The sequence below is a fragment of the Nuphar pumila genome, chromosome 16, assembly GCF_984573655.1.
Source record: "Nuphar pumila chromosome 16, dmNupPumi1.hap1.1, whole genome shotgun sequence".
Taxonomy (NCBI): Eukaryota; Viridiplantae; Streptophyta; class Magnoliopsida; order Nymphaeales; family Nymphaeaceae; genus Nuphar; species Nuphar pumila.
Window position 1 is genome coordinate 43126025 of NC_143264.1, and position 72089 is coordinate 43198113.

Below are 72089 nucleotides of genomic sequence, written 5' to 3' on the forward strand. Positions count from 1 at the left end.
TTGCATTAAACTCTAAAAATATGCTATTTTTTACCTAATTCACCAACCAGTTTCAATCCAAGACCTGAACCAGGGGTCAAATCTCCATGGAAATTTATGAAATTTTACAGAGATTAACTAAGAAGAAAAACAGAGATTTTTCAATTTACAGATCGGAAAAATCATCTCCGGTTAGGGAGAAACCCTTCCGGCAATCTGAGCTAAAATATATCACTTTTAACAGGGATTAAAACGGCTACTTCAGATTGAAAATACAGACATAAATAGCAATTCTAAACAACAATCTCTGAAATTTTAGTGGTGAACAGTAGACAGAAAAATAACAATATTCACTTTTTACAGATCATGAATCGGATCTGTGGTTTGGGATTTATGACTAACACAAGTCTGATTAGGGTTTTGGTAAACCCTAATGAGTTTTAAATTTAAAAACAGATTCTCTGAAAGGGGAAAAATACTAAACAGTGACCAAAAAATCCGAAAATTTCACAGCAGACAGATCTACTCAATTTTTGAAATGGCATAGGGTCCTAACTAGGTTAGAACTCCTCTGGATATGGTGCCAACTGAGTGGGCCCACATCGAATTTTAAATTTTTTTGAAATAAACACTGAAAATGGCTTTGAAAATGGGTTAAAATCGATATTTGAACTTCAAGATTTCTGAAAATAGGATCTCAAGCGAACTGGAACTCTGGGTTAGAGTCTTGAACTCTTAGGACTATGAGATCTTAGATTTTAAAAGCCAAATGAAAGAATTTTCGAAAGATTTTATCAAGAAATGATGAAATAAGTCAGAAAACACAGTCAGGGTTAGACTCCTAACTCGACCGAACTCTAAAATAGAGTCCTGAACTAACTGGACTCTGTAAAATTACCTAAATTTCGAAAACAAACGAAAAAGATTGAAAATGGAAGTAAAACAGACTTCTGACCGGATTAGGACTCTGAGATAGAGTCCTGATCGTACTGAAACTTTCAAAAATTTGAGAAATTTGATGAATAGAGGAATTCAGAAGCGACACCACCTCAATGGGTCTCATCTGTGAATTGAAATCGATTAAAATTTGAATTTGAAATGAATCCAGATTGTTTCCTTGAGAAAATATTTCGAAATATAAAGTCCTGGGGTTGGAAAATGACAGAGTATTGAATAAAAACCCAGGTTTTAAAATTGATTTTGAAATAAAAGCTTTAAAATTCAAATCTGGATTGAATGTTTTGAAAACTGGAGTGCTGGATCTCAAGAATGAGATGCAATGTCATGCAATGCTATGCAATGCAATGAGATGGTATGCCGAATGCATGCAATGATATGCAATGACACATGAAATGGACAAACACTGGATGAGGGTGAAAATTTGGGGTGTTTACACCTGGACAACGAGCTGACTTCTGCGAATTCTCCATACTGCCGATAGATCTTGATCAGGCTCACGTATTCATTCCCGTTTTCTTCAATCAGTGGCCACGACTTACGTCCTGTCATGCGAGCCATGACGTCTTTAGGGTTCAGGCCCTTGACATTGATCAGAAATTGCTGCTCAAACGGATCTCCAGGCTGACCGGCTGGCTCAGGCAGTCCCATAATCTCTGAAAACTCATCCATTAGTAGTGTCATCTCGCCCCACGGGAACCAGACTGTGCAAGTGCGCGGATTCCACCGCTCTACCAGTGCATGGATCAGATTGCCATTAATTGTCAACTTCCCCACTGCAGATGTCAGTTCCAACCCACAATCGTTCAAGTGGTCCGAAAACATACGAGAGAAGTTTTTGAACCAAATGTAGTACCACCGGGAGAAGAAGGGTCCAGTGCTGAGAGCTCGATGCTCGGGAAGACTTTGTCACACCTCGTAGGAGATGTGACCCTCAGGAAAAATAGAGTCAAGCTGACTGGATACCATTGGACTGAAAGATGTGAAGATTAGAAATTAGACTTTTGGAAAAATACAAGAATTTTGAAAATTGCAGGCAAGATAAAATAAAAGGCTGGAAATTCGAAGTCCAGAGGAACGAAAGAATGAAAAATCACCTGGAGTTTTGAAGAAAAGCTGGATAATTTGGAAAACTCATCCAGGGTTTTTGAGAAAAAGGAGATATTTCACAAAAGATAGAAAATGAGGTATTTTGGAAAATTATTCGGTATTTTGGAAAAATTGGGAAAAATATGAGAAAATAAGGCGAAAATGAATATCATATATTCAATTACAAATAATTATGCACATACAACAATCCCTAAGAAGCTGACTCTAAATGCATCAATTTTGAAAGAGCTTTAGGACTCTAATCCTGACTCTAGGCTCAGATCAACTGTGTTCAATCATGCTATGCCGATATACTCAAGCCGAGGCTCGATGTACGTGGCATAAAAATTCATCTTCGGTTCTAGGCTTGTGTTTTCCCAACATCCTTGAGCGTCTGCCGATATACGTTGGACTATGACCCTTGGTACGTGGCAGGGGGGGCGTTAGCCCAAATAAGTGGCCCAGTTGTGAGGCTCTGTCCCGAACTATGGTTTTGGAAGAGAGCCCAACAACGTGAAGACTGGGTAGACATAGGTGGGGTGGTTTTTGAAATATGATCACATGCAGGGAAACAAAGGGCTCTAAATCCTAAAGAGATAGAGATTTTGGAATTTTTTGAAAAAGCAAACATTGTTTTCATACAATTCCTAGATTGAGGACTGTTGTATTTCAGACCTAAGTCTAAGTGAGCATGCATAATTCTCCTCAATATGGTCCTACCAAACCATGTTAGTCTACATGCAATCCATGTCAGTTGGGTTCAAGTCTAGGCTCCTAGGTTCGCAAGATATCAGAAATTAAAAGCTGACAGTTTATAGAGCACGATTTTGATAACTAAGCTAAGTCAAAACACATAATTGATCAAACGAAGACAGGTCCCATCTCGGTTGCCAAACCTGTTATTATCGCAAAAATTTTTCCCTCTCTTGCGAGAGAGAAACGAATTTCGCAAGTCAAACTCGACCAAAGTTTTGAAAATTAACTCGCCTCCGTTTTGAAAATTTGCGGGAAAATTCCGTGGAATGCGATCCGCCTGTCGGTACGAGGTTCAATCGTTCCTGACGCCTTTACCAGGGGTAATTCAACCAAGGATCAATTACGTGCTTTAACTCGACTCAAATATCTAAATGATACTCTATTTTTTCTAGAATGCACAAAGAATCAGGCATGTGCTATGGATTTTTTAAAATATGCAAGTTTGAGAAAATATGATGTTTGCTTTGAAAAATTGAAATATGCTTGAAAAATGACTGGAAAAGTGCTTGAAATTGGAATTCTTGGGAAAATCATTGAATTTCATTGGAAATCAGAAATTTGCATTGGAAAGTGATTTCTCAGGAAAACTTGAACTTTGGAAAATCGATTTTAAAATTTGGAATTGCTTTTCTGAGAAAAATGGATTTGAGAATTCTGAGAAAATCTAAGAAATTCATTGGAAAAGGATTTTGAAATGGAAAATAGATTCTCAGGTAACTGGATTCTCAGGAAAATAGGAAATTTGAGAAAATCGATTTCTAAAAACTAGGGATTTTGAAATTTGAGAATTTTAAAACACTGGAAAGTCTTGGTTTGAACTTAGGAAATGCTTTGAGATCTCATTTGAAAACTCAGAATTTTGAGAAAATGAGATCCTGAGAAAGATTTGGAAATTCTTGAGAAAACTGAATTTTCTGAAATTGAAGTTGGAAAATGAGTTTGAAAACAATGCAATTTGAACAATATGAATGAATGAATATGAATTTGAAAAGGGAATTTCATTTGAGGAATTGGAAAATCCTTTTAAAACTTTGAGAAATGCAGTGCCTTTTTGAAGTTAGCCTAAGAGTGTAGGCTGAATGTGGCTAATGTGAAGATCATAAATCTTGGTTTTCTTCGTATTCTGACTATGGCCATAAATACGAATCCCACCGAGTTTATAAACTCCATAAGAGCTTGTGCACGTTCCATTCGTGTAAACCATAGTGAATTTGAAATAAATATGCATGAATCATACATCAAATATTGAAATTTGCAAAAATTAAACTATATGCAATGCAGCCCTATTCTAAGCAGAAATATAACTCTTATTCCAAATATTACATTGCTTTTTACATTGAATTGAAATAAAAAAATAAAACTAAGTCTTCTTCTTGAATATTTCTGCAAAACTAGAAAACAAAGTTAGCACAAAAATGTAGGTTTTTCTGAATTTATCCGAAAATATTAGAAATTATAGGATATTATTCAGATATAAACCCAGAATTCATACCCCCCTTTGATATAAACATGATAAATAATGAATAAATTTCGAAAATAAACTTGGAAATTCAAAATTGGGGTCAAAATGACCAGAATGCCCCTGATGACTTTGAAATCAGGGTTTTCTTAAAGAAATTTTATAAAATTTGGAAATTTGAAAACCAAATGAAACAAATCAAATACAATATGATGAAATATGATGATATTAATGCAAATTTATGGAATTAGAAATTGGAATTTCGAAATTGAGGTCAAAATGACCAAAATACCCCTGATAACAAGACTATGGCCTTGAAACCAGGGTTTTCTGAAATAAATTTTGCAAAAATGGAAAATATGAAATGCAAATGACATTGAAATTAACCCTAATATGATTATACATGCTCATGTACATGATAAAAACCCTAAAAAGGCAAAAATATCATAAAATATCAAATTTAACCTGATTTTCGCCTCATTTTCGCTTCTGAATTTAAAGATAAACTAACATATGACTCAAATGAACTTGCAATTAAGCCAAATTTGACATGGACATCTAAAGTAATCCTAGAAACAGAATGGATCTCGAAAATCTATTTTTTTTGTATTTTAAAATATAAAAATTCAAATAAAAACCTTAAATTTTATGATTTTTGCCTAAAATGTTGATTCTAAAGGGGATTTTGGATATCAAACTTCAATAAAAATTTCCCAAATTTTATGGGGTGACAGAAGACAGTAAGGAAAGAATTTTTGCCTTTTACACATTCTGGTTTTGACCTATGGTCGGAGTTGTGCCACTCTGGCAAGTTGGATCAGAATCCGGCGACTCTAAGAAATGAAGGAAACAGACAGGTTTCGGTAGAAAACATGAGAAAAATGGCAGACAGATGATAAAAGGGCTGAAATTGTGGGAAAATGTCCCTGACAAACATGGAAAAAGTTTATATTTTTGCATCATTGGGATTCGGGTTACGGTTTGGAAAATGGCACACTGTTATCAGAGACCTAAATCTTTGGAATTTCGGGATATTGAAATCTGTCATACAGAAATAAACATTTTGGGAAAAATAATGAAACAGTTAAAAAAATCTCCAAATTTTGGTAAAGGATAGGAAAATATGTTAGGAACAACTTTTGTGTTGAAAGTTTTTGCATACGAGCTACGGATTGGGTGGAATCGGTGCATTAGGGTCTGTCCATACCCTGACAAAGGAAAATTGAGATTTTCCCAAAGGTCTGAGAAATTCGATTTTTGACAGAGGTCAAAACTAATTGGAAAAACCTAAAAAATTTCAGATCAATAGTAGATTCAATCATGAATCTACTGTGATTTTTAGAGAACAATCCGGATCTCCCACAAGGGTGGTGCCGGAGGTTTTTGTCTGCTAAAACTGGACTTGGAAGTTCTGGAAATGCGAAATCACAGATTTAGCATATGATTTATTTAATAAAGTTCAGAAACCCGATTTGTTTTAAATTTTTGGCAGAATATTCAGAATGCATGTATCTATTTAGCACTAATTTTTGAAGATTTATTGAAGAAAATTCTTTCATAAAATGATAATAGGACTATGCATAAAATCAAAACCTAAAACTACCAATGAGATTTCAATGAGATCAAAGCTTAGATAAATAAAACAAGTATAAACAATGGAACGAGACTAAATGCCATGCTTAAAACAATAAATTTACCTAATACTAAGAATAAAACACAAAAAAGAATCAGGAAGATATATCTTCATTGCTATTTGCTATTGAAAAGAGAAGGGTTCTATCCACCAATCGGATGAACCACTTCTTTTATATAGCATTGTCATGGAAATTTCTTGTTAACATAAACCCAAAAATAATTATATATATATATAAGATGGATCTGATTTTATACCAGATTAACCCCTCTAAGGACGGCAACAACGGGAGTTCTAAAGAAAATCCATAGAGTCTAAGAAATGTGCAGGCTTACCTTGGATTTGATGGGATCGGCTGAAGGACTAGAGGTGACTATACCGATTGGAGTCGCTTATAGCTTTGATGTGGAGAAGCTGCACGGATTGGGGATCTGACGCAGGTTGTTGGCTAAGGATGATGGCATCAGTGGTAGTTGTGGTAGAGATGCAGCAATAAGGAGGAAGGTGGTGGTGCGATGGTTGAAATGGAGGTCGCGTTTAGGCTTCAAGATGGCTGGAGCTGGATCAAAGTTGTGGTTGGTGCAGGTGGCTGGAGCTGCTGCAACTGATGGCCAACGTCTTGAGTTACCACCAAGAGGGTTGGAGCAAAGGTGCTGCCAAGGAAGAGGTGGAGATGCACAACCGTGAGAGGGAAGGGGAGAGGTAGTGAGAGCATGAAAGAGAGAAAGGGAGAGATTCCAACATATGGTCTTGGGTTGTTGAACTTAGGGGAATTAGAATTGCCAAGCTAGATCTTTGATGAAAAAAATGGGTTTTAATATGAGGAGAGGTATGCGTGAGAGAAAGTAGCACTCTCAGCCGTATGGGTGTGTGGGAGAAAGTGGTGGAGGCTGGGACTTGAAGATGAAGCTGCTGCTGCTGGTATTCTCCTTTAGTGGCTGCTGCCAAGGCTGGAGGATGGCTGCTATGCTGCTGAAGGTTGGATGGTGCTGATGCCTATGGTGGTGGCTTGGGAGCAAGGGCAGCAATGGCTGCTGCCAATGATGCTGAACCGATGGAAGAACTGCTGAAGATTGAAGGTTGTAGAGTGTGGCTGAAACAAAAGGTAGGTTGCTGCAAGAACAAAAGAGAGAGAGAGAGAGAGAGAGAGAGAGAGAGAGCTGAATGTAGAGGAGAGATGAGATGCGTTCAATGGGAGATGAGGCAGCCGTCTCCCCTTCTTCCACCCAAAAATTAAAACTTAGCCCTTTTTTCTTTCTAAACTTAGGTCTTGATAGTTTAATGAAAAGCAGCCCTAACAGTTTACGTGAATGGGCTTGGAGGCTGGGAAAAAAAGGAGGAAGGAAGGAAAGAAGGAAAGAAAGGGAAGAGAAGAAGGAAAGAGAGAAGGGAGAAAGAAAATGAAAGAAAGGGGGAAGAAAGAAGAGGGAAAGAGGAAGGAGAAAGAGGCTGGACTACCCTACGTGAATTGGAGGGAGAGGAAAGAAAGGAGGAAAGAAAGAAAGAAAAAGGAAGAAGAAAGAAAGAAAAGAAAGAAAGAAGGAAAGAAAAGAAAAAAAATAAAAAAAAAATGGAGGAAAAAGAAGAAAGGAAGTGGGCTGGATTGAGGGCTAGGGTGGTCGACCCCCTTGTGGGTCCCACCTTAGGAAAATAGAATAATAAAATAAAATAAAAAATAAATTAAAACAAACAAAAAAATAAAGAAAAGGTAAATTTTTTTCTTTTTTATATATAAATTCAAACAAAAAATGCAAATAGATGGACCATCTCAGAGCGGGTCCAGACTCCACTTTTGAAAATCATTTTGACGATTAGAGGGGTAAAATAGTCTTTTCAAAAAATTTCCAGACGAAATGAGCTATTTTTGGCAGTTTTTGAAACGAGCTTGGATTTTGAAGTTCAATACCTCGTTGCGAAGCAAATCCAATGTAGAATTTTAAAAGTTTAATTTTGAAAGAAATCTAGATTATTTTTCTCGAAAAAATACTTCCAAATTTATTTCCAGACGAAACGAGCTATTTTTGATAGTTTTTGAAACAAGCTCGGATTTTGAAGTTCAATACCTTGTTGCGAAGCAAATCTAGTGTAGAATTTGAAAATTTAATTTTAAAAGAAATCCAGATTGTTTTTCTCAAGAAAATATTTTCAAATTTAGAATCTTAGGGGTAAAAACTGTCAATTTTGAAAAACCCGGGGTTTGAAATTGATTTCTGAAAACTTTTAAAACGTGATCTGGATTGAAATTTATAAAACTAGAGTTCTGGACTTCGAAAATGAAATGAAATGTGATGAAATGCTGAGAAATGATATGAAATGATGAGAAATGACATGAAATGCTATGCAAAATGCAGACCCTAAATGGAGAATTTTGGATTTTAAACCCTGATTGGCAGTTGTACCAGTTTAAAAAATATTAAACTTGATAAAATTTGCAAAATAGCTCAAGAAATGGTTTTCGAGACTCTACTGGGTCAGAGTGACACTGAAAATTGGGGTTCGAGCTGGACTAAACTGAGATGAGCCAGATTGAGCTAGGTTTTAGAGTTTCAGAACTCCAATGAGCTGACAATGATACGGACTCAACTGGACTTTTTCGATTGAATTTTCAAGAAAAGCTACCATTTTTAGAGAAATGGTACGGAATGATCACTGGAATGAAGTGAATTACGAACCTGAATTGGGTTTGAGCTGAAACAAAGGTTAGTAATACTGAGATGAACTAAAATCGAGGCTCAAACACTAGCTCAACTGACTGAACTCAGCTCAATTTCAGCTGAAAGAGCTGAAATAGACTAAAATGGGCTCCTAGACACTTAGAAATGGTTTTGAACTGAAACGGGAGCACTCGAACTCCTGGTGAGCTAAAGTTAGACTCTGAGGAGTATGACTGACTATGAATGACTGACTCAGAGACAATTGGCTTAGATTTGAGTGAGAATTGAGCTTATTTCTGAAGAAATGCTCCCATTTTGGCAAGAATGTTTAGAAATGAAAAGGGTCTATTCATTGTGAGCTCGAATGAGCTTGAAATGACTGATATTCTAAATGTTCTGAACTAACCAATGAGCTTGGTTGACTCCGACTGACTGAGGTCCGGGATGACCTAGGGGTAAAATGGTAATTTTCTTAATAAAAGTGGGTAAAATGGTGATTTTTTGAAACTGACTCGAGGTTTGACTCCTACACCAACCTAACAGGGTTGGCACTGCATGAGGAGGGTTATTTGAGAATGGATGTGGAAAATTTGGGGTGTTTACACGCCATAGCTGTGATCAATATCAATTTGCTTCCGGCTTTTCAACGTCATTAAATATTTCTTTCGCTAATCATACCTAGGATATTTCTTACATCCTTTTGGTTTGATCAACAGGAAAAGATTTTGAAGTTTACCTCTTTTTCGCAAAAAGTTTCACCTTTTTGGAAAGAATACTAGAGATAATCTGAGGTAATTCTTTTGTGCAGTAAGAATATTAGAATCAATAAACATTTTTAGCAAATTGGCAAAGTTTTCATGATTTTTTTGTAAAATAATCACTCAATATAGATTTTGATGAGACCTTGAGTTGAATCTATGATTTTGGAAATTTCGACCAGTAAAACTGAGACCTTTTATTTAATGGCCAGCGAAGAAGCTGGAACCTTTCATTTAACGACCAGCGAAGGCGCCAGAACCTATTATTTAACGACCAGTAAAAACTGGAACCTTTAATTTATTGACCAACAAAGGAGCTGGAACCTTTCATTTAACGACCAGTAAAAACTGGGACCTTTCATTTAACGACCAGCGAAGGAGCTGGAACCTTTCATTTAACGACCAGAAAAAACTAGGATATTTCATTTAACGACCAACGAAGTAGCTGGAACCTTTCATTTAACGACCAGTAAAAACTGGGATATTTTATTTAACGACCAGCGAAGTAGCTGGGACATTTCATTTAACGACCAGCGAAGTAGATGGGACATTTCATTTAACGACCAGCGAAGTAGCTGGGACATTTCATTTAACGACCAACGAAGTAGCTGGGACATTTCATTTAACGACCAGCGAAGTAGCTGGAACCTTTCATTTAACGACCAGTAAAAACTGGGATATTTCATTTAACGACCAGCGAAGTAGCTAGGACATTTCATTTAACGACCAGCGAAGTAGTTGGGACATTTCATTTAACGACCATCGAAGTAGCTAGGACATTTCATTTAACGACCAACGAAGTAGCTGGGACATTTCATTTAACGACCAGCAAAGTAGCTGGTACATTTCATTTAACGACCTTATAAACAGCACGAGGACTGATTTTTGTGAATGAACTTGATCTTTAGATTTAAAAATTTAGCAAAATAACCAGTGCGAGCACCGGGTTTTCCAACTGAGAGTCGGGAAGGAGACCGACATTTTTAAGATATTTAGAAATCGAAGTCGGAATGATTGTCGGGGTTTCAGGATTATCTCTTATCCTGAAGGGAAAATAGAATAGACATTTGATGAGGAAATGATTCAGGTTTTTATCCCTTAGCCTGAAAGGGAAAGAAGATCTTGTGAAGAGATAACTTGAGACTTGAATTTAGAAGGGATATGACAAGATTTAGAATTTACGATCTAAGATTTATATGGACTAGGTATACGGTCCAATTTTCTGGATTAACCCCTTATCGTGAACGGGGTGAAGAAAGAATAAAACTTGAGAAGATAGAAGGATATAGAATTTGATGGAAGATTGATAAAAATGGAAAAAATTTTGAGGAAATTGATTTATTTTGTAAAAAGAGTTCTCACAAACAGCATTGTTGCTCCTATGAGTGATCCCAGGATTATCCCTTATCCTAAGTGGGAAAAGAATAAAATTTATAAAAGTGAAGAAAAATTTAAGAAATTTATTTGAAAATTTATTTTTGAAAAGAATTCTCACAGGTAGCATTGTTGCTCCTGTGAGGGGGGTCTCAGGATTATCCCTTATCCTGAATGGGGAAAAGAATAGCATTTAAGGAAAATTAATGAAGAGAAATTGATATAAATTTAGAAAACTAATAAAGATTGAGGAAACTTGGGGTTTGCAAAAGAATTCTCGTAGGTAGCATTATTGCTCCTACAAGGGGTTTCAGGATTATCCCTTATCCTGAATGGGAAAAAGAATAGAATTTAAGGAAAATAAATGAAGAGAAATTGATATAAATTTAGAAAATCAATAAAGATTGATGAAACTTGTATTTGCAAAAGAATTCTCATAGGTAGCATTATTGCTCTTACGAGGGGTCTCAGGATTATCCCTTATCCTAAATGGGAATACCTCGGACAACGAGGGTCAGGTTTATCACTTAACCTGAGCGGGAAAAGAAAAGATTTAGAAATACCTCATGGGAAGAGGCATCAGGTTTATCTCTTAACCAGAAAGGGTATGTGAAAGAATAGATTTTTTTGGGAAAATTAATAAAGAGAAATTAATAGATATTTACAAAAATAGAGAAAGATTGAAAAAGTTGTCTTTACAAAAGAATCCTCATAGGTAGCATTGTTGCTCCTATGAGGGGTTTCAGGATTATCTCTTATCCTGAATGGGAACACCTTGGACAACGAGGGTCAGGTTTATCCCTTAACCTGAGGGGGAGCACCTCAGACAATGAGGGTCAGGTTTATCCCTTAACCTGAAAGGGTACACCTCAGACGACGAGGGTCAGGTTTATCCCTTAACCTGAAAGGGCACAGAGTTTGATAAATTTTAATAGAATTGAGGAAAAATTTATAAAACTTGATAAAATTTGATAAAATTGATGTAAACTTGATAAAAATATAAATAAAATGAATGAAACTGATAAAGATATCAAAATTAACTGAAATTTTATAAGATTTAAAAAAAAAAAGAGTTTTCCTGATCCTGCCTACATATGGGATCTTCAATGTGAAAGAAAATGTTCTTTTGAAAGACAAGTGAGAAATCATTTTGGGGAAGAAGGTCAACTGCAAGGAGAATGATCAGCGCAAGATCTGATCCTTTAAATCAAACATGAGAGATCATCATGAGGGTCAATTTTTTGAAGGTAATGGTTTGAAAAACCTATTTTTTTGAACAAGAAGATCAACAATAGGTCTGATTTCTGAAAAATAATATTTCGAAACTAATAACAAGATCAACACAAAGGTTGATTTTTGAATATAATGTTTTAAAACCAGTCTTGGAAGATAAGACCAACACAAGGGTTGATATTTGAATATAATGATTTGAAACCCATTTTGGAAGATAAGACCAACACAAGGGTTGATCTTTGAATATAATGTTTAAAAACCAATTTTGGAAGATAAGACCGACACAAGGGTTGATCTTTGAATATAATGATTTGAAACCCATTTTTGGAAAATATGGTTAACACGAGGGTTGATCCTTAAATATAATTATTTGAAACCAATCTTGGAAGATAAGACCAACACAAGGGTTGATCTTTGAATATAATGATTTGAAACCCATTTTTGGAAAATAAGGTCAACACAAGGGTTGATCCTTCAATGCAATGGTTCAAAGACCTATATTTAAAAACATGATCAATACGAGGGTTGATTTTTCAATGCAATGGTTCGAAAGCCTATTTTTGAAAATATGATCAACACGAGGGTTGATTTTTGACAGAAGTTGGACCGAAGAATATTTGAACTCTTTGGTTATCATAACGAAGACTTTCAAAATTTCATGATTTTTTGGAAAAACCCTCATAGGTAATATCATTTCTCTCATGAATGATGTCAGGATTGTCTCGCATTATGAAAGAACAGGAATTTAAATGCCCTAGTATGGCTAAAAAAAGAAGTATTGGACATAAAAGATATAAAGGAAATTGATATTTCATTGATAAGCAAAGCTTCGATAACAAAACTAAATATTTACAAGAACTTTTAAAAGGAAAAGATTCATAGAAGATTGGGCTGACTTTCCCCTACAAGATGACTAATAAAAGAAATGACAGTGCATAAAACTTGGGCATCCTCAATTCTTGGAGTGATCCAGAAATGGTTCTGTCAGGACTGTTGGGGGCTCTTCTTCCTCGTCCTCTATCAGCTCACTTCTGTCAATGCAGTCTTGTATCATATGTTTGAGGACGAAGCAGTGCTCCGTGTCGTGCCCCATTGCCCTATGGTACTTGCAGAATTGGTCCTTGAATTTTCCCAAGATTATAGAAGGATCTGCTATTTTAGGGAGTTTGATCATCCCATGCTTTAAAAGGTAATCCAGAACTGCTTCCAAACTTTGATCTAATGGAGTGAAGACTCGATCTTTCTCCCACTTGATGTATTTGGGCTTCTCTTGAAGATCACCCTTTTGTTGAAGGCCAATTGGAAGCGGTTTGTCATTGTTCTTATAGGATCTTTCCTTCTGCCCCTTGCTCTGATCTATTCTTGGGCCACTACCACTATTGTTTCTGTTTCCTTTGCTGCTACTGCCAAGACTATTGCTGGAGGCATCAACTGAATGAGCGAACTGCGCCTTCTTCTTCTGGTCTTGGAGATTCTTGACCAGAGGCGTGCCCTCGTAAAGCCCATTTTCTATTCCTGCTTCGAGCCATTCGGCTCGCTCAATCAACTTGATGAAAGATTTCGCCGGGGAGGTGGCGATGAGACTGCTTATGGGCTGAGAGAAATTGTTGAGGATTATCTGCAATGTGTGCTCCTCTGGAATGGGTACCTTCATCTTATTACAGGTGCTTCTCCACCTGTGAATGAATTCTCCTGCTCTTTCAGTTTCACCTTGCTTCAGGTTGTAAAGATGATTTAATGTAGGTGAAGCTTCAGTGTTGAATAAGAAGCGCTCAATGAACAAATTGACTACCTTATCGAACTCTCGTAGTTCAATAGGATTGATGTGGTCAGCATACCACCTGGCTGCTACACCCTCTAGACTGCGGGGAAAACAGATGAATAGAGCCCTGTTGTCTTTTCTAAAACGACAACATTCTGCATAAAAGGTGGCTAAGTGGGCTTTAGGGTTGTCAGTCCCGTCAAATTTGAGAAACTTGCGAGGAAGATTCTCCAGGTTATCATCCCCATCTAGGCCATCATAAAAATCCTCGCCAGTGTAGGTCTGCTTGCCCTTACTCTTGGCTTGAATGTCCTTGATTGCTCGATTCATCTCCTTCATTTGCTTGCTCATCGGGTCCTCTGCTGGAGTCCCAGACTTGGGCTTGTTGATGGATTCGGGCTCTTCTGCAGCAGACTGTTTTGGAGGATTCTGTTTGTAGACAATCTGCTCTTCCTCTTCTGATTCTTCCTCGACTGACTCTGATTCCTCAGAAGTAGTGTCTGGCTGTACCTTCTTTCTGATGATTCTGACTTGCTTTTTTACAGGCTTCTTCCTCAGTTTGCTTTTAGGAACTGCCTCTTTCAAATTGGTCTCGGCTTGCTCCAACATCATTCTCGCCATCATCTTTTGGAACAGACCATATATAGCGGGGTCAATGTCATCTCTTTTGTTCTGACTTTGTCCCCTAACCGACTTAAGAGAGTTCATCCCTTCCGCCTCATTGTCGCTGTGTTGAGGAACTGTTTCTTTTTCAGCTCTTGTCTGAACCATTTTCGGATATCAGCGCTCTCTCTGTTGAGGAAAGTTGAGGTCTTTAGACCGAAGAAACTTTTGGAGAAGTTTTGACAAGAGGAAGGATTAGGTTGAAAATTGGTTAAAAAATTGTATCCCATTACTAGAGATTGAGTCGCCACAAAATTTGGGACAATTGCGTTGTTTACTCTATGAGGGAGAGTAACCAACTAAAACATGAAGAAAATGCTTATTTTGAAAAGGATATCTCTTGACAGAAAGAGATTTCATTTATGAAAAATATAAACAAGAATATAAAATCAGAAGAAAAAATAGGAGGGAAAATGAAATTTAAGAATAAAAATTTAAAATTTGAAGAACTTGCAGGCAGGATCAGAAGAATTTTGAAAAAATTTAGAAAAAGAGAAAGGAAAATACACCTGGGTTTTAAAAACAAAAAGGAGATTTTGAAATATATACTGAGGGTTTTGGAAAATATAAGGAAGATATAAAATATCATACAATCACAGATATACAAGCAAGGATGCACAAACAACACTCCCTAAAGCTGACTCTAAATGCAATATTTGAAATGACTGATAGGACCTTAATCCTAACTCTAAGATTTAGATCATCTGATTCCAATCAAGATACGCCAATATACTCAAGTCGAAGCTCGAAGTACGTGGCATATGAAAATATCTCTTCGATTCTAAGGTAATGGCTTCCCAACATCCTTGAGCACCTACCGATATACCTCGGACTATGGCCCTTAGGTACGTGGTAGGGGGGGCGCGAACCCAAATAAGTGGTCCAGTTGTGAGTCTCTCTCCCGAACTATGGTTCAGTGAGACAGCCCAGCAACGTGAAGACCGGGACAATATAGGTAGGGATGTTTTTCAAAATATGTTTAACATGCAATAAAATCAGAAAGCTCTAATGCAAGTTCTAAAGAGATAGAACTTAAATGAAGAGAAGCATACACTTGCATTCATTGTTTACATTCAATCCCTAGGATTGAGGAGAGTTGTATTTCAGACCTAAGTCTAATGTGAGCATGGAATAATCTCCTCAATATGGTCCTACCAAACCATACTTAGATCCTATATGCAATGATGTCAGCTTTAGGACAGAGTCTAGGCTCCTAAGGTTTGCATGGAAATGAAGTTGACATTTATAGAATAAAGACTTAGATAATATCAAAGCAAAGCAAAAGGCACAAATTCAACCGGACGAAAACGTATCCCATCACGGTCGCCAAAACTGTGATCATCGCAATTTTTTTCCTCTCTTGTGGTTTCTCTCTCTTCCTTCTCTTTTTCCTTTCTGACCTCTGTTTCTCCTTTTTGAAGGAGAGAAATGAAAAGACAGAAAAGAAAAGAGAAGAGAGAAGAGAAGAAAAAGAAAAGAGAAGAGGAATTCTTTTGCGGGGTCTCACTTGACCTTGATTTGAAAATATTTAGAAAATTACTCGCCTCCATTTTGAAATATATTGCGAGAAAATGGAGAGACGGGCTCCGCTCGTCGGTACGAGGTTCGACCATTCCTGGCACCTTTACCAGGGGTAATCGAACCAAGTATCGAATTTATGCCTTTTTTGCTTTGCCTAAATATTATCTAAGAATTTATCCTAAGTCTAAATGCATAAAGAATCATGCTTGTGTTATGCAAGGATGTATGCTCTTTTCAAAAAAATGGTTTTTGGAAATCTCCAAGTGTTCTGAGATGAACTTGATAATGGAGTGAAGAAATGATTTTTTAATGATTGAATCTAACTTAGAGTTTGAGATGGATTAGGGAGGATATTTTGAAGTTCTAAGTCTTTGAAATGATTAGAGTTGGGAAAATAAATTTTGATTCGACAAGAATGATTTTGAAGTTGAGATAAAAGGGAAAAGGAAGGAAATTTCAAAGTCAGAAGATGGACTTTGAACTTAGATTTAGGAGAAGAGATAAAATTTGAAATGGAATTGAATTTAAAATTTGAAATCATGATGGATTTGAGAAAACCAAATGATATTTAAAAAATAGAAATGGATTTAGGAAATTCAGATGAGATCTAAAAAATGGAATTTGGATTTGAAATCTAGAATTGGGAATGGAATTGGATTCTAGATCCTAAATAGAATTGGATCCAAGATCTGGAATCCAAGATGGAATTGGATTCTGAATCCTAAAATGGATTTTTGGATCTTAAAATAGATTTAGGATCTGAACTCTGAGATCCAAGATAGAGTTGGACTCTGGACTCTAAGATGGATTTTGGATCTGAAGTCTGAGATCCAAAGTGAGATTGGATTCTGGATCCTAAAATGGAATTTGGATCTAAAGTCTGAGATCCAAGATGGAATTGGATTTTGGATCCTAAATAGAATTTGGATCTTAAGTCTGAGATCCAAAGTGGAAGTTGAATTCTAGATCCTAAATGGATTGTGGATCTGAAGCCTGAGATCCAAAAGTGGAGATTGTACTCGGAAATCTGGATCCAAGTTGGGATTTAAGATCTAACTTTGGATTTTGGATTCTGAAAGTAAAAATGGGACTTTTGAAGATGAATCTGGGTTTTGAAAACCCAGATTAAATTTAAAACTTAGAAAAAAGACTTGAATTTGGAATCAATCTCAAAACTCAGATTTTGAAGATAAACTTGATTTTTGAATTTGAAATCAGAAGATGAATCAGAGGTTTCAAAGTTAATTTTGTATTTTGAAAATGGAATTTTGAGATATTAAATTGAATTTGAATTTGCATCTTGACAATGAATTTGGAATTTGATTTGAGAATTGAATTTTGAGTATACGAATGAATTTCAAAATCGAATTGGACTTTGAATTTGAAGCTTGAATTTGGAATTTCAAAGTTGATTGGAACTTTGAAGTTCGATTGGAAATTTTGAAGTTTTAAAATGAATTTGAAATTTCAAAGTCAAATTGGACTTTGAAATCGAATTTTGAATCTTGAAAATGAGATAGAATTGAATTTGAATCTATAAATAAGATTTAATCTGAGAAATGAAGAAAAGAATCACTTGGAATTTTGAAAAGGGAATTTCAAAAATATGATGCAATTCTATCCTAAATGATGAATGAATTTAAAGGATTTGAAATTGAATTTTGAAAAGCTATTCCATTCTTTAAAGGAATTAAAATAAGATTGAAGATATAATACATCCTTGACTATGGTCATTGAATGTATTATATAATAATCATATATGAATTCAAATGAAGAATAAAATACATTTAGTGCTTTTATAGAGTTTAGAATGAAATTAATTCTCAGTATATCCTGACTATGGTCATTGATATATGTATTGAATCAATTTTAGACTAAACTCTGATAAAAGAAAAAAATATTTAAAGAAAATATGATGAATTTTGAAAAGGATCTAGTGTGGATCCAGTGTTATTTTGTAAAAGATAAGAATTCTAAGTTTTGTTTACATCCTGACTATGGCCATTGATGTAAATCATCAACTTAGGATTTGTTACCTCTTACGAAATGGTGCACGTGCCATTCATATTTCACCATTGTGAGATTTTGAAAAGGGGAAAAACATGAAAACAAGCAATTTATGATTTTTACAATGCTCATCCATTCTATCTAAAACAGGAAATGTAAATTTTCATTAAGATCTAACTATTACAACACAAAAAATTGAATTCACAACTCCAAGTAATGATCTTTTCCTTATATTCTCCTGCAAAACACTTGATTAGTATGAAAATAGAAGAAAATTGTATATAGATGTCAATGATAAAATACTCATATGCCAAGATGTATATGATGAAGAAGATGGGAAGTGATATATATACTTATATTCATATATACAGGCATACCTATATATATATATATATATATATATATATATATATATATATATATATTACACATAATGTACATGCAGCATAGGTGTTGATGAAGAAGAAATATAACAAGGAGATATACAATGTAAAATAGTTCTGTGAGAGGGAATGACATTGACATATGTGCAGCTGGGAGGTTGAGTGAATATACACAACATATGGTGGGAAATGCTGTATAACAAGTGGCTAGAGCTAGATGGGTGTTATCACGAGGGGTAATAATACAAAGCTGGGTTAGATATGGTTGAAATAACGTGTGACAGTTGGGAAGAAGTGTACCCAGGCGCATCTGCTTATGAGTTGCAAGGGCAGTTGTAATGGTGAAAGAAGCAAGGGAGGGTAAGACAAAGGGGAATTGTGGGGTAATAGGGAAAGTGGTGTGCTGTTGTGAAACAGAATGTGATGGTGGCTACTGTAGATGTAAGGAAAACTGCAGCAGTGAAGGTGGAATATGGAAGCTGAAGTCACTGTAGCTGAGTGACAGATGGACATAGGGAAGGGAAGTACGACAGACATAGAAGATGGCTGTTGTTGTTGTAAGCCATACTGAGATGAACCGAAGGAGGCAACAACGGTGTGATTGCTGGAATTTAGCAGAAAGTGCAGGGAGGTGCTAGAGCTAAACGCAGGTGAGTGCATAGTAGTGAGAGTGGATATATAACAAAAAAGGAAGGCATAAGTAATGATGAAGGATTAAGTATTGTGATGCTGCAGTGATGTGCTTGAGGTGATGAAGGTGAAAATAGTGTACTGGAGGTGGCAGCAAGTAAGAGGTTGGTGATAGGTGGTAAAAAAAAATGAGATAGGCATGGCTTATATGGTACAACATGGGATTAGCAGCACCAATCCACTGTCCTAATCCTTATTTACCATCTTCAGCAGTCCTGTGCAAAGGTGGAACCATAGGGGCCTTCAAAGTTTCAAAGATAACTTAATTTTTTCAAGGATACTTGGAGCGAAACTCTGATATGAAGGGTCCAGAGAATATGAATAAATTAGGACCTACAAAAGTTATGATGAAATATATAGGCTGACAATAAATGATCAAATTGATGATATAGGTGAAATGCAGAATAACATGTTATTGTAATGAGCTTCAGGAAAGTGGCGCAGCAAGATGCTGCTGTGGGTATATATGGCATTGATGAATGCTATGTAAGAGGTGTGAATAAAGGATGTGCCATGAATGGGATTGGGATCATTCCAACTGCATGGTTGCACTGCTTTGATCAAGTTGTGTTTACTCTGCTTGACGACTTGCTTGAGATTGCCCAGGGGCATTCTCCAAAAGATTACAAAAATATGGAAGGCTCTGTGATTTGAAACTGTTGTCAAAAGTTTTCTTCAATTGTTGAGCAAGCTGTCTTTATTGCCCACCTTCTGTAAACTGTGGCTTGGTGTCTTCACACAGATGGACAAGTATGGAAAGGTTAAAGTTAGAGGAAAAAGATGTGATAAGCTTCAGGAGCAGGTGCCTGAATTTCTCAAAAACATGCTTCGTATGATGAAAAGCAAAGGGGTGTGTTATCATCGCAAAAATTTTTACTTTTGCAAGTCAAACTGACCTTTGAAAAAGATTTTGAAAATAACTCGCCTCCGTTTTTAAAATGCGGGAAAATTCCGAAGAATGGGACTCGCCTGTCGGTACGAGGTTCGATCCTTCCTGCCACCTTTAACAGGGGTAATTGAACCAAGGATCAATCTTATGATCTACTCTATTCAACTTGTCTAAATCATATTCTAATTTCAAAATGCACATAGAATCAGGCATGTGCTATGAATTTTCAGAAAATGCACATTTTGAAAACATGATGTTTGCTTTGAATGATTGAAATATTTAGAAAATGTAAATCTTGGAAAATCGTGAATTGAGATTTGAAATGTACTTCTGAGAGAAATAAAATCGATTTTGAGGAATCCTTGACATTTGGTGAAAATCGATTCTGAGAGACTTGGTTTCTCTGAATTCAAACTTGGAAATTGAAATTCTAACTTAGAAAATTTGAATTTGGAACTTGGGAAATACTTGAAATATCATTGGCAAATCCATATTCTTTTGCATAAGACTTAGAAAAATTCTAACTTCAAACTTTGAAATTGACTGCATAACTTTGGAAAATTGAGTTTATGAACTTGAAAAACACTTGAAATATTCTTTGAAATTCAATGCTTTTGGGAAAATCGATTTTGCTATAAGACTTTGGAGATTTTGAGAAAATGAACTTCTTTGAATTGAGATTTGAATTGGAATTGGCAAATGCATGACATGAATGAATATAGATTTGAGGAATTGAGAAATACTTTCTGTATTTTTGAGAAATGCAGTGCATTTTGAAATTAGCCTAAGAGTGTAAGCTGAATGTGGCTAATGTGAAGATCATAAATCTGAGTATCATTCGTATTCTGACTATGGCCATAAATACAAATTCCACCAAGTTTATAAACTTCATAGAAGCTAGTGCATGTGCCATTCGTGTAGACCATAGTGAGTTTGAATATGCATGAATCATCATCCATCACACATTAACATTATTTAAAAAAAAAAAAAAACTATATGCAATGCTGCCTAAGCTAAGCAGGAAATGTAAATTCTTATTCCAAAGTTTAATTACAAATTACATCACTATTGAAATTTAAATACATGAAAAATAAAGTCTTAATGTACCTGCAAAACTAGAAAACTTGGTTAATGAAAATATGTTGGCTTTTCTAGATTTATCCAACAATATCAGGAAATTGTTGGATTTTGCTAGATATAAGCCTTTTTGCCATGATTCCCTTAAATAAAAAAGATAAAATATGAAATAAAATTGAATAAATAAGGAAAAGAAGATATGAAATTTCGAAATTGGGGTCAAAATAACCAAAATACCCCTAATAACAAGACTATGGCCTTGAAGTTAAGGTTTTTAGAAAGATATTTTGATAAAATGCAAGTTTTGAAATTTGAATGGAATAAACTAAGCTAAATATGATGTGACATGATTAAAAATATGAAAATTAGGGTTAGGGATTTCGAAATTGAGGTCAAATGACCAAATTGCCCCCGATAGCAAGAGTATGGCCTTGAAATCAGGGTTTTCTGAAATAGATTTTGGTAAAAACTTAGGTTTTATGCATTAAATGAAATCAAATGAGCATCAAATTAAACCTAAAGCATCCTAATATGATTATGAACATGATTAAACCCTAAAAATATATGCTTATGCACGAAAATCCAATAATATCACAAAAACTATGATTTTAGCAGTGTTTTTGGATCTTTCAGGAACCCGGTTTTGCAATTTGCTTAATTCAGAGATCAAATGGATTCAAAAATCCATAAAAATTGGTACCTGCACTTGTTATAACCCTAATGTTGAATTGGAATTATAAAAACAATTTTTTGACATTGAATTAATCTGAAAATTGCATTAAACCCTAAAAATATGCTATTTTTTACCTAATTCACCAACCAGTTTCAATCCAAGACCTGAACCAGGGGTCAAATCTCCATGGAAATTTATGAAATTTTACAGAGACTAACTAAGAAGAAAAACAGAGATTTCCCAATTTACAGATCTGAAAAATCATCTCCGGTTAGGGAGAAACCCTTCCGGCAATCTGAGCTAAAATATATCAGTTTTAACAGGGACTAAAACGGCTACTTCAGATTGAAAATACAGACAAAAATAAAAATTCTAAACAAAAATCTTTGAAATTTTAGTGTTGCACAGTAGACAAAAAAATAATAATACTCACTTTTTACAGATCATGAATCGTATCTGTGGTTTGGGATTTATGACTAACACAAGTCTGATTAGGGTTTTGGTAAACCCTAACGAGTTTTAAATTTAAAAACAGATTCTCTGAAAAGGGAAAAATACTAAATAGTGATCAAAAAATCCGAAAATTTCACATCAGACATATCTACTCAATGTGAATCCATAGCACTTTACAGATCTAAAATCGTATATAAGATGAGAGAAATATCATCACACCAAGTTACCTTCTTGATTTTAACCACGATTTTAAAGCTTTAAAAACCCGATTTGATGTCTGATTTTTTTGACAGGGTTCTCGAGATCCAAAACCTTTGATTTTTCTAAAGTAACTCAATAACTCATGCATGAATCACATATAAAAAAATCAGAAATAAACAATGAGTACTTCAATCTGAAATAACATTATCTTTACTGTTCTAAACCTAAAACACACAGAAATTTACGAAATTTGAAAAACCATGCATTAACTAATGTAAATCAATTAAATAAACCATAAAACAGTAAATAAAAATTATTTCTATGCTATAGAACGTAAAACAAACATGAATAAACCATAAAAATAAAATAAAAACAGGGAATCAATGGCTGAAATTTGATATCACCTTTAAAACATAGATTTAACCCATTAAAAGGGGTAAATCATATATTTTATTGGTTAATAATGTAAAGAATCATATTAAAATCAATTCTAATGGATTAAAATCCCTGTAAATCATCCAAAACAGGGTTAGATCACCTTCTTGGATCGTTCTTGCTGATTCTTGATGGTTCTTGAGGTGAAACCATGGTTGGATCTTCACAAGGAGGGGTGTCCAAGCCTAGATCTAGGTTTAAATCATTAAAAACACTAAATAAAATATTAAAAATTGAAGAAATTATTTACTATGGAGTTGCAGCAATGGAGGAAGGCTGGAGAGGAGAGAGAAGCTCCAAGAATCCAATAGGAGGTGGGTGGAAAAATCATCCCCCATAGGGCCTCTTTATAAAGAAAATTTTTTAGGTTAAAAAAATTAAGTTTTTTCTAAATTTTTTGGACTCTCTAAGGGGGGCGATTTTGGGGTGTAAAGACTATCCTACCCCTAGCCTAAATTATCCTATTTAATACCTAATTAACCCCTAGACTCTCCTAAAAAATCCCCAAATGTAATGCCACTTGGCATTTTTAACATTTGAATTTTAAAACACCTTTTAAAAACCTTTAAAAACACTAGTTTTAAAAACTAAACTTCAAAATGAGTTTTTAAAATGAATTTTGACTCTTCTAAACCCCTAACACTAACCAAGACACTGACTAACCCTAGTCTAGCCCTGACTTACTCGAATATGGCACCACCCCGAGTGGGCCCTACTTGAGTTTTTACAAAAAGATGATTTTAAAACTTGAAATTGAAGGAGTTTTCAAAAGGATTTTCAAAAGTAATCTTAAAATTAGAATTTTTAAAATGGCATAGGGTTCTAACTAGGTTAGAACTCCTCTGGATATGGTGCCAACTGAGTGGGCCCACATCGAATTTTGAAATTTTTTGAAATAAACACTGAAAATGTCTTTAAAAAAGGGTTAGAATCGACATTTGAAATTCAAGATCTTTGAAAATAGGGTCTCAAGCGAACTAGAACTCCGAGTTAGAGTCCTGAACTCTTAGGACTCTGAGATTTTAAATTTTAGAATTCAAATGTAAAAATTTTTGAAAGATTTTATCAAGAAATGATGAAATAAGTCAGAAAACACAGTCAGGGTTAGACTCTTAACTCGACCGAACTCTAAAATAGAGTTTTGAACTAACTGGACTCTGTAAAATGACCTAAATTTCGAAAGCAAACGGAAAAGATTGAAAATGGAAGTAAAACAGACTTCAAAACAGACTTCTGACCGGATTAGGACTTTGAGATAGAGTCCTGATCGGACTGAAACTTTCAAAAATTTGAGAAATTTGATGAATAGAGAAATTCAGAAGTGACACCATCTCAATGGGCCTCATCTGTGAATTGAAATCGATTAAAATTTGAATTTGAAATGAATCCAGATTGTTTCCTTGAGAAAATATTTCGAAATATAAAGTCCTGGGGTTGGAAAATGACAGAGTATTGAATAAAAACCCATGTTTTAAAATTGATTTTGAAATAAAAGCTTTAAAATTCAAATCTGGATTGAATGTTTTGAAAACTGGAGTGCTGGATCTCGAAAATGAGATGCAATGACACATGAAATGTAAGTACTGGATGAGGGTAAAAATTTGGGGTGTTTACAGATGCCCCTCTTTCCTGCTAAGCCGGTTAGAAGCCGAGCTTAGTGGCAAAGAAAACACACCAAATTTGAACCATAAAAATGCCCCAGTTAGATAAATTTGACTGGGTATGAAAGAATTAGTTCACGTGATGATGGTAGATATGAAATGGAGAATTTTATTTCAAAAGAAGTGAGATTCAGGTTTTGCCCTTAACCTGGATGGGACGGGAAATACCTCGTATGGAACGAAGCTCAGGCTTAACCCTTAACCTGACCGGGAAATAAAATACCTCATCACGTGAGGCTCAGGTTTGTACCCTTGACCTGATTGGGTAGAAAATGGAATACCTCATCAAAAGAGGCCCAGGTTTATACCCTTAACCTGATTGGGCAGAAAATGAACGGATCCTCGAAAGAAGAGACTGTGATGGAACCTTCGGATTTCCGCACAATGAATTCGATAGGGGTTTCGCAAAAGGATGGAATTGGGGTCCCTAAAGTTTAAAAAGAGATTTGATTTTGGGCGCCTCATTGCTGAGACTAAGTAACTTTTGAAATTGCCTTTTGCTGGAATTGGTGGCTTAACCTCAAGCCGAAATTGGACTGTCTATGGTGGGACAGTGGGGACACAGGGAAGTGTGCGAATCTGAGAGCCCATGCGCTCAAATTATACCAAAGAAGGGAAGGAATCTTGAAAACTCCCGTTATCAAGTCCTAAAAGGGATGGTGTCAGGATCCGCCAAAGATGAACCCCAAGCTCTCGCCTCACGCCAGAATAGCTAGAAAAAATTGTCAAAATGTTGAAAATTGTAGTTGATTCAAAATAATTGAAAATGATGCACATTGTTTTGAAAGTGTTCCTTTATTTCTACCTGAAGTATTAACTCCGACTGAGCTTAACTCCGTAGAATCAAGATTCGAATTCAAATTGCTTGCGATTGACTTTCTTTCAAGGAAGCTATCAATTTCCTTGATATGGACGGGAAAGACAGTATTCTTGATATTGCGAGAGCTATTGGTGAAAGAATATTGATAAAAGAATTTCACAAAATTAAAGAAGATTCTTGATAGATTCGGCAGTCTGATATCCTGGGATTCTTTTCTCATGATGATCTTTCTGCACTCTTTTTTTTTTTTAGCAGATTGGAGCTCTCTTGGATTTTTCGGAAATTACATCCTCCTTCATTTTGGAGATGTCCTGACTTTTCTCTCTTTTCTTTTTTTTTGGAAGGGTACGTCACAAACTCCTTCATCTCAGAGATGTTCCGATCCTTCTTTTCTCTCAGGGATTATTATGATGATTATTGGCTCTTTGGTAGGAAATCTCTTGATGATAGCTGGAATTAAATATCTTTTAGGGTTTGTCGGTAGGCTCATCACACTCGCCTTCATCTCGACGGTGATCTGAACTTTCCCTGGAAGGATCCGTCACAAACTCCGTCATCTTGGAGATGATCCAAATCTTCTTTGGCCCCGGGGGTCGACTCGCTTAATTCGCCTTCATCTTGACGACAATTGAGAGATCCCTTTTGCAGATATTTAATTGCAGCTTTGGTGATTGAGGAGATATGGAAATTAAGTGGATTTTTTTTTTGTATCACCCAGGATATTTCGACTGCTTTATTTTTCAAGAATGGTCTTTAAAAATGTGCCATTGACTGCGATCAATATCGATCACTCATGGCTTTGCAACAACATTGAATTCTCTTTGCTGGCCATATCGCGGATTTATTCTTCATCCTTTTGGTTGGCCAATAGAAAGATTTTGAACTTGGAATCCTTTTTCGCGAAAGCTTTGTCCTTTCGGAAGTAATACTGAAAGTATTCTGAGGTAATAATTTTGTGCAATAAAGATTTTTGAAATCAACAAATACTTAATGACAAATTGGCAAAACTTTCTTGAAATCCTTTTGCGAAAGCGAGCATTTGAAACACAACGCAACACATTCATGACATAAATTCTCTTCTCCTTTCCCCAAAGGAGAAGATTCAGAAATTGGAATTTGGGAATTACTCCTCTCTTCCCTAAAGAGGAGGTGTTTGCAAAACGAACTTTCGAAGAGAAATTAAGCTTTCGTCAAAACTTCCTAACATTAGGCTTCTCTTATGGAAAGGGGGCCGGAATTGGTGAGGTTGGTAAATTGGTCATGAAGGAACGAGTTCATCACACTCTCCCTGAAAAGAGGGTCCTTCATGATGAAATGGCCTAGTCTGAAATTATGGGGCCACAAGGAAAGCAAGTCTCCGTCGAGTCTCTCCCTATAAAAAGGGTTCCTTGTGTGAAATTTGGAATTTTGTTTTGCAAACGGTTCACAAAGACACGAGTCCCTTCAAACTCTCCCTGAAAAGAGGCTAAGTGAACGAATTGGATAGCATGAGAAAAAAGCGAGCTCCCTTAAACTCTCCCTATAAAAAGGGTCTCTCGCAAGAGAATTTTTTTTTTTTTGAATTGGGTATTGGGTGACCAAAAGGTCGAAATTTGGAATTTTGAATTTTGAATTTTTGAAATTGGAATTTTGCTATTTGAAATTAGAAATTGGAAGTTTGGAATTTGATATTTGGAAATTGGAAATTAGAAATTGGGAATTTTGGAATTCGGAAATTGATATTTGGAAATTGGAAATTAGAAATTTTGGAATTTGGAAATTGATATTTAGAAATTGGAAATTAGAAATTGGAAATTAGAAATTGGAAATTAGAAATTGGAAATTAGAAATTGGAAATTAGAAATTTGGAATTTTGGAATTTGGAAATTGATATTTGGAAATTGGAAAATAGAAATCTGGAATTTTGGAATTTGGAAATTGATATTTGGAAATTGGAAATTAGAAATTTGGAATTTGGAAATTGATATTTAGAAATTGGAAATTAGAAATTTGGAATTTTGGAAATTGGAAATTGATATTTGGAAATTGGAAATTAGAAATTGGGAATTTTGGAATTTGGAAATTGATATTTGGAATTTGGAAATTAAAAATTGGGAATTTTGGAATTTGGAAATTGATATTTGGAAATTGGAAATTATAAATTTGGAATTTTGGATGAGTGATCAGCACGAAGACTGAACTCAAGAGGTCGACTGACATGACCATTCAGTGGAACACTAACACGAGTGCTTGATTTTGAAAGGATACCGGTATGCATACCGGTTTAAAAATGTACCCGTTTGGATACTGGATTTTGGTTCAGTTCTGGTGATTGTCTTTCAATCTTGAATCGTTAGGAATTGTGATGGGATTGATAGTTGAAATCTCAATACTGATCAGATCGTTATTAATGCGATTGTATGCAAATGAATGCAAATTGATGCACATGAATGCACAAGTGCGTGAAATGAGAGATTTGTTTATCCTGTCTGCATACAGGATACTTGTAGATAAAAACAAAATTTTAAAATGCCCCAGTGTAACTGGGAAAAAGAATTTTGATCATTATTGAAGAAAATTTGGAAGAATTACAAAGAATAGGAAATTGTTCAAGTATAGAATTTTTTCAAATGTCGAGCATTGATGGGATCTGGTAATTCTATTCCATCAGCATTGATGAGCCGATATGAATTGCGAGGTAGTGCCTCTTTGACAACATAAGGACCCTCCCAATTTGGCGACCATTTGCCACCCGGACGGTGCCTGAGATAAGCTGTTGATCTGAGCACTAGATCATTGACCCAAAATTTTCTCTCAATGACAGATTTTGCATATTGTCGGGCTATTCTCTGGCGATAGGATTGAGCATGCTCTGCTGCTCTGAGCCTTCTTTCATCGAGCAAATCAAGTTGTACCAGTCGCTGTTGCTGATACTGATCAAGAGGTAATTCTAGAAGTGATGCAAATTTCAGAGCAGGTTTCTGAACATGTAGAGGTAGTACTACTTCAGTTCCGTAGATAAGTTCTGACGGAGTAGCATTCGTTAGAGTTCGAATGGTGGTTCTGTATGCCCATAATGCATCATGAATCTTTTCATGCCCGTCACGGCCCGTTTCTAAAGTTCGCTCCAGGATTCGAATCAGAATCTTGTTGGTGGCCTCTGCCTGACCATTCCCTTGAGGATAATAAGGAGCGGAAAAATGATGATGAATTTTGAACTTTGAGCAGAATGGCCTCATTCTCTCATTCTTGAAATGACTGCCATTATCCGACATAATATCATGCGGTATACCGAAACGGCAAAGGATATTCTTATGGATGAAAGAAACCACGTGTCGACCTTCTACTGTGCGTAGAGTGACTGCTTCTACCCATTTAGTAAAATATTCTGTTGCGGCCAGAAAATATTTATGACCATTGGAGGCTGAAGGAGTGATGGGGCCTACAACATCGAAAGCCCACATGGAAAATGGCCATGGCGAGACGACAGATTGCAAGTATGTCACTGGCGCATGTATGGAAGGCGCATGCATCTGACATTGAACGCACTTCTTCACAAAACGATAGCAATCTTGTTGCATAGTTCTCCAATAATATCCTGCTCGGATGATTTGTTTGACGAGATTCTGATAGCCAACATGACCACCGCAAATGCCTTCATGTGCTTCTTGCACAACTTCTTTGGCTTCTTCTTCGTCCAAACATCTGGAATACTCAGAACTGAATCCACGACGATAAAGGACGTCGGCAAGAATAAAATATCGAGCTAACATGCGTTGAATTGCTCGCTGCTCTCTCTTTGATAATTCTGGAGGAAATTCGCCAGTTTTAATGAAATTCTTGATATCATGATACCAGGGCTTCTTCTTTTGCTCAGCCTGGTTTATCTGCTCTACTGGGACGAAAGCGGGTTGATCAAGTCTGCCAATTTCAAATGAGCGACAAGATTCTCCACTCCTGAAAGACATGATGGATCCCAGATTAGCTAAGCTGTCTGCAACTTGATTGAAATCTCTTTTGATATGGAAAAGTTGGAATTCTTCGAATTTGTTGGCAAGAGCTGAGACAATCTTCTAGTAAGGAAGTAATTTCTGATCTTTCACTTATCATTCGGCCAGAACTTGATTGACGATTAACAAAGAATCGCCATAAGCATGCACTCTTTTGACATTGAAGTCCTGTAGAATTTTCAGACCTTGTATCAAAGCTTCATAATCGGCCATATTATGAGTGCACTGAAAATCCAATTTAAGAGAAAAGGGAATCATCTCCTTCTCTGGTGTAATTAGCAGAATTCTGATTCCTATGCCTGCCATATTCTTGGAACCGTCGAAGAATAAATTCCAAATTGGGGATTATTGAATATTGCAGATCCGCTCATCAGGAAAATCATCCTCAGCTTTAACATCCTCTGCTAGAGGAAAATTTGCTAATTGGTCTGCAATTGCTTGGCCTTTGATAGATTGCTGAGAGACATATTCCAAGTCGTATTGCATTAATAGGACTTGTCATTTGGCGATTCGTCCGCTGAGAAATGGTTGTTCAAGAATATACTTGAGAGGATTTAATTTAGATAGAATCTTGACTTCAGACGCCAATAGATAATGTCTCCATTTCTGACACATCCATACCAGAGCTAAACATGTCTTCTCTATCTGAGAGTATTTCTTCTCGTAATCAATAAAGGTCTTGCTCACATAGTAAATGGCATGTTCTATCAAGCTGCCTTCTTTGTATTGCGCCAAGAATCCGCCGCAAGCAACTTGATTAACTGAAATGTATAGCAATAGGGGTTTCCCTAATTCTGGCGGCTTTAAAACAGGAGGATTGAGAAGATATTTCTTGATGCATTCGAACGACTGCTGACACTCTGGTCCCCATTCGAACCTCACTCCTTTTCTGAGCAAATGATTGAAAGGCTCACATCTCATGGCCAAATTAGAAATGAATCGCCAAATTGATTGCATGCGTCCTTGAAGGCTACGCAATTCTTTGAGATTAGTCGGGGGCGACATGCCAATGATAGCTTTGGCCTTAGCGGGATCCATTTCTATCCCCTTCTTGCTGACCAAGAAGCCTAGCAACTTGCCTGATTCTACTCCAAAGACACATTTTTGTGGATTGAGTCTTAGCTTGTAAAGAATGAGTCGCTTGAAGACTTGATTAAGAGCTTCGATGTGATCTTCCTCTTCTTTGGATTTTACCAGAATATCATCGACATATGCGTCCATAGTCTTGTGCATCTGATCATGGAAAATAACGGTCATAGCGCGCTGATAAGTGGCTCCAGCATTCTTAAGCCCAAAAGGCATAACCGTGTAACAGAAAGTGCCCCATGGCGTGGTAAAGGATGTTTTGGATTGGTCACGAGCGGCCAACTTGATTTGATTATGTCCGGAGTATCCGTCCATAAAGGAGAACATAGCATGCCCGGCTGTGCTATCGACTAGGAGATCAATGTTTGGGAGCGGATAGTCATCCTTTTGGAGTGGCTTTATTGAGATCACGGAAGTCGATACAGATTCGCACTTTCCCATTCTTCTTAGGAACTGCTACGATATTCGCCAACCAATCCGAGTAATCAATTGCTCGAATGAATCCTGCTTTAAGCAGATCCTCAAGTCCTTCCTTGACCTGTTGCTCGATTCGAGGATCCATTTTTCTCAACTTCTGCTTGACTGGTTTCACCTCAGGCTTCAAAACGAGGCGATGTTCCACCAATTTTGGATCTAAACCTGGCATATCTTCATAAGTCCATGCGAATACTTCTTCATGCTGCTTGAGGAAATTAGTGAGCCTTGCTTTCTCTCCTGGGCTCAAACCACTGCCAATCTTGAGAATTCTAGGATCGTCTTCTGATCCGATATTGATATCCTCAGTCGGATCTTGAACTAAGGATGATGGCTCATCTTGCTTCTGAACCGATGCAAATTCTGGCAGTTCCTGAAGAGCTGAATCGAACTCTGTGGATTCTTCTGACTGCTTTGCAGTCTGACTACATTCTGTTCTTATTCTGACCTGATGAATTATTGCTGATTTCGAACAAGCTTTTGGATTAAAGACGAGCTTCTTGATAGATCAGGAAGACATTCTGAAAATTGGAGGATAAATTGATTTAGGGAAATTTCTCATCATGAAATAAATTGCTTTTATTGAAAATAATTGGAAAGATAAAAGAGCAGAATGATTTCAATTTTGTGAAGATTTAATATTGAGGAGTAAAGAGACAAATGGCACCAAGATAGACAAAGGAAACTTGCAATTTTATTGAAAGATAGAATTAATCAAAATGACAATGATGAAAATGAAATGGGATATCATCCCGAATGTGGAAATAAAAGAATGGAAATAAAAAGACAAGCAAATGCCCTTAGTGCATTCCTTCAGAGATGACCGCTGTATTATAAGGGGGAAATGGTTATTTCAGAATTTCTATATTCTCATCTTCGGCACCTTCTATCAGAAGATTCTTGTCAATAAGATCTTGAACTATGTTCTTGAGAACGAAGCAATTCTCGGTATTGTGCCCCACTGTTCGATGAAATTTGCAGAATTGGTCTTTGAATTTTCCCATAGGAGCGGAAGGATCGACCAGCCTGGGCAATTTGACCATCTCCTTGGTCAACAGGTACTCGAGCACAGTCTCGAGTGATTGATCTAATGGAGTGAACTTCCTCTCATAGCTCCATCCTTCGTGCTTCACTTTCTCTCGGGGTTTTGGTCCCTGCTCTAGTTGAAGCGGCTTGCTGAATTGCGGCATCGGCTTCCCTTTCTGATCATTCCTGTTTGAACCTCCTGCCCCATAACAGAAGTCTTTATTCTGTCCCTTGCGATGATTCCATTTATTATTACTGACAGAATTAGTGAAGTGAGTCTTCTTCTTTGACTCGTTCTAGCCGTTGTTCTTGGTGAAAGTGAAACCTTCGTAGAAACCATTCTCCATACTCAATTCGAGTCATTCGGCTCGCTCTGTTAACTCTATAAAGGTTCTGGATGGTGCGGTGGAGATGAGGCCTTTTAGAGGCTGCGAGAAATTGCTTAGAATCAAGGACAAAGCATGCCCTTCTGATATGGGGTCTCTCATCTTGTTGCAAGCTGACCTCCAGCGGTGATAAAATCTCGGGCCTTTTCATTTTCTCTCTGTTTCAGGCCACAGAGGTGGCTGAGGGTCGGGAGCGCCTCAGCATTGAACAGAAAGCGCTCAATGAACATATTCACCACCTTATCAATTTCTTTCAGCTCTATGGGGTTGATGTGCTCCGAGTTCCACTTAGCTGTCGTTCCCTCCAGACTGCGAGGGAAGCAGAGGAAGAGTGCCCGATGGTCACGCTTGAATCGTGAACATTCAGGGAAAAACATGGCGAGATGAGCCTTAGGGTCGCCAGAACCATCAAACTTGATAAATTTTCTGGGGAGATTATCCAGATTGTCATCCCCATCTAAACCATCATAGAAGTCTTCGCTGGTGAAGACTTTCTTGCCCTTCTCGCGGGCCTGCAAATCTTTGACCATTTTCATCATGTCTTTTAGCTGTGACTGAGTAGGGTCATCAACAGACTGATTTTTGGATTTGTAAGCCGACCCCTGACCCTGAGTCGACCTTTTGAATTCATATTTATTTTCACATTCCTTGTCAGCATCGTCAACTGATTCTGACTCATCAGATACTTCCTCATGACGACTCTGCTTTTTGCTGATATTCTTGACGGTATGACCTTTATCTTTCAGTTTGGTCTAAATTTGCTCAGTACTGTCCTCAGCTTGCTCTGCCAGCATCTTGGTCATCATTTTCTTGAACATGACGTACATTTGAGGATCAATGCCATCATCCGCCTGCTGTCCCTGTTTTTTAGCTGATTGGGGGGAGTCCATTTCTTCTTCTGAAGCTACTGAGTATGTGACACCTTCGATTGATGAGGTTTTCTTTCCGGATCTTGTATGAACCATCGGGTATCACAAATGTTTTCTTGGATATTGCTGATGCTCTCTGCAAGGTAGAACTGATGGTTAGGCTTCTGAAGAAAATTTGGTTTGGAGGAAAATATTTGTTGAGAATTTTGGTAGACAATTGAAATAATATCCCATTACTAGGGATTGAGTCATCGCTGGGATTACGACAATTGCGCTGCTATTCTTTGCAAAATAAACAACTGAAAATATGCCTTGTTACCTAGGCGAGGTCGTCAAACCAAAGTGAAATGTAAAATAAAGAAATTTTATTGAGGGGAAAAACATGATTTTATCAATAATACACTTGACAGAGGGGAGGGGGACAGACAATTTTCCACCACTCCGGATAATTAGAAGATACACGAGGACCAGGAAAAATAGTAAGACTGACAAAGGAATCCCAGCCATGCCTAGCAGAATGGTATGCTCTGGACCACTGATCTGATGTGAGATCGAATTCTGGCAGAACCCCTGATAGTGGACGAATCTCTACGCGTTTTTGCCTCTGAGAGAACTGCCTGACGCACCGCTCTGGATGATAGTATGCGCAGAAGAATGGGCCAAGTAGTCTGAATTGCTTGCCGTATGCATAAGTATATCTGGGAGGTGATTCCTGACGATCAAAGTAATCCCATACGACTTCTTCCTCCTGAAGGTTGTTGATCAGGAACCGGTATCGCGCAACTGGAAGAAGCTTTTCACCATTGTATCTGAATGAACTGGCTCGGATTGGCACATGCCGGAGGAACCAAGACTGCAAGGCGTAGGTGCACCCTTCGACTAGGATCGACTCTCCGAGTGCGAAACGAGTCAACCCTCGGTATAGAAAGGCGAGTGCGGCCATGGCTATCGAGAAGCGGCTGGTCTGTCGACTTCCCCATCTCCTTAGAAGCTGAACTATTCTGATATCCATGTAATTCCGTCCATCTGGAAAGAAAGCTAATCCTACTGTGCACAGAACCATCGCGTGCTGAATTCTCTCTCGAGCTGTCCTGGACAACGAGCTGACTTCCACAAATGTCCCATGCTGTCTGTAGATTTCGAGCAGGTCCACATATTCATTTCCATCTTCTTCAATCAAAGGCCAAGACTTGCGTCCTGTCATGCGAGCTAAGGCATCCTTAGGGTCCAGACCCTTAACATTAATCAGAAACTGTTTCTCCAATGGATCTCCAGGCTGACCGGCTGGCTCGGACAATCCCATAATCTCTGAAAATTCATCTATCAGTATTGGCATCTCGCCCCACGGGAACCAGAAGGTAGAAGTGCTCGGATTCCACCGTTCTGCTAGTGCATGGATCAAGTTGCCGTTGATTGTCTGCTTTCCCACTGCGAATGCCAGTTTCAATCCACACTCGTCCAGATGGTCCGGAAACATACGATAGAAGTTTTTGAGCCATGAATAATACCACCGGGGAAAGAAGGATCCGGTGCTGAGGACTCGATGTTCGGGAAGACTTTGTCACACCTCGTAGGAGATGTGACCCTCAGGGAAGACTGAATCAAGCTGACTGGATGCCATCGGACTGTAAGACATGGAAATTGGAATAAGACTTGGAAAATACAGGAATTTTGAAGAAAATGCAGGCAGGATAAAAATAAAGTAGGAAATTCGAGATCCAGAAGACAGGAAAGATCGGAAATCACCTAGAGTTTTGAAGGAAATTAAGGAAAATTTGAAAAATCATCCAGGGTTTGAAGAAATAAATGGAAAATGAAGTATTTGAAAAATCGTCCAAGGTTTAAAACATGGACAGTACATGAACATAGATTGGAGAATTTTGAGAAAATCGTCCAATATTTTTAGAAAATTGGGGAAAATATGGAAAATAAAAAGGAAATAACATATTCAATCAAATTCTGCATAAAAAAGTATGCACAAACAACATTCCCTAAAAGCTGACTCTAGATGCACAAATTTTGAAATAGCTGTAGGACCATAATCCTAACTCTAAGGTTCAGATCAACTGTATCCAATCCAGTTATGCCTATATACTCGAGCCAAGGCTCGATGTACGTGGCATAAAATCAAATTCTCCGGTTCTAGGTTCAAGTTTTCCAACATCCTTGAGCACCTGCCGATATACGTTGGACTATGGCCCTTGGTACGTGGCAGGCGGTTTTCACCCAAATAGGTGGCCCAGTTGTGAGGCTCTGTCCCAAACTCTGGTTCTGGAAGAGAGCCCAGCAACGTGAAGACCGGGACAATATAGGTGGGGTGGTTTTTGAAAACATGAGCACATGCAATCAAATCAGAAGGCTCTAAAACCTAAAGAGATAGAGATTTTGAAAATTTTGAAGGAGCAAACATTGTTTTCAATCAAGCCTAGATTGAGGAGGGTTGTATTAGACCTAAGTCTATGTGAGCATGAATAATTTCCTCCTCAATATGGTCCTACCAAACCATACCTAGTCTATATGCATTCCAGGTCAGTTGGGTTCAAGTCTAGGCTCCTAGGTTCACATGATATCATAAAGCAAAGCTGACATTCCATGGAAATCGATTTTGACATTTTGAACTAAGTAGAGCATTAGATTGATCAGGCGAAGACAGGTCCCATCACGGTCACCAAACCTGTTATCATCGCAAAAAAATTTACTTTTGCAAGTCAAACTGACCTTTGAAAAAGATTTTGAAAATAACTCGCCTCCGTTTTTAAAATGCGGGAAAATTCCGAAGAATGGGACTCGCCTGTCGGTATGAGGTTCGATCGTTCCTGCCACCTTTAACAGGGATAATTGAACCAAGGATCAATCTTATGCTCTACTCTATTCAACTTGTCTAAATCATATTCTAATTTCTAAATGCACATAGAATCAGGCATGTGCTATGAATTTTCAGAAAATGCACATTTTGAAAACATGATGTTTGCTTTGAATGATTGAAATATTTAGAAAATCTAAATCTTGGAAAATCGTGAATTGGGATTTGAAATATACTTCTGAGAGAAATAAAATCGATTTTGAGGAATCCTTGACATTTGGTGAAAATCGATTCTGAGAGACTTGGTTTCTCTGAATTCAAACTTGGAAATTGAAATTCTAACTTAGAAATTTTGAATTTGGAACTTGGGAAATACTTGAAATATCATTAGCAAATCCATATTCTTTTGAATAAGACTTAGAAAAATTCTAACTTCAAACTTTGAAATTGACTGCGTAACTTTGGAAAATTGAGTTTATGAACTTGAGAAACACTTGAAATATTCTTTGAAATTCAATGCTTTTGGGAAAATCGATTTTGCTATAAGACTTGGGAGATTTTGAGAAAATGAACTTCTTTGAATTGAGATTTGAATTGGAATTGGCAAATGCATGACATGAATGAATATAGATTTGAGGAATTGAGAAATACTTTTTGTATTTTTGAGAAATGCAGTGCATTTTGAAATTAGCCTAAGAGTGTAGGCTGAATGTGGCTAATGTGAAGATCATAAATCTGAGTATCATTCGTATTCTGACTATGGCCATAAATACAAATTCCACCAAGTTTATAAACTTCATAAAAGCTAGTTCATGTGCCATTCGTGTAGACCATAGTGAGTTTGAATATGCATGAATCATCATCCATCACACATTAACATTATTTAAAAAAAAATAAATAAACTATATGCAATGCTGCCTAAGCTAAGCAGGAAATGTAAATTCTTATTCCAAAGTTTAATTACAAATTACATCACTATTGAAATTTAAATACATGAAAAATAAAGTCTTCAATGTACCTGCAAAACTAGAAAACTTGGTTAATGAAAATATGTTGGCTTTTCTAGATTTATCCAACAATATCAGGAAATTGTTGGATTTTGCTAGATATAAGCCTTTTTGCCATGATTCCCTTAAATAAAAAAGATAAAATATGAAATAAAATTGAATAAATAAAGAAGAGAAGATATGAAATTTCGAAATTGGGGTCAAAATAACTAAATTACCCCTAATAACAAGACTATGGCCTTGAAGTTAAGGTTTTTAGAAAGATATTTTGATAAAATGCAAGTTTTGAAATTTGAATGGAATAAACTAAGCTAAATATCATGTGATGTGATTAAAAATATGAAAATTAGGGTTAGGGATTTCGAAATTGAGGTTAAATGACCAAATTGCCCCCGATAGCAAGAGTATGGCCTTGAAATCAGGGTTTTCTGAAATAGATTTTGGTAAAAACTTAGGTTTTATGCACTAAATGAAATCAAATGAGCATCAAATTAAACCTAAAGCATCCTAATATGATTATGAACATGATTAAACCCTAAAAATATATGCTTATGCACGAAAATCCAATAATATCAAAAAAACTATGATTTTAGCAGTGTTTTTGGATCTTTCAGGAACCCGGTTTTGCAATTTGCTTAATTCAGAGATCAAATGGATTCCAAAATCCATAAAAATTGGTACCTGCACTTGTTATAACCCTAATGTCGAATTGGAATTATAAAAACAATTTTTTGACATTGAATTAATCCAAAAATTGCTTTAAACCCTAAAAATATGCTATTTTTTACCTAATTCACCAACCAGTTTCAATCCAAGACCTGAACCAGGGGTCAAATCTCCATGGAAATTTATGAAATTTTACAAAAACTAACTAAGAAGAAAAACAGAGATTTTTCAATTTACAGATCAGAAAAATCATCTCCGGTTAGGGAGAAACCCTTCCGGCAATCTGAGCTAAAATATATCAGTTTTAACAGGGATTAAAACGGCTACTTCAGATTGAAAATACAGACACAAATAGCAATCCTAAACAAAAATCTCTGAAATTTTAGTGGTGAAGAGTAGATAGAAAAATAACAATACTCACTTTTTACAGATCATGAATCAGATCTGTGGTTTGGGATTTACGACTAACACAAGTCTGATTAGGGTTTTGGTAAACCTTAACGAGTTTTAAATTTAAAAACAGATTCTCTGAAAGAGGAAAAATACTAAACAGTGATCAAAAAATCCGAAAATTTCACATCAGACAGATCTACTCAATGTGAATCAATAGCATTTTACATATCTAAAATCGGATATAAGATGAGAGAAATATCATCACAGCAAGTTACCTTCTTGATTTTAACCACGATTTTAAAGCTTTAAAAACCCGGTTTGATGTCTGATTTTTTTTACAGGGTTCTCGAGATCCAAAACCTCTAATTTTTCTACAGTAACTCAATAACTCATGCATGCATCACATATAAAAAAATCAGAAATAAACAATGAGTACTTCAATCCGAAATAACATTATCTTTACTGTTCTAAACCTAAAACACACAGAAATTTAAGAAACTTGAAAAACCATGCATTAACTAATGTAAATCAATTAAATAAACCATAAAACAGTAAATAAAAATTATTTCTATGCTATAGAACGTAAAACAAACATGAATAAACCATGAAAATAAAATAAAAACAGGGAATCAATGGCTGGAATTTGATATCACCTTTAAAACATAGATTTAACCCATTAAAAGGGGTAAATCATATATTTTATTGGTTAATAATGTAAAGAATCATATTAAAATCAATTCTAATGGATTAAAATCCCTGTAAATCATCCAAAACAGGGTTAGATCACCTTCTTGGATCGTTCTTGCTGATTCTTGATGGTTCTTGAGGTGAAACCATGGTTGGATCTTCACAAGGAGGGGTGTCCAAGCCTAGATCTAGGTTTAAATCATTAAAAACACTAAATAAAATATTAAAAATTGAAGAAATTATTTACTATGGAGTTGCAGCAATGGAGGAAGGCTGGAGAGGAGAGAGAAGCTCCAAGAATCCAATAGGAGGTGGCTGGAAAAATCATCCCCCATAGGGCCTCTTTATAAAGAAAATTTTTTAGGTTAAAAAAATTAAGTTTTTTCTAAATTTTTTGGACTCTCTAAGGGGGGCGATTTTGGGGTGTAAAGACTATCCTACTGTAAACACCCCAAATTTTCACACTCATCTAGTGTTTGTCCATTTCATAAGTAATTGCATATCACTGCATACATTTTGCATATCATTTCTTCGCATTGCATAGCATTGCATGACATTGCATCTCATTCTTGAGATCCAGCACTTCAGATTTCAAAACATTCAATCCAGATTTGAATTTTAAAGCTTTTATTCCAAAATCAATTTCAAAACCTGGGTTTTTATTCAATACTCTGTCATTTTCCAACCCCAGGACTTTATATTTCGAAATATTTTCTCAAGGAAACAATCTGGATTCATTTCAAATTCAAATTTTAATCGATTTCAATTCACAGATGAGACCCATTGAGGTGGTGTCGCTTCTGAATTCCTCTATTCATCAAATTTCTCAAAATTTTGAAAGTTTCAGTCTGATCAGGACTCTGTCTCAGAGTCCTGATCCGGTCAGGAGTCTGTATTGAAGTCTGTTTTACTTCCATTTTTAATCTTTTTCGTTTGTTTTCGAAATTTAGGTCATTTTACAGAGTCCAGTTAGTTCAGGATTCTATTTTAGAGTTCGGTCGAGTTGGGAGTCTAACCCTGACTGTGTTTTCTGACTTATTTCATCATTTCTTGATAAAATCTTTTGAAAATTCTTTCATTTGGCTTTTAAAATCTAAAATCTCAGAGTCCTAAGAGTTCAGGACTCTAACTCGGAGTTCCAGTTCGCTTGAGACCCTATTTTCAAAGATCTTGAAGTTCAAATACTGATTTTAACCCCTTTTTAAAGACATTTTCAGTGTTATTTCAAAAATGTTCAAAATTCGATGTGGGCCCACTCAGTTGGCACCATATCCAGAGGAATTCTAACTCAGTTAGGACCTTATGCCATTTCAAAAATCCTAATTTTAAGTTTACTTTTGAAAATCTTTTGAAAACTCCTTCAATTTCCAGTTTTAAAATCGCTTTTTGAAAAACTCAAGTAGGGCCCACTCGGGATGGCGCCATATTCGAGTAAGTCAGGGCTTGACTAGGGTTAGTTGATGTCTTGGTTAGTGTTAGAGGTTTAGAAGAGTCAAAACCATTTTGAAAAACTCATTTTTGAAAGTTAGTTTTTAAAACTAGTATTTTTAAAGGTTTTTAAAGGAGTTTTAAAAACCCAATGTGAGAAAATGCCAAGTGGCATTACATTTGGGGATTTTTTAGGAGAGTCTAGGGGTTAATTAGGTATTAAATAGGATAATTTAGGCTAGGGGTAGGATAGTCTTTACACCCCAAAATCGCCCCCCTTAGAAGAGTCCAATTTTTTTAAAACATTTAATTTTTAACCTAAAATTTTTTATATAAATAGAAGGCTATAGGGGGTCGATTTTCCCAATTGGCTTTCCTTTGGATTCTTGGAGCTTCTCTCTCCTCTCCAGCCCTTCCTCCATTGCAGCAACCTCAAGGTAACTATTTTCTCTAATTTTTAGTTTTTATTTAATGTTTTTCATTGTTTTAAACATTATTTAGCCATTGGTACCATCATCTTCATGGATTAAACCATGGATTCAACCTCAAGAACCATCAAGAATCAGCAAGAACGATCCAAGAAGGTGATCCAACCCTGTTTTGGGTGATTTACAGAGATTTTAATCCATTAGAATTGATTTTAATATGATTTTTTGCATTAATAACCAATAAAATATATGATTTGCCCTTTTTAATGGGTTAAATCTATGTTTTAAAGGTGATATCAAATTTCAGCCATTGATTCCCTGTTTTTAATTTATTTTCATGGTTTATTCATGTTTGTTTTACGTTCTATAGCATAGAAATAATTTTTATTTACTGTTTTATGGTTTATTTTATTTATTTACATTAGTTAATGCATGGTTTTTTAAGTTTCTTAAATTTTTGTGTGTTCTAGGTTTAGAACAGTAAAGATGATGTTATTTCGGATGGAAGAACTCATTGTTTATTTCTGATTTTTTTATATGTGGTGCATGCATGAGTTATTGAGTTACTGTAGAAAAATCAGAGGTTTTGGATCTCGGCAACTCTGTCAAAAAAATCAGACATCAAATCGGGTTTTTAAAGTTTTAAAATCGTGGTTAGAATCAAGAAGGTAACTTGCTGTTATGATATTTCTCTCATCTTATATCCGATTTTAGATCTGTAAAGTGCTATGGATTCACATTGAGTATATATGTCTTATGTGAAATTTTCGGATTTTTTGATAACTGTTTAGTATTTTTCCCTTTTTAGAGAATCTGTTTTTAATTTTAAAACTCGTTAGGGTTTACCAAAACCCTAATCAGACTTGTGTTAGTCATAAATCCCAAACCACAGATTCGATTTTAGATCTGTAAAAAGTGAGTATTGTTATTTTTCTATCTAATGTTCACCATTAAAATTTTAGAGACTTTTGTTTAGAATTGCTATTTATGTCTGTATTTTCAATCTGGAATAGCTGTTTTAATCCCTGTTAAGAGTGATATATTTTAGCTCAGATTGCCGGAAGGGTTTCTCACTAACCGGAGATGATTTTTCCGATCTGTAAATTGGGAAATATCTGTTTTTCTTCCTAGTTAGTCTCTGTAAAATTTTATAAATTTCCATGGAGATTTGACCCCTGGTTCAGGTCTTGGACTGAGACTGGTTGGTGAATTAGGTCAAAAATAGCATATTTTAGGGTTTAATGCAATTTTCGGATTAATTTAATGTCAAAAAATTATTTTTATAATTCCAATTCAACATTAGGGTTATAACAAGTGCAAGTACCAATTTTTATGGATTTTGGAATCCATTTGATGGCTGAATTAAGCAAATTGCAAAACCGGATTCCTGAAAGATCAAAAAACACTACTAAAATCACAGTTTTGTGATATTATTGGATTTTCGTGCATAAGCATATATTTTTAGGGTTTAATCATGTTCATAATCATATTAGGATGCTTTAGGTTTATTTTGATGCTCATTTGATTTTATTTAGTGCATAAAACCTAAGTTTTTACCAAAATCTATTTTAGAAAACCATGATTTCAAGGCCATAGTCTTGCTATCAGGGGCAATTTGGTCATTTGATCTAAATTTCGAAATCCCTAACCCTAATTTCATATTTTTTATCATGTCATAGCATATTTGGTTTGAGTTTATTCCATTCAAATTTCAAAACTTGCATTTTATCAAAATATCTTTCTAAAAACCCTAATTTTAAGGCCATAGTCTTGTTATTAGGGGTATTTTGGTCATTTTGACCCCAATTTCGAAATTTCATATTTTATCTTTCTTATTTATCCAATATTTTTTCATATATTATCAATTTTGATTTAAGGGAATCATGGAAAAGGCTTATATCTAGCAAAATTCAGTAATTTCTAGATATTACTGGATAAACCTAGAAAAGCCAACATATATTCATTAACCATGTTTTCTAGTTTTGCAGGTACATTGAAGACTTTATTTTTCATGTATTTAAATTTCAATAGTGATGTAACTTGTAATTAAACTTTGGAATAAGAATTTATATTTCCTGCTTAGCTTAGGTTGCATTGCATATAGTTTATTTTTATAATTTTAATGTGTGATGGATGATGATTCATGCATATTTTTACAAATTCACCATGGTCTACACGAATGGCACATGCACTAGCTTTTATGAAGTTTATAAACTTGGTGGAATTCGTACTTATGGCCATAGTCAGAATATGAAGGATATCTAGATTTATGATCTTCACATTAGCCACATTCAGCCTACACTCTTAGGCTAACTTCAAAATGCACTGCATTTCTCAAAAATACAAAAAGTATTTCTCAATTCCTCAAATTCATATTCATTCATTTCATGCATTTGCCAATTCCAATTCAAATTTCAATTCAGAGAAATCATTTTCTCAAGATTCTCTAAATCTTATTCAAAAATCGATTTTCTCAAAATATGGATTTGCCAATGATATTTCAAGTATTTCTCAAGTTCCAAATTTGATTTTTCAAGTTATATATTCAATTTCAAAGTTTGAATTCAAAGAAATCAAGTTTTTCAAAGTTATTTCACATCTCTCAGAATCGATTTTCACCAAATGTCAAGGATTCCTCAAAATCGATTTTATTTCTCTCAGAAATATCTTTCAAGTCCTAATTCACGATTTTTCATGTGATATCATTTCCAAGATTTACATTTTCTAAATATTTCAATCATTCAAAGCAAACATCATGTTTTCAAATGTGCATTTTCTGAAAATTCATAGCACATGCCTGATTCTATGTGCATTTAGAAATTAGAATATGATTTAGACAAGTTGAATAGAGTAGAGCATAAGATTGATCCTTGGTTCAATTACCCCTGTTAAAGGTGGCAGAAACGGTTGAACCTCATACCGACAGGCGAGCCCCATTCTACGGAATTTTCCCGCATTTTAAAACGGAGGCGAGTTATTTTCAAAAACTTTTTCAAAGGTCAGTTTGATTTGCAAAAGTAAAAATTTTGCGATGACAACAGGTTTGGCGACCGTGATGGGACCTGTCTTTGCCTGATCAATCTAATGCTCTACTTAGTTCAAATTGTCAAAATCGATTTTCATGGAATGTCAGCTTTGCTTTATGCTATCATGTGAACCTAGGAGCCTAGACTTGAACCCAGCTGACATGGAATGCATATAGACTAGGTATGGTTTGGTAGGACCATATTGAGGAGGAAATTTTCATGCTCACATAGACTTAGGTCTAATACAATCCTCCTCAATCTAGGTTTGATTGAAAACAATGCTTGCTTCTTCAAATATTTCAAAAATCTATCTCTTTAGGACTTAGAGCCTTCTATTTGATTGCATGAGCTCATGTTTTTCAAAAATCACCCCACCTATATTGTCCCGGTCTTCACGTTGCTGGGCTCTCTTCCAGAACCATAGTTCGGGACAGAGCCTCACAACTGGGCCACTTATTTGGGTGAAACCCCCCCCTGCCACGTACCAAGGGCCAGAGTCCAACGTATATCGGCAGGTGCTCAAGGATGTTGGAAAACTTGAACCTAGAACCGGAGAAATTGATTTTATGCCACGTACATCGAGCCTTGGCTTGAGTATATAGGCATAACTGGATTGGATACAGTTGATCTGAACCTTAGAGTTAGGATTAAGGTCCTACAACTATTTCAAAACGTGTGCATCTAGAGTCAGCTTTTAGGGAGTGCTGTATGTGCATACTTGTTTGTGCTGTATGTGCATACTTGTTTGTGCAGGATGTGATTGAATGTGTCATAGTTATTTCCTTTTTATTTTCCATATTCTCCCAATTTTCTAAAATACTGGACGATTTTCTCAAAATTCCCCAATCTATGTCCATGTTTTAAAACCTTGGACGAGTTTTCAAATACTTCATTTTCCATTTTTCATCAAACCCTGGACGATTTTCCAAATTTTCCTTATTTTCCTTCAAAACTCCAGGTGATTTCCCATCTTTCCTGTCTTCTGGATCTCGAATTTCCTACTTTATTTTTATCCTGCCTGCATTTTCCTCAAAATTCCTGTATTTTCCAAGTCTTATTCCAATTTCCATGTCTTCCAGTCCGATGGCATCCAGTCAGCTTGATTCAGTCTTCCCTGAGGGTCACATCTCCTACGAGGTGTGACAAAGTCTTCCCAAACATCGAGTCCTCAGCACCGGATCCTTCTTTCCCCGGTGGTATTATTCATGGCTCAAAAACTTCTATCGTATGTTTCCGGACCATCTGGACGAGTGTGGATTGAAACTGGCATCCGCAGTGGGAAAGCAGACAATCAACAACAACTTGATCCATGCACTAGCAGAACGGTGGAATCCGAGCACTTCTACCTTCTGGTTCCCGTGGGGCGAGATGCCAATACTGATGGATGAATTTTCAGAGATTATGGGGTTGCCCGAGCCAGCCGGTCAGCCTAGAGATCCATTGGAGAAACAGTTTTTGATTAATGTCAAAGGTCTGGACCCTAAAGATGCCTTAGCTCGCATGACAGGACGCAAGTCTGGGCCATTGATAGAGGAGGATGGAAACAAATATGTGGACCTGATCGAAATCTACAGACAGTATGGAACATTTGCAGAAGTCAGCTCGTTGTCCAGGACAGCTCGAGAGAGAATTCAGCACGCGATGGTTCTGTGCATGGTGGGATTAGCTTTCTTTCCCGATGGACGGAATTACATGAATATCAGAATAGTTCAGCTTCTAAGGAGATGGGGAAGTCGACAGACCAGCCGCCTCTCAATAGCCATGGCCGCACTCGCTTTTCTATACCGAGGGTTGACTCGTTTCGCACTCGGAGAGTCGATCCTAGTCAAAGGGTGCACCTATGCCTTGCAGTCTTGGTTCCTCCGACATGTGCCAGTCCGAGCCAGTTCCTTCAGATACAATGGTGAAAAGCTTCTTCCAGTTGCGCAATACCGGTTCCTGATCGACAACCTTCAGGAAGAAGAAGTCGTATGGGACTACTTTGATCGTCAGGAATCACCTCCCAGATATATTTATGCATACGGCAAGCGATTTAGGCTACTTGACCCATTTTTCTGCGCATACTATCATCCAGAGCGGTGTGTCAGGCAGTTCCCTCAGAGGCAGAAGCGCGTAGAGATTCGTCCACTAGCCGAGGTTCTGCCAGAATTCGATCTCGCATTAGATCAGTGGTCCGGAGCATACCATTCTGCCAGACATGGCTGAGATTCCTTTGTCAGTCTTACTATTTTTCCTGGTCCTCGTGTGTCTTCTGATTATCCGGAGTGGTGGAAAATTGTCTGTCCCCCTCCCCTCTGTCAAGTGTATTATTGATAAAATCATGTTTTTCCCCTCAATAAAATTCCTTTATTTTACATTTCACTTTGGTTTGACGACCTCGCCTAGGTAACAAGGCATATTTCCAGTTGTTTATTTCGCAAAGAATAGCAGCGCAATTGTCGTAATTCCAGCAACGACTCAATCCCTAGTAATGGGATACTCTTTCAATTGTCTACCAAAATTCTCAACAAATATTTTCCTCCAACCAAATTTCCTTCAGAAGCCTGACCATCAGTTCTGCCTTGCAGAGAGAGCATTAATAACATTCAAAAGAGCATTCGTGATACTCAGTGGTTCAGACAAGGTTCGGAAAGAAAACTGCATCAATAGAAGGTGTGGCATACTCGATCGCTTCAGAAGAGGAAATGGACTCACTCCGATCAGTCAGAAGTCAGAGTCAGCAAGCGGATGATGGCATCGATCCCCGAATGTATGTTATGTTCAAAGAAATGATGACCAAGATGCTGGCAGAACAAACTGAAACTAGTATAGAAGAGACTCGGGTTAGGCAGAAGGCAAAAGACCAGGCAGCCAAGAAAGTTCTGAAGCTATCCAAGAAACATATCCAACAGGAAGATACATCGGATGAATCAGGATCGGTAGGTAACACCGATGAAGAGTATGAAGTTCAGCAAGCATTTCAAAGATCCCCTCATAGACAAGGGACAACCTATAAATTGAAAAATCAAGCAATGGATGATCCAATCCAAATACAACTGAAGGAAATGGCAAAGAAGATTAAAGATTTGGAAGCCCGCGATAAGGGCAAGAAGGTCTTCACGGGCAAAGATTTCTACAAGAGCATCACTCCCGTCAGGAATAATCAAGATTCAAAAAAGACAAATTCTGTCAAGGCCCACCGCGAGGAGTGCAAGGATAACAAAGGCAATCACACAAGTCAGAAAGAGAAATCTTTAAAGCAGAGTGGAAAATTGAGTCAGCAGAAAGAAAAGATAAAGCGGGACGGTTGGGATTGCAATCGCCAGTTTACTCTTCTCGAGCAGCCTCTCGACGAAATCCTTGAATATATGTTGGCCAAGGAATTGGTAAAACTCTCAAGAGTCGCAAATCCTCCCACAGTCATGGGAAAATTCAGGGATCAATTCTGTAAATTTCATAGGGCAGTAGGACATGATACCGACCATTGTTTCGTCTTCAAAAACATTGTCCAAGATCATATCGACAGGAATCTCTTCATTGAAAATGAGAAAGAGTACTGGTCAACTGTCTTATCCAAGTCTCAGCAAAAATCAAGTACTCAACAAGAGATGCAGTGTGATGATCCGAACCAGGACCACAAGATGGCCCCGTTATCTCAAATACTCGAGAGTTTCTTGGAATACATGCACACAAAAGATACAGTCGGATCTCTGAAGTCTCATTTCACTCTCTCTGCCAATGATAGCAAAAGCAACAAGAAAGATTATGATCATCCTTCAGAGGGATCCAAGGGCCAAAAAGGAAAGTTCTCCAACAATGATAAGCCTCTCCAATCTAGTCCTCAGCATAAAAGGAAAGATCAAGAAAAGCTAAAGCACAAGGATTGGAATACAGATCGAAAGTTCACCCCTCTAGATCAGACACTAGAGAATGTTCTGAAATACATGCTCGCAAAAGATATGATCCGTTTACCTAAAGTAGCTGATCCCGCAACAGCCATGGGAAGGTTTAAAGATCAGTTCTGCGAATTTCATCGGGCAATGGGTCACGATACCGAGCATTGTTTTGTCCTTAAAAATATTGTCCAAGACAGCATTGACAAGAATCTCCTCGCTGAAGATAAAAAGGAGGACCAATCATCCTGATCATTCTCAATCATTCAAAAAAATTGACAACACTAGCGCTTTCCCAATTTCTCATCTCACTTTTATTATTTTAAAGGGATGATGCAATCCCGTTTGTCTTTCCTTGATTTATCACTTTCCTTCAATACATCAATAAAGTTGTCAATTTTTCTCGCAAGACGTCCTTTTATGAGAAATGACCTCTTCCGAGTCTCTTCTGAATCAATCAAAAGTCAATTGTCGTGTCACCTTCAGAGAGCGCTCCTCGAACATCAATCATTTATCCTTTTATTCAAATTCTTCTTTCCCAGTTACACTGGGGCATTTTTAAAATTTTCATTTTATCTTCAAAACTTTCTGTATGCAGGCAGGATCAAACAAATCTCTCATTTTGCACGCATGTGCACCCATTTAAATTCATTTGCATTTGCATGCATTCATTTGCATTCATCCGCCTCGATTTGCATTTGCATCGAATTACCCATTCAGGATAAGGGATAAATCCTGAGGCCCCGACAGTTGTCCAAGTTATCGTGAGGGTGAAGATTGAAAATCTCACATTGCAATCATCAAGCGCTTTCTAAACACCAATCTTTTTCAAGTTCGGGCCGAGTTTTTATCAAAACCATTTTTACCAGTCAACCTTCGGGTGAAGCGAACTTCCTAAATCCAGTTTTCGCTGGTCAAACTTCTAAATCCACTTTTCACTGGTCAAACTTCTTAAATCCAGTTTTCACTGGTCGAACTTCTTAAATCCAGTTTTTACTAGTCGAACTTCCTAAATCCAGTTTTCGCTGGTCGAACTTTCTAAATCCAGTTTTTACTGGTCGAACTTCCTAAATCCGGTTTTCGCTGGTCGAACTTCCTAAATCCAGTTTTCACTGGTCGAACTTTCTAAATCTAGTTTTCACTAGTCGAATTTCCTAAATCCAGTTTTCACTGGTCGAACTTCCTAAATCCGGTTTTTACTGGTCGAACTTTCTAAATCCAGTTTTTACTGGTCGAACTTCCTAAATCCGGTTTTCGCTGGTCGAACTTCCTAAATCCAGTTTTCACTGGTCGAACTTTCTAAATCCAGTTTTCACTAGTCGAATTTCCTAAATCCAGTTTTCACTGGTCGAACTTCCTAAATCCGGTTTTTACTGGTCGAACTTCTTGAATCCAGTTTTTACTGGTCGAACTTTCTAAATCCGGTTTTCGCTGGTCGAACTTCTTGAATCCAGTTTTCACTGGTCGAACTTCCTAAATCCAATTTTCACTAGTCGAACTTTCTAAATCTAGTTTTCACTAGTCGAATTTCCTAAATCCAGTTTTCACTGGTCGAACTTCCTAAATCCGGTTTTTACTGGTCGAACTTCTTGAATCCAGTTTTTACTGGTCGAACTTTCTAAATCCGGTTTTCGCTGGTCGAACTTCTTGAATCTAGTTTTCACTGGTCGAACTTCCTGAATCTGTTTTTACTGGTCGAACCCTCTGAATTCAGTATTCACTGGTCAGACTTTTTCAAAGCCCAGCATTCGTGCAGGTACTTTTAAATCCAGTGCTCATGCTGGTATCCTTCCAAAATCCAATGCTCGTACTGGTAGCCTTTTAAAATCCAGTGCTCGAACTGGTATCCTTTAAAAATCCAGTGCTCGTACTGGTAATCTTTCAAAATCCAGTGCTCGTACTGGTAATCTTCCAAAATCCAGCACTCGTACTGGTAATCTTCCAAAACCCGGTATCCGTACTGGTAATTTTTCAAAACATAATGCTTGTATTGGCACATTTTCAAAATCCGGTGTTTGCACTGGTACACTTTAAAATTCAGTGTCCACTAATTTAGTTTTCCTTCGAGATTCGAGTTCCGACTCGAATCTTCTTTCCTTCTGGTTAACCTAGTTTTCCTTTGGAATTCAAGTTCCGACTCGAATTTCCTTTCCTTCCACACCGGTCTAAGTTTGCCTTTGGGATTCGAGTTCCGACTCGAATTTCTCTTTCCTTTTGGTTAACCTAGTTTTCCTTCAGGATTCGAGTTCCGACTCGAATTTCCTTTCCTTTTAATTGATCTAGTTTTCCTTCAGGAATTCGAGTTCCGACTCGAATTTCTTTTCCTTCTGACCGGTTTAGTTTTCCTTTGGGATTTGAGTTCCGACTCGAATCTTCTTTCCTTCTAGTTGATCTAGTTTTCCTTCGAATTTCGAGTTCCGACTCGAATTTCTTTTCCTGCCAACCGGTCTAGTTTTCCTTTAGGATCCGAGTTCCGACTCGAATCTTCTTTCCTTCTAGTTGATCTAGTTTTCCTTCGGGATTCGAGTTCCGACTCGAATTTCTTTTCCTTCCAACCGGTCTAGTTTTCCTTCAGGATCCGAGTTCCGACTCGAATCTTCTTTCCTTCTAGTTAATCTAGTTTCCTTCGGGATTCGAGTTCCGACTCGAATTTCTTCTCCTTCCAAATTGATCTACCTTTCCTTCAGGATTCGAGTTTCGACTCGGATTTCTTTTCCTTCCATAATGGACCTAGTTTTCCTTCGAAGATTCGGGTTCCGACTCGAGTTTTCTTTTCCTTCAGAGTTGGTCTAGAAAATCCAAGTTCCGACTTGAATTTTCTTTCAAAATCCAATTCATCTAGTTTTCCTTGAAGAATTAAATTTCGATTCGAATCTTCCCTCAAAAACCCAGTTTAGCACCTGGTCCATTCAAAGCTCACAAGTTGGAATCATTCCTTCTTAAGCTATGATCCTTAGGTTGAATTCCTATGGAATTGATAGTTCGTAGGTCGAACCCCTACGGGACCAATGTCATTCTCAATAGAACCAATGTCGTTCTTAGGCTAAATCCCTATAGAACCCATGTCATTCTCAGTAAACCAATTCACAATTTCGACCTTCGGGTCAATCAATTTCCAATTTCCAATTTCCAATTTCCAATTTCAAATATCAAATTTCAAAATTCCAATTTCCAAAATTTGACCCTTTTGAGTCACCCGATACCCAATTTCAATTATTTTCTCTTGCGAGAGACCCTTTGTATAGGGAGAGTTCGAGGGAGCTCGCTCTTTTCGCATGCTATACAATTCGTTGACTTAGCCCCTTTTCAGGGAGAGTTTGAAGGGACTCGTGCCTTTGTGAACCGTTTGCAAAACAAAATTCCAAATTTCACACAAGGAACCCTTTTTATAGGGAGAGACTCGACGGAGACTTGCCTTCCTTGTGGCCCCCCAAATTTCAAACTAGGCCATTTCATCATGAAGGACCCTATTTTCAGGGAGAGTGTGATGAACTCGTTCCTTCATGACCAATTTACCAACCTCACCAATTCCGGCCCCCTTTCCATAAGAGAAGCCTAATGTTAGGAAGTTTTGACGAAAGCTTAATTTCTCTTCGAAAGTTCGTTTTGCAAACACCTCCTCTTCAGGGAAGAGAGGAGTAATTCCCAATTCTAATTTCTGAATCTTCTCCTTTGGGGAAAGGAGAAGAGAATTTTTGTCATGGATGTGTTGCGTTATGCTTCAAATGCTCGCTTTCACAAAAGGATTTCAAGAAAGTTTTGCCAATTTGTCATTAAATATTTGTTGATTTTAAAAATCTTTATTGCATAAAATTATTACCTCAGAATACCCTCAGTATTACTTCCGAAAGGACAAAGCTTTCGCGAAAATGGATTCAAAGTTCAAAATCTTACTATTGGCCAACCAAAAGGATGAAGAATAAATCCGCGATATGGCCAGTAAAGAAAACTCAATGTTGTTGTAAAGTCATAAGTGATTGATATTGATCGCAGTCAATGGCACATTTTTAAAGACCTTTCTTGAAAAATAAAGCAGTCGAAATATCCTGGGTGATACAGAAAAAATCCACTCAATTTTCATATCTCCTCAATCACCTAAGCTGCAATTAAATATCTGCAAAAGGGATCTCTCAATTGTCGTCAAGATGAAGGCGAATTAAGCGAGTCGACCCCCGGGGCCAAAGAAGATTTGGATCATATCCAAGATGACGGAGTTTGTGACGGATCCTTCCAGGGAAAGTTCAGATCACCGTCGAGATGAAGGCGAGTGTGATGAGCCTACCGACAAACCCTAAAAGATATTTAATTCCAGCTATCATCAAGAGATTTCCTACCAAAGAGCCAATAATCATCAAGATAATCCCTGAGAGAAAAGAAGGATCAGAACATCTCTGAGATGAAGGAGTTTGTGACGTACCCTTCCAAAAAAAAAAGAGAGAGACAAGTCAGGACATCTCCAAAATGAAGGATGATGTAATTTCCAAAAAAATCCAAAAGAGCTCCAATCTGCTAAAAAAAAAGAGTGCAGAAAGATCATCATGAGAAAAGAATCCCAGGATATCAGACTGCCGAATCTATCAAGAATCTTCTTTAATTTTGTGAAATTCTTTTATCAATATTCTTTCACCAATAGCTCTCGCAATATCAAGAATACCTTCTTTCCCGTCCATATCAAGGAAATTGATAGCTTCCTTGAAAGAAAGTCAATCGCAAGCAATTTGAATTCGAATCTTGATTCTACGGAGTTAAGCCCAGTCGGAGGTAATACTTCAGGTAGAAAAGATGGAATACTTTCAAAACAATGTGCATCATTTTCAATTATTTTGAATCAACAACAATTTTCAACATTTTGACAATATTTTCTAGCTATCCTGGCGTGAAGCGAGAGCTTGAGGTTCATCTTTGGCACATCCTGACATCAGTTGTTATCCCTTTTAGGACTTGATAATGGGAGTTTTCAAGATTCCTTCCCTTCTTTGGTATAATCTGAGTGCACGGGCTCTCAGATTCGCACACTTCCCTGTGTCCCCACTGTCCCACCATAGACAGTCCAATTTTGGCTTGAGGTTAAGCCACCAATTTCAGCAAAAGGCAATTTCAAAAGTTAATTAGTCTCAGCAATGAGGCGCCCAAAATCAATCCCTTTTCAAACTTTAGGGACCCCAATTTCCTTTCTTTTGCAAAACCCTTATCGGATTCATTGTGCGGAAATTCGAAGGTTCCATCATGGTCTCTTCTTTCGAGGATTCCGTCCATTTTCTGCCCGATCAGGTTAAGGGTACAAACCTGAGCCTCCTTTGATGAGATATTTCATTTTCCGCCCGATCAGGTTAAGGGTATAAACCTGAGCCTCATTTGATGAGGTATTTCATTTTCTGCCCAATCAGGTTAAGGGTACAAACCTGAGCCTCCTTTGATGAGGTATTTCATTCATTGCCCGATCAGGTTAAGGGTACAAACCTGAGCCTCCTTTGATGAGGTATTTCATTTTCTGCCCGATCAGGTTAAGGGTACAAACCTGAGCCTCCTTTGATGAGGTATTTCATTTTCTGCCCGATCAGGTTAAGGGTACAAACCTGAGCCTCCTTTGATGAGGTATTTCATTTTCTACCCAATCAGGTTAAGGGTACAAACCTGAGCCTCCTTTGATGAGGTATTTCATTCATTGCCCGATCAGGTTAAGGGTACAAACCTGAGCCTCCTTTGATGAGGTATTCCATTTTCGGCCCAATCAGGTTAAGGGTATAAACCTGAGCCTCCTTTGATGAGGTATTTCATTTTCTACCCGATCAGGTTAAGGGTATAAACCTGAGCCTCCTTTGATGAGGTATTTCATTTTCAACCCGATCAGGTTAAGGGTACAAACCTGAGCCTCCTTTGATGAGGTATTTCATTTTCCGCCCGATCAGGTTAAGGGTATAAACCTGAGCCTCATTTGATGAGGTATTTCATTTTCAACCCGATCAGGTTAAGGGTATAAACCTGAGCCTCATTTGATGAGGTATTTCATTTTCAACCCGATCAGGTTAAGGGTACAAACCTGAGCCTCATTTGATGAGGTATTTCATTTTCAACCCGATCAGGTTAAGGGTATAAACCTGAGCCTCATTTGATGAGGTATTTCATTTTCAACCCGATCAGGTTAAGGGTACAAACCTGAGCCTCCTTTGATGAGGTATTCCATTTTCATTTCCCGGTCAGGTTAAGGGTCAAACCTGAGCTTCGTTTCTACACGAGGTATTTTCTGTCCCATCCAGGTTAAGGGCAAAACCTGAATCTCACTTCTTTTCTAAGTAAAATTTTCTCCTTATTCTTCATTTCATATCTATCATCATCACTTGAACTAATTCTTTCATACCCAGTCAGATTCATCTAACTGGGGCATTTTTATGGTTCAAATTTGGCGTGTTTTCTTTGCCACTAAGCTCGGCTTTCAACCGGCTTAGCAGCAAAGAAGGGCATCTGTAAACACCCCAAATTTTCACACTCATCTAGTGTTTGTCCATTTCATAAGTAATTGCATATCACTGCATACATTTTGCATATCATTTCATCGCATTGCATAGCATTGCATGACATTGCATCTCATTCTTGAGATCCAGCACTCCAGCTTTCAAAACATTCAATCCAGATTTGAATTTTAAAGCTTTTATTCCAAAATCAATTTCAAAACCTGGGTTTTTATTCAATACTCTGTCATTTTCCAACCCCAGGACTTTATATTTCGAAATATTTTCTCAAGGAAACAATCTGGATTCATTTCAAATTCAAATTTTAATCGATTTCAATTCACAGATGAGACCCATTGAGGTGGTGTCGCTTCTGAATTCTTCTATTCATCAAATTTCTCAAAATTTTGAAAGTTTCAGTCCGATCAGGACTCTGTCTCAAAGTCCTGATCCGGTCAGAAGTCTGTATTGAAGTCTGTTTTACTTCCATTTTTAATCTTTTTCGTTTGTTTTCGAAATTTAGGTCATTTTACAGAGTCCAGTTAGTTCAGGATTCTATTTTAGAGTTCGGTCGAGTTGGGAGTCTAACCCTGACTGTGTTTTCTGACTTATTTCATCATTTCTTGATAAAATCTTTTGAAAATTCTTTCATTTGGCTTTTAAAATCTAAAATCTCAGAGTCCTAAGAGTTCAGGACTCTAACTCGGAGTTCCAGTTCGCTTGAGACCCTATTTTCAAAGATCTTGAAGTTCAAATACTGATTTTAACCCCTTTTTAAAGACATTTTCAGTGTTATTTCAAAAATGTTCAAAATTCGATGTGGGCCCACTCAGTTGGCACCATATCCAGAGGAATTCTAACTCAGTTAGGACCTTATGCCATTTCAAAAATCCTAATTTTAAGTTTACTTTTGAAAATCTTTTGAAAACTCCTTCAATTTCCAGTTTTAAAATCGCTTTTTGAAAAACTCAAGTAGGGCCCACTCGGGGTGGCGCCATATTCGAGTAAGTCAGGGCTAGACTAGGGTTAGTTGATGTCTTGGTTAGTGTTAGAGGTTTAGAAGAGTCAAAACCATTTTGAAAAACTCATTTTTGAAAGTTAGTTTTTAAAACTAGTATTTTTAAAGGTTTTTAAAGGAGTTTTAAAAACCCAATGTGAGAAAATGCCAAGTGGCATTACATTTGGGTATTTTTTAGGAGAGTCTAGGGGTTAATTAGGTATTAAATAGGATAATTTAGGCTAGGGGTAGGATAGTCTTTACACCCCAAAATCGCCCCCCTTAGAAGAGTCCAATTTTTTTAAAACATTTAATTTTTAACCTAAATTTTTTTATATAAATAGAAGGCTATAGGGGGTCGATTTTCCCAATTGGCTTTCCTTTGGATTCTTGGAGCTTCTCTCTCCTCTCCAGCCCTTCCTCCATTGCAGCAACCTCAAGGTAACTATTTTCTCTAATTTTTAGTTTTTATTTAATGTTTTTCATTGTTTTAAACATGATTTAGCCATTGGTACCATCATCTTCATGGATTAAACCATGGATTCAACCTCAAGAACCATCAAGAATCAGCAAGAACGATCCAAGAAGGTGATCCAACCCTGTTTTGGGTGATTTACAGAGATTTTAATCCATTAGAATTGATTTTAATATGATTCTTTGCATTAATAACCAATAAAATATATGATTTGCCCTTTTTAATGGGTTAAATCTATGTTTTAAAGGTGATATCAAATTCCAGCCATTGATTCCCTGTTTTTATTTTATTTTCATGGTTTATTCATGTTTGTTTTACGTTCTATAGCATAGAAATAATTTTTATTTACTGTTTTATGGTTTATTTTATTTATTTACATTAGTTAATGCATGGTTTTTTAAGTTTCTTAAATTTCTGTGTGTTCTAGGTTTAGAACAGTAAAGATGATGTTATTTCGGATGGAAGTACTCATTGTTTATTTCTGATTTTTTTATATGTGGTGAATGCATGAGTTATTGAGTTACTGTAGAAAAATCAGAGGTTTTGGATCTCGGGAACCTTGTCAAAAAAATCAGACATCAAATCGGGTTTTTAAAGTTTTAAAATCGTGGTTAAAATCAAGAAGGTAACTTGCTGTTATGATATTTCTCTCATCTTATATCCGATTTTAGATCTGTAAAGTGATATGGATTCACATTGAGTAGATATCTCTTCTGTGAAATTTTCGGATTTTTTTATCACTGTTTAGTATTTTTCCCTTTTTAGAGAATCTGTTTTTAATTTTAAAACTCGTTAGGGTTTACCAAAACCCTAATCAGACTTGTGTTAGTCATAAATCCCAAACCACAGATCCGATTTTAGATCTGTAAAAAGTGAGTATTGTTATTTTTCTATCTAATATTCACCATTAAAATTTCAGATACTTTTGTTTAGAATTTCTATTTATGTCTGTATTTTCAATCTGGAATAGCTGTTTTAATCCCTGTTAAGAGTGATATATTTTAGCTCAGATTTCCGGAAGGGTTTCTCACTAACCAGAGATGATTTTTATGATCTGTAAATTGGGAAATATCTGTTTTCCTTCCTAGTTAGTCTCTGTAAAATTTCATAAATTTCCATGGAGATTTGACCCCTGGTTCAGGTCTTGGACTGAGACTGGTTGGTGAATTAGGTCAAAAATAGCATATTTTAGGGTTTAATGCAATTTTCGGATTAATTTAATGTCAAAAAATTATTTTTATAATTCCAATTCGACATTAGGGTTATAACAAGTGCAGGTACCAATTTTTATGGATTTTGGAATCCATTTGATAGCTGAATTAAGCAAATTGCAAAACCGGGTTCCTGAAAGATCCAAAAACACTGCTAAAATCACAGTTTTGTGATATTATTGGATTTTCGTGCATAAGCATATATTTTTAGGGTTTAATCATGTTTATAATCATATTAGGATGCTTTAGGTTTATTTTGATGCTCATTTGATTTTATTTAGTGCATAAAACCTAAGTTTTTACCAAAATCTATTTTAGAAAACCATGATTTCAAGGCCATAGTCTTGCTATCAGGGGCAATTTGGTCATTTGATCTAAATTTCGAAATCCCTAACCCTAATTTCATATTTTTAATCATGTCATAGCATATTTGGTTTGAGTTTATTCCATTCAAATTTCAAAACTTGCATTTTATCAAAATATCTTTCTAAAAACCCTAATTTTAAGGCCATAGTCTTGTTATTAGGGGTATTTTGGTCATTTTGACCCCAATTTCGAAATTTCATATTTTATCTTTCTTATTTATCCAATCTTATTTCATATATTATCAATTTTGATTTAAGGGAATCATGGAAAAGGCTTATATCTAGCAAAATTCAGTAATTTCTAGATATTACTGGATAAACCTAGAAAAGCCAACATATATTCATTAACCAAGTTTTCTAGTTTTGCAGGTACATTGAAGACTTTATTTTTTATGTATTTAAATTTCCATAGTGATGTAACTTGTAATTAAACTTTGGAATAAGAATTTATATTTCCTGCTTAGCTTAGGTTGCATTGCATATAGTTTATTTTTATAATTTTAATGTGTGATGGATGATGATTCATGCATATTTTTACAAATTCACCATGGTCTACACGAATGACACATGCACTAGCTTTTATGAAGTTTATAAACTTGGTGGAATTCGTACTTATGGCCATAGTCAGAATATGAAGGATATCTAGATTTATGATCTTCACATTAGCCACATTCAGCCTACACTCTTAGGCTAACTTCAAAATGCACTGCATTTCTCAAAAATACAAAAAGTATTTCTCAATTCCTCAAATTCATATTCATTCATTTCATGCATTTGCCAATTCCAATTCAAATTTCAATTCAGAGAAATCATTTTCTCAAGATTCTCTAAATCTTATTCAAAAATCGATTTTCTCAAAATATGAATTTGCCAATGATATTTCAAGTATTTCTCAAGTTCCAAATTTGATTTTTCAAGTTATATATTCAATTTCAAAGTTTGAATTCAAAGAAATCAAGTTTTTCAAAGTTATTTCACATCTCTCAGAATCGATTTTCACCAAATGTCAAGGATTCCTCAAAATCGATTTTATTTCTCTCAGAAATATCTTTCAAGTCCTAATTCACGATTTTCCATGTGATATCATTTCCAAGATTTACATTTTCTAAATATTTCAATCATTCAAAGCAAACATCATGTTTTCAAATGTGCATTTTCTGAAAATTCATAGCACATGCCTGATTCTATGTGCATTTAGAAATTAGAATATGATTTAGACAAGTTGAATAGAGTAGAGCATAAGATTGATCCTTGGTTCAATTACCCCTGTTAAAGGTGGCAGGAACGGTTGAACCTCGTACCGACAGGCGAGTCCCATTCTACGGAATTTTCCCGCATTTTAAAACGGAGGCGAGTTATTTTCAAAAACTTTTTCAAAGGTCAGTTTGATTTGCAAAAGTAAAAATTTTGCGATGAGAACACCTACCCCTAGCCTAAATTATCCTATTTAATACCTAATTAACCCCTAGACTCTCCTAAAAAATCCCCAAATGTAATGCCACTTGGCATTTTTAACATTTGAATTTTAAAACACCTTTTAAAAACCTTTAAAAACACTAGTTTTAAAAACTAAACTTCAAAATGAGTTTTTAAAATGAATTTTGACTCTTCTAAACCCCTAACACTAACCAAGACACTGACTAACCCTAGTCTAGCCCTGACTTACTCGAATATGGCGCCACCCCGAGTGGGCCCTACTTGAGTTTTTACAAAAAGATGATTTTAAAACTTGAAATTGAAGGAGTTTTCAAAAGGATTTTCAAAAGTAATCTTAAAATTAGAATTTTTGAAATGACATAGGGTTCTAACTAGGTTAGAACTTCTCTGGATATGGTGCCAACTGAGTGGGCCCACATCGAATTTTGAATTTTTTTGAAATAAACACTGAAAATGGCTTTAAAAAAGGGTTAGAATCGACATTTGAAATTCAAGATCTTTGAAAATAGGGTCTCAAGCGAACTGGAACTCCGAGTTAGAGTCCTGAACTCTTAGAACTCTGAGATTTTAAATTTTAGAATTCAAATGTAAAAATTTTTGAAAGATTTTATCAAGAAATGATGAAATAAGTCAGAAAACACAGTCAGGGTTAGACTCTTAACTCGACCGAACTCTAAAATAGAGTTTTGAACTAACTGGACTCTGTAAAATGACCTAAATTTCGAAAGCAAACAGAAAAGATTGAAAATGGATGTAAAACAGACTTCAAAACAGACTTCTGACCGGATTAGGACTTTGAGATAGAGTCCTGATCGGACTGAAACTTTCAAAAATTTGAGAAATTTGATGAATAGAGAAATTCAGAAGCGACACCATCTCAATGGGCCTCATCTGTGAATTGAAATCGATTAAAATTTGAATTTGAAATGAATCCAGATTGTTTCCTTGAGAAAATATTTCGAAATATAAAGTCCTGGGGTTGAAAAATGACAGAGTATTGAATAAAAACCCAGGTTTTAAAATTGATTTTTAAATAAAAGCTTTAAAATTTAAATCTGGATTGAATGTTTTGAAAACTGGAGTGCTGGATCTCGAAAATGAGATGCAATGACACATGAAATGTAAGTACTGGTTGAGGGTGAAAATTTGGGGTGTTTACAGGGTGTTACTGTAGGACAGCAAAATAATGGAGAATGGTGCACAGGGGGTTTTGACAAAACAGCAATATCATCACCAGATCTCTCAAGACCGACTATTTGGAATTGGATCTGGCTGGGGACTGAACCAACAGATGAATAAATCTTTGTTTAACCAGCTCGAAATCATTTCCATGGTACAGTCAACAACTGATGCAAAAATATCACTGAAGGTTCATTATGCATGATTGTGAATGCACCTAAAATTAACTACGGATAATCGGTGCTTGTAGTGAATAGCATGCTGGAGACGTGAACATATAGGAAACAACAAAAAGAACATAACAATTTGTGTAGTTGCCAAGGATATTATGCTGTGTAAATGCATACTGAGGAAAGCTGATGTTTTACACTGCTGTGGTGGATACAGTGGTAAGGTGTTATGAATAGTGCTCTTTGTAGGAGCTTTGGAGGTCTAAATCCCTGGCTGTGATGCATCACCACAGGTAAAAGAATTCAGTTTGACCACTAAATTCCACCTATCCTCGTAGTTGACATGACAATTAGTGAGGCAACTTCTGATTCTGGACCTCTATAATCCGAAGCTTTGGATACTGAAAATCTTCGTTGGGCTGACAAGTATAATAAAGCATTTTGCTGACGGAAACTGAGGTTGAGGGAAGTGGCCCTGGCTCACTAGGATGGTCGATTCAGCACAAAGTCACGGCGAGACCCAGGTTGCAATCCCATGTAACAGTTGGGGGAAGAGAGAACAGAGGAAGGTTCAAGGACTATGCAGTTGAGAGTTTTTGAACTCTGATGAAGAAGAGAAATGTGCATATATTTCAATTGAGAGCTTCAAACCTAACTATCTAACTATTTCACCAACGGTATGACATGCTCGCAAAACTCAAATCGATACTTAATAAATGAAAAACACTTTAATATCAATATTACAACGCGAAATCAATCTGCTGTACTGACCTTTCTTGATGGGTATAATGTGCTGATTTATCATCAAATATATTTGGAACTGATCCCGATCAGGATGAAATTTTAATAGGGTATGAATAACACCAAATGGACTCAAATGGAGATACTCCATACTCATACCCCAAACCAAGTCATAATGAGCTTTCAAGGGATTCAATTTTCTTATTATTCGACCCTACTGATAAGGTCATACCCTCTTCTTCAATCCTCAAATAGGGAAGTGTCAATCAGAGCCTTCCTCTTGGGCCTGAGTTTTTGCAGACACTTTGAAGGAGGAAGGAGGAAGGAAGGGGATGCGGAATCGATGAAGTGGATTGATGCTGGCTGATGGTGGATGCTCATTGGTGTTAATGGATGGGGGTGGATGAATTCGATGGATGATTGATTCCTCTGTGCACTCCCCTTTTAAAGAAGAAGAGGAGCGTTCAAGAGAAAGGAGTCAGTTGAAGATCAATGGTGGAGGGAGATCCCCGGGTGATCAAAGGTGTGAATAAGAGGTGGTCGTTGCATTTTTTTTTCAAATTCCAAAAGAGGGGGATCTTTTCAGGATTTTTCTAAAAAATGGTTTTTGATTTTCAAAAAGGGGTTTTAAGAGAGGGTTTTTGACAAAAAGTTTAAAAAGGAGGGTAAACTGCATAGTTTCTGAATTTTCTGGATTTTTTATTTTCTCATTTTTTGTTCTTTTCTTGAATTTCAATATTTTTTATATTTTTTTAAGACAAAATGCTAAAAACTAAGAAATTTTGACTATTTTTTTACAAAGTTTCAAAGTATTTACAAAAGAAGAGTTTTTCTAAAAAGTCAGGGTTATTTTGGGGAAATTTCTTCAGAAAATGGGTTTGGACCCAGGTTTTGAGAAAATGTTCGAGTTTTAAAACTTGAATCGAGAAATACAACACGATGGACCCAAACGGTATGCCGAATGGACTGTCTGAGCTATTTAAAAACTATTTTTGGTATTTTCTGTAATTTTAATTTAAAAGTTGGACAACAAGACTGAGATTTGGATCTCGACAATAGATCCGAATCCAAAATCGAGTCAGATATATATATAATGAATTTAATTTCAGTAAAACTTGAGAAATGAACTGGAATTTAGATTTAAAAGTGACTTAATTGCTCAAAAAATAAAATTAGGGGCAAAAAAAGAAAATTTAAAAGATTTTGAAAAATTTGGGGTGTTCACAACGAGTCATGTTTTTGGGTCATGTAATATACTGTGATGGGGTGTCAGTTGATCCAGCGAAGGTCGAAGCAGTGTTGGACTGGAAGCAGCCTGAGTCTGTTGCAGATATCCGCAATTTTCTCGGGTTAGCTGGTTACTACCGGCGTTTTATTCAGGACTTCTACAGGATTGGGCTTCCTTTGATGTAAACACCCCAAATTTTCACTCACCTCCCCGACATTTTCACCAAACATCATCATTCAGCCTTTGAAATCGTCGGAGGGCAAAATGGTCATTTTCTGAGTTCGAACCTTGTAAAAGTCCAAATTTCATCTGGAACTCTCAAAGTCTCCCTATTTTAGCTCAGATGTTCAAAATTTTATTCCTGACAGGAGACAGGCATCTCCAAGTCTTGGTTCAAGATTATATTGCATAAGACATGTCATTGTATAGCATTGCATGAGCATTTCATATCACTGCACTGCACAGCATGTCATTTCGAGGTCCAGAACTCTCGATTTCAAAATTTTCAATCCAGATTAGAATTTCAACTCTTTTCAAAATTGATTTCAAAACCCTGGGTCTTCAAAATTATCAGTTCTTCCCATTTTACCCCCAGGGCTCTGAATTTTAAAATATTTCCTCAGGAAAATGATCTGGATAGTTTTAATATGGATTTCAGCCACCTTATCTCAGATTTTGCCCTTTTGACAATTTCAAATATCTTCCTTTTACAAAATTGCCCTACAGGGGCCAACTCTTTCCAAAAATTCCTGTTTTACCAATTAGCCGAGATTTTATGAAAATTCCAAAAAGAGGTTGTTGTCTTGTTCTTATTACAATAAAGAAGCAATGTGGGACCCACACTGAGGTGGTGTCACATAGACTTTTCTTTTGAAAAACCTGAACTTTGAAAAACCCAAAAAAATAGGAACCTTGTCCCCTAGATTGGTGCCACTTGTCCTTTCTCTCTCCTCCCATTTACCTGCCATGTGTCAGCATAGGGTTCACCTAGAGTTGGCACCACATGTCACCTTCTCTCTTCTGCCACCCTTTGACACGTGTCAGTGTGGGACCACCTTAAGATGCCGCCACATGTCACCTTCTCTCTTCTGCCACCCTTTGACACGTGTCAGTGTGGGACCACCTTAAGATGCCGCCACATGTCATTAGTCATCCTTTTTATTTTATGCCACGTGTCAATGTCTACCATCTTCACCCTGTGCCAAGTGTCATTCTAAGGTCACCATGAGATGCCACGTGTCATGTGTTGTCCTGTTCAGAAAAAGTAGAACTTGTCTCCCCTGAGGTGGCACCATTTGAATTATGTCTCCTACAGGTGACACATGTCACTCTCTCCTTTCCTCAGGAAAAGCAAGCGACACGTGTCAATCTCTGCTCCTTTCAGGAAAAGCAGAGGACACATGTCTCCCACCTATTTTTCTCAGAAAAGTAGATGACACATGTCATCTCCAGCTTCCTTTAGAAAAAGTAGAAGACACATGTCACTCCCTGCTTTTCTCAGAAAAAGCAAGTGACACATGTCACCCTCTGCTCTTCTCAGAAAAAGCAAGGGACACGTGTCTCTCTCTGCTTTCTTCAGAAAAAGCAAGTGACACATGTCACTTTCTGCCTCCTTCAGAGAAAGCTAGAATTCAAATGTTCAAACTCCAGTCTGAGGTGGCGCAAATCCTGAACTTCACCTTTTCTATTTTGTGTGAGATGGTGCCACGTGTCCCTTTTCCTCCCTCTTGTCACATGTCATTGTAGGAGCCACCCTGAGGTGGTGCCACATGGCAGTCTCTCCTTTCCTCTAGAAAAAGCAGAAATTTAAATTTCAAACTCTCTCTAAGGTGGCACCATCTGAATCCTCTGCCTTTCCTTCTGACACATGTCAATGAAGATGCTCTGAGATGGCGCCACATGTCAGTCTCTCCTTTCATCAAAAAAAGTAGAATTCAAACCCCTCTGAGGTGGCGTCTTCTGCTTCCTCTGCTCCTACCTTCTGACACATGGCAATGTGGATGCTCTGAGATGGCGCCACATGGAAGTCTCTCCTCCTTCCAGAATAAAGCAGAATTTGAATTTCAAACTCCAAGACAACACCCTCTGAGATGGCGCCACATGGAGGGCTCAGATTAAGCTTCTTTGAATTTCAAAATTTTCCAAAAATCTCTATAAATACAAGGCCCCATGCCCATCCTAGGGGAGCTTCTTTTGGATTTAGCATTTTCACTCTGAGAGCCCTGTTTGAGAATTGAACTTCAGAATTCCATTTTCATTCTTTCTTGGTTTCCTCTGGATTCACGCCCCTTTGGAGCCCATTATCAAGGTAGCCACTCATTTTGGGAGTTCCAAAACCGCTGGAGAACACAAGGTAAGCCTCCATTCCTATTGATTTCACTATGATAATTCTTTTGGTTTGATTCGTGTTGTCGTTTGAAGAAAGAGCTCATCCGAGGGATGGATTGAGCTATTCTCATAAAACGACATATATAAAAATACATAATTATACTTCCTTGATGATTTTTAACATGCATGTAGTTAGCTAGATTTAATTTGCATTTTATTTCATTCATTTAGTACATTTCATGAATTAATTAGGATTAATTTAGCATTTATTTCAATTCTGCTTATTTTCAGTAGGTCTCTGTTTTTGTCAGTCAGTCCACACGTCATTTCATGCATTTATTTTTTATTAAAAATCCCAAAAAAATCATGAAATGCTCCCTTAGGTATCCCTAAATTTTTGCCAAAAATTCGGAGGCATTTGAATTTGTTTACTGCGGTAAACATTCAAAATGGCAAGTCGGGTTTTGTCACCCGGGATGCGTTTTGAAAATCATTTGCCGACTTTTAAAATCGAGATATCCCTCATGGGAGATACAATTTTCGATCCGAAAAATGTTATGAATTCGGAAGAATGTCTAGTTTTTAATATGATTGTTTCAGATTTTTCTGATTTTTTTTAATGTCTGACAAAAATCCGAGAGTTCGGGACACGTGTCAGAGCCTAATTTGGGCCTCTGAGATCTTGGATCGACTTAGGGCTGTGGTTTCTCTTTGTTTGTTGCTCCAAATCCAAAACTGTAAAAGGTGAAAGTTGTGTCCGAGATGTCCTATGTTTGCATCTGAAATCCTGTAATTTTTAGAACAGTGTTGACCCCTGCTTCAGATTTTTCTTGTTAGTCCCCTGTTTTGCTACATCTGTCTGTTCTGTTAGTTAAAGCAGGAATAGTTATATTTTTATCTGTGTTTCTGTTGATAAAATTCCGAAGTCATGAACATAAACGTTGTTCATGTAGGTGTCGTGAGTATTTCTGATTAATTTCATAAATTTCTATGTCTGTTTTGTATTTGTTTAGCATTTTACATCAGATTAGGGTGATTTTTACATCTGTCAGAACTAAATCTCTGTTATTGATCTCACCATGCCTCAAATTCCATGACTGTAAAAACCAAAAATGTTCCATTTCGGGTCTTTTAGCAGTCTGCAAAATATCAGAAGTTTCCATGGTGTAAATTTTGCATTATCATATTAGGCATTGCATTTGGTTCGGATCCATAAGCAAAATCCACCATTTTAGGACTTTCTTTGAATTTTAGCATTTAAATCATATCATTTTGTAATTTTTAGCATTCTAGGTTGTTTATCAGAGTAAGTAGATGCTTCATATCGAATTTGGTGCAATTTGGAATCCATTTGAGGTTCGGATTAGCCATAATATCAAAACAGGGTCCCGCAGGACCCGGATCCAAGTGAAAACAAGCGAAATTCGTTATTTTGGATAAATTGCAAAATGTCAAATTCTGATTTTACAGTCCTAATGTGTTTAGCAGCATGTCATCATGTCTCTTACTGCATTTCATCATCATTTGATTCAATTTGAATTTCGAAATCTTAATTTTACCAAGTTTTCCTTCAAAAAACCCTGATTTTAAAGGTGTAACTTTAATTTTAGGGGTATTTTGGTCATTTTGACCCAAATTCCGAATTTCAAACTGTTTTCCACTGAATTCCCTGTATTTACATTATTTCAAATATCAAGGAAGCATGAGAATAGGGTTTATATCCAATTAAATCCAATAATTTCACAATATTATTGGAAAATCTTGGAAAAACCCACATATTTGAGCTAACCTTATTTCAAGTTTGGCAGGGACATTCAAAAGAAGGAGCTGAAGTCTGCAAATTTCTTTTATTTCCTTTATTTAGTGATGTAATAATGTAAATTTTGGAATAAGAGAGTTAATTTCCTGCTTAGACTAGGATGCATATCATATAGTTTGAATTTATGCAAATATCCTGCTTATATGATTCATGCATTTTATTTCAAAAGCACTATGGATGTTCACGAATGGCACGTGCACCAACTCTTAGGGAGTTGATGAACTCGGTGGAATCCATATTTACGGCCCTAGTCGGAATATGGACGAGACCCAGATCCATCATCTTTCTACTAGTCACATTGAGCCTACACTCTTAGGCTATCTTAAAATGCACATCATATTTCCAAAGTTTGCAAAATATGGTGCATTAAATCAATTAAACTCTGAACATATTCATGGCCACAGTCAGGATATGGGAAGGATTTATTTTGACTTAATACACATTTTCCAACAAAATTTCTTAGAAAATTTCTCAAAGTGCATTCATACATTCATATCATTTGCATCATTGGTTTTCCCATGATTTTCTTAAGAAAACTTCATTTTCAAAGAAATCGGTTTCTCAAGAAACTCTGAGTATTTTCCAAAATCGGATTTCCCAAGTCAAGTTTTCACAGTTTTCCAGGGAAACTAGTCTCTCAAGAAACTTCTAAGTTGGATTTCCAAAAGTTTTCCACAATTTTTCTTGGAAAATGTTATTTTCTTAAGATTTTCAAAAAAGAGTTTTCCAATCTTTCTCAAGAACCAAAAATCAATTTTCCAAGTATTTCAAGGGTAAGATTCCCAGGATTTCAACTTCTCAAGTTCAGTTTTTTCTTCTCCAATGAGTTTTCTTATAAATTTTCCATCATTTTCCTAAGAAAATTCTCAAAGTTCGAGTTTTCCTGAGAAATGTTTCCCCTTTTCAAATGTTCACCTTTCCTCAAGAATCATTTCTATTTTCCCAGGATTTTCAATTATTCATGATTTTCCCACATCTTTATGAACTTTCTTAGGATTTTAAAACCTTTTTCATCTGAGTTTCCTGAGAAATTGACTTTCATCTTTTTCCTGAGAAATGCTTTTCAATTCCAAATATCTTCCAAGCATACATCATGTTTTCCCAAGTTGCATTTTCCAAAATCTCATAGCACATGCCTGAATTCTTTGTGCATCTAGGATAGAACACGATGTTGATGATTTAACTAAGTCAAGCATAGTTTTGGTCCTTGGTTCGATTACCCCTGTTAAAGGCGGCAGGAACGGTCGAACCTCGTACCGACAGGTCGAGCCCCATCCCATGGATTTTCCCGCAATTTTAAAAAACGGAGGCGAGTATTTCAAAAGCAATTTCCAAAATCCGGTCAAGTTTGAAGCGCGAAAGCGTTTCCTCTTTCTCTCTTCTGCAAGGAAGGGAAGATGGGGGAAAAATTTCGCGACGAAAACATTTGACAAAGCTTTTGCGTAAGGGAGTCAAGTTCGAGTGGACTAACTCTTGCGAAGAGAGTTTCTAGATCCTGAAGACGAAGCTGACTACCTCTCCAGTGTTAGCTTTACCTTCTGGTAGAGGCGGTTTTGTGGTGTACATAGATGCCTCAGGTACAGGATTGGGATACGTGCTCATGCAGCACGGTCATGTTATTGCGTATGCTTCGCGACAGCTAAAGATTCACGAAAGGAATTATCCGACTCATGACTTGAAGTTAGCAGCTGTAGTGTTTGCCTTGAAGTCCTGGCGACACTATCTGTACGGAGATACATTCGAGGTCTTTTCTGACCATAAGAGTCTCAAGTATTTATTTTCCCAGAAGAAATTGAATATGAGATAGTGTCGTTAGCTCGAGTTTATCAAAGATTATGAGTTACATTGTCTTACCATCCTGGTAAGAAGAACGTCGTTGCAGATGCGCTTAGTCGCAAATCGAGCAGTGTTCTGGCTAGTCTTGTGTGGAGCTAGAAATTGATCAAAGATTTCGTGGCTTGGAAGCCATTCGTGATCGGAGGTGGAACGATCAGATTGTCTGGGTTGGCCATTCGATCAAAGTTCTTGCCTAGGGTTATCGAGGCGCAGAAGCAAAACGCTCAATATCAGAAGTTTGTCGACCGAGCTCGTGAAGAGGGCTCAGTCTTTCACATTGATGACGACGGTTGTATCCGCATAAAGGATCGACTTTGGGTGCCAAATGACCCTGAGTTGAGGAAGGAGATTCTTGATAAGACACATCTGTCGAAGTACACCATCCATCCTGGTGGTACTAAGATGTTTAAGGATCTTCAACGAAGGTATTGGTGGAATGGGATGAAGCGTGAAGTCGCAGCGTATGTTTCTAGGTGTTTGACTTGTCAGCAAATCAAGATCGAGCACCAACGTCCCGGTGGTTCCATGCAGAGGATCGAGATTCCTCAGTGGAAATGAGAAGATATCACGATGGATTTCGTGGTAGGTTTACCGCGAACCAGGCGAAAGCAGGATGCGATATGGGTGATTGTGGATAAACTCATCAAGTCTGCTCACTTCTTACCTATCCGGATCAGTCAGTCGCTTGAGAGCTTAGCAGACTTGTATATCCAAGAGATCGTACGGTTACATGGTGTACCTACGTCAATCATTTTGGATCGTGATCACAGATTCACGTTGCGACTGTGGGGACAGTTGCAGTCAGCTTTGAGGACGAAGCTAAAGTTCAGTACAACTTTTAACTCTCAGACTGATGGCCAGTCAGAGAGGACAATTCAGGTGTTAGAAGATGTGTTGCAAGCTTGTATGCTCGACTGGAAGGGTGATTGGGATTCACACTTGTGTTTGGTCGAGTTTGCCTACAACAACAGTTATCACGCTAGTATCGGGATGGCTCCGTACGAAGCTTTATACGAGAGACCTTGTTGATCACCGTCATATTGGGACGATATCAGCGATCGATCTAGTGAATTGCTGATTGTTCTTCAGCACTACACTCAGCAAGTGCAGAAGATTCGAGTGCGTCTGAAGGCAGCCCAGGACAAACAGAAGAGTTACGCCGATAAGAGGCGGCGAAAGCTTCAGTTTGATGTTGACATGTTTTTTGTGAAAGTATCACTGACGAAGAGCATCTTTCGTTTCATAAAGAAAGGAAAGTTGAGTCCTAGATACGTTGGGTCATTCAGGATCCTTGAGAGGATCGGTGGAGCAGCCTATCGGATTGAGCTACCGCAGCAGTATGCTCAAATTCATAATGTTTTTCATGTGTCGATGCTGAGGAAGTATATTCTGGACCCATCACACGTCATCTGATATGAAGATGTTAAAGTACAAGAAGACTTAACTATAGTCGAGAGACCTGTTGAGATTGTCGATCGTCGTGATCAAGTTTTGCATACCAAGACCATTCTGTTGGTTAAGGTATGGTGGCAACACCATGGCATTGAAGAATGCACATGGGAGCTAGAGGCCAGTATGAGGGAGAAATACCCTGATCTTTTTGTAACCTAGCATTCGTGATTTTGCGGACAAAATCCCATTTTAGGAGGGAAGGATGTAAGCCGCACTATTTTTCTGAAGAATTTTAGTTGATATATATATATATTTCATTGTGAGAAATTTCCTGTTTTGGCACGAGCATTGCTCGTAAATCTGACATTTATCGCTTTCTGAGGTTCTGAATTGCGTAGATTTTCTCTACGAGGCGATTCAGGGCAAACCGCGAAGAAGCAAACCTCAATACTTATAGATTAGATTTATATTATATTCATTTGAATTCGCTCCGAATTTGGAGCCTAAAAGAGAAAAGTATCTCGTTATTTCATGTATTTTAGCGAAAAAGGGTATATTAGTAATTATGAGTCATACCGAGGCCCAATTTCATAGAAATTGGGAAATTAAATGTACTTTATTATAATTTAAACTTTATTTCATGAAATGTAATTGAAAATTTTAGTTTTTAAATTAATTTAAACATGTCCATTTAAATAACCATTGAATTGGATTTTTATAAAGTAAATTGTAAAATCAATGAAACCTTGAAGTGGGTTTTCAAATTTTTTTAAATAAGGGTTGGTTTTGAGCATTTAGAAAATGTTTGACATGGGCTCCACCTCAGCCCATGTCATTTTGAGGGTTTATAAAAATATATTTTACAAAAAAACTCTTTTCAAAAGGTGGTTTTGAAAAGTTGAAAAATCTAGGCTTGGGAGCCTTAAAAAGAAATTTTCAAAAACAAGCTAGTGGGCTCAAACCACGATTTGAGGGGGGTAGTCTGGGCGCCCCTTAGGGGGTAGCCCCTACCAATTTCAAAAAAAAATATAATAAAAAGATTTCAAATTTTTTTTGGAAGGGTCGATTTTTTTTATGAGAGGTTGACCTTGACCTTGAAAGGTCAAGGCCAACCACTCCCCTTAAATTAAGGGGAGTGGTTGGGGGTGGTTGGGGCCACCCTTGACCCCCTTTTTAGGTTCATAGAGCTAGGGTGGGGCGTGGGAAAGGGAGACCACCCATCTCCCCTCCTTCACTCCCCACCACACATCTCATCTCCCCCTTTTTAAGCAAGGGAAGGGAAGAGAGAGAGGGTCGACACCCTCTCTCTTCTTTTTCTCTTCTCCAGCTCTTCTCTACTCCCTCCCTCACGTTGCTGCAGCTCCAGCTGGGCCAACGCAGCACCAAGGTGAGCTCCCCCCCTTTCCATGCATTTTTGTTTCGTATTTGCTTTCTGAAATTTTTTTGGGCCATGTTTGTTTTTTTTAATAATGGGTAGAACGCCCCTTTGGGGCTAGTGCTTGGTGGGACGCTGGGCTGAGCCTTTCCATGGCCAGCCCAGGTCCCTTGGTGGCTTTGCTGGGCCCAGGACGCCCAGCTGGGTCTGTTGCAGACCTTGCAACGGACTCCTGGACTGACCCAAGGACGGTCAGTCCGGGCTCCCCTTTATTTTGCCGTGAGCCATCTATGGCTTGGGCATGTAGCAGTCCCAGTCGGACTGCTGCAGCCCACAAGTTGGCAGGGTGGTCTGGGCCACCCTGGACCCAGACCCACCCGGAGTGGACCCACCTATGAGGTGAGCCCACCGTCGGTGAGCCTCCCCCTCCTTTGTTGGCCCAAACGCACCACCCAGGTGCCTTAGCACCAGGGGGTTTGTGTTTGGGTTTGGCCTGCGTGGGCAAGGGCTACAGCTCTGGTCCGAGCCCTCAGTTGGCTCGAACCAGAGAGTTGTATGGGCCCCTTTTCTCCCCCCCTGCATTTTGCCTATAGGCAGCCGGGGGGCCGGTGCACTTGGCACCCGGGCCACCCACTTGTGGGGGCGCCAGGCTTGTGCCGCCTGGTCTAGCCCTGGGCTGGGTTAGGCCAGGTGCTACAGACCTAAAGTCTGTAACAGATGGTTGACCCTCGGAGCCCCGCATGGTCTGGACACAAAGTCCAGACCCTGAGTTTTTTGGCTCGCCAGCCAAGGGTGATGAGCCCCCCTCCCTTGGCGCACCCATTGGTGGGGCGCCAGTTCTTGGGCGGCCTGGTCTGGACCCCTAGTTGGGTCAGACCAGGAGCTACAGACTTAAAGTCTATAGCTGGAGGCCCACCTTTGGGCCCTGCATGGTTTGGACATCAGGTCCATACCTTGCATGGGTTGGCCCAGCACAAGGGTGGTGGGCGTGTGTGGCGCACCACTAGGTGCGGGTGCAGGCTGGGTCTGGTTTCCCCTAGGAAACAGACCGGGGGCAAAGGCCCAGCACACGCCCCAGTGTGCTGCCCTGCCCCACTTGTACCAGCAAGGTCTGGACCTCACGGGTCCAGACCCTGCTATTTTTGTCAGCTCATCGAAGCGGGTCCTTTGGCATAGCCTCACCTCAGCTGAAGGGTGGGCTTAGCCTAGCACCCTGGTCCGAACCCGTTGGGTTCAGACCAGGGGTTTTCCGTGACCTGGCTGGGTCTGGTCACCATTGGACCAGACCTCGCTAGGGGTCTGGGCTCGGCCCGTTCAGGCCCTTGGCTAGCCAAGCACCTTTTTGGGCGCTTTAGGCTTAGCCGGGTGTCAGCACACCCGAGACAACCTAGTGTTGGCTGAGGCAAGTATGGTTGTCAGCCCCACTTGGCCTACCACGGAGGCGCGAACCAAGGATGGTAGGGCCCCTGTGGCCTAGCCATTTGATCAGCCCCTCCGGGCTTTAGGTTTCCCCGTTGGCGCCAAATCGGCACTGGGTGCCATGACACTCGGCAACCTTGTCGCCGCTTAGGCAGCCCCTTGTTGGACCTCGGCACTGAGTTTGGGCTACTTGTGAGCTTCGACAAGGTTGGCACGACCCCGTTGGGTTCCACGAGAACTCATCTGTAGCGATGATTGCCCTTCCGTGCTACTAATCGGTAGGCGATGTTTAGCCTTGAAGCGAAGTTCATCGCTTGCAAGCAACGTACGTTGCCGCCTCAAGCTTTGGTTGCTCGTGCCCTGCTACCCCATAAGGGTAGCAAAGTGGTTGACCTCGCGAC